The sequence below is a fragment of the Ananas comosus genome, linkage group 13, assembly GCF_001540865.1.
Source record: "Ananas comosus cultivar F153 linkage group 13, ASM154086v1, whole genome shotgun sequence".
Taxonomy (NCBI): Eukaryota; Viridiplantae; Streptophyta; class Magnoliopsida; order Poales; family Bromeliaceae; genus Ananas; species Ananas comosus.
The window spans coordinates 2,579,688-2,638,329 of record NC_033633.1 but is presented as its reverse complement, the minus strand read 5'-3'; the positions used below and the strand labels follow the sequence as shown (position 1 = coordinate 2,638,329).

At 32.3% G+C, this 58,642-nt stretch overlaps 3 protein-coding genes across 4 annotated transcripts; 1 reads left to right on the top strand and 2 right to left on the bottom strand.

The window, feature by feature from the left end:
- LOC109719210 (NAC domain-containing protein 100-like) lies at positions 10,803-12,878 on the bottom strand. The gene is made up of 3 exons (XM_020245756.1): positions 12,597-12,878; positions 12,100-12,383; positions 10,803-11,875 (listed from the first exon to the last, which is right to left on the bottom strand). Exons 1-3 carry the CDS (start codon positions 12,784-12,786, stop codon positions 11,186-11,188), a joined length of 1,164 nt encoding a protein of 387 aa, XP_020101345.1. The 5' UTR covers positions 12,787-12,878; the 3' UTR covers positions 10,803-11,185.
- LOC109719814 (NAC transcription factor 29-like) lies at positions 22,819-24,836 on the bottom strand. Of its 2 annotated transcripts, XM_020246633.1 has the most exons (4): positions 24,549-24,836; positions 23,773-24,077; positions 23,407-23,635; positions 22,819-23,313 (listed from the first exon to the last, which is right to left on the bottom strand). In XM_020246633.1, exons 1-4 carry the CDS (start codon positions 24,715-24,717, stop codon positions 23,099-23,101), a joined length of 918 nt encoding a protein of 305 aa, XP_020102222.1. In that variant the 5' UTR covers positions 24,718-24,836; the 3' UTR covers positions 22,819-23,098. The 2 variants fall into 2 exon arrangements, with proteins under 2 accessions (XP_020102222.1, XP_020102221.1); XM_020246632.1 differs by having other exon boundaries at positions 22,819-23,635; positions 24,549-24,834.
- Positions 52,547-54,439, top strand: LOC109719801 (NAC domain-containing protein 68-like). Its single transcript, XM_020246618.1, has 3 exons — positions 52,547-52,879; positions 53,330-53,613; positions 53,734-54,439. Exons 1-3 carry the CDS (start codon positions 52,693-52,695, stop codon positions 54,136-54,138), a joined length of 876 nt encoding a protein of 291 aa, XP_020102207.1. The 5' UTR covers positions 52,547-52,692; the 3' UTR covers positions 54,139-54,439.

Below are 58,642 nucleotides of genomic sequence, written 5' to 3'. Positions count from 1 at the left end.
ATTGTAAACCCAGAAGCCTCCAAAGCAGACCCTACAGTGCTGCTCACCAAAGCACTTAATCTAGCCTGCCAAGTCAAAACTCAATAGGCTAAGCTTGTAGACAGCTTCTCCACCTCGAGAAGCAACAGCTCCAAGATGTTTTGCAAGTTATAAAGCGAGTTATGAAATAAGAGTAGATTTATTGCATCTGATCAGTATACATGCATGCGACAGAGTATCTATTGCGGCAAGAATCTAACATGAACTTTTTAACTTTTTTTAGAACCCGTTTGATGTTGTTAATGTCAAGGGATGGTGGAATACTTGCAGCCGTATATGTTTAACAAATTTATTTTACGAAAAAAATAAATTGTATTGCAAGTTCGCTAACAATAACAAAAGTACTGAAATATACTAATCAATTTCTTAAATTTCGCTTATAAAAGTGAAAAAACAACAACAACAACAACAATATCAAAGAAGTTCTTAATTCCTTGTAATAGAAAATAGTTAATTTTTTTTTTTTTTTAATAAAAGATATAGCTCTATTCAAATAATAATTTGGTTACGTCTTCTTATTAATTAGTCGCGATCAGCATTAACAGCTAAAGCGAGAATTAGCAAGTTAGCAGCGAGTCTCATTATGTAAGGTATCAAATCACTGCTTCAAATTTCAAAGCCCACAAAGGAGATTTTTCAATGTCGGCGACGACAACAACAAGACGCTGCTGAATACGGCGCCGCATACGTAGGGTGCTTTTTTTTGTTTTTTTGTTTTTTGTTTTTTTTTTTGACGAGTTTTGTTTTTAGGGGTTCGTGTCACAACTACTGGCCAACACAAAAAGGCACGATTGGGAAAAGCAATGGCTATCCAATTGGAAATCGCTATTAGGGATCTCTACGGCTCGGGTTGGGACGGATTCGGGGTAGATTTTTAAAAATTCGAACCCGACTCCAAATCGGAAATCCGAATTCAAATTCAAACCCGATAGATTTTAAAAATTCATATTCAAATCCGAATCCAAACCCGAACCTGAACGCGAAAATCTGAATCCGAAACAATTGTTTCTCTTTTCAATATTTCAAAATATATTATATTAAATTTAAATTTTTCAATTTAAATTCAAATATAATATCAAATTTTTATATACATATTATATATAATGTAAAATAAATTCAGGTTCGGATCGGGCACAGTCAAAATTCATATCCATATTCATATCCGTCGGGTTTTTATTTTTGATATTTATATCCGAAACCATATTCATTTAGGATTGGATAAATTCGCTATGTTCGGATTCGGGTTCGGATAAAATTTCGGATATCCGTACCTATTGACATCCCTAATCGCTACTTGAAGACATAAAATTATACTGATCGAGTGATGTAGGAAAATAAAAGTGGTCAAAAGTAAAAACACTTTTGAGCATAAGAAGCTTATATAAATTTTCAGAGAGAAATGGTTGTTTTACGTTAATTCATATAGTACCAGTACTAATTCTAAAGTTTTGTCATTTTGTGAGGTCATGAGTTTAATTTTCATTTTCAATATTTAATTATATAAATTTTCACATTCTAGGGGTTAAATCCCTGCTGCTTCGCTTGCATGTCAAATACATTTGTGAGCACTTTGAGTATTGAATATGTATATATAATTATGAAAATATTATTTTGTAGTAGCTTAAGTTTTTAAAAATAAATTGTTGTTTCACATTAATTCAGAAATACTATGTGATTCTCTTTTAGAGTAACACATATGGTGAAAATTCACTTAGTAAAAACATATAATTTCAGAGGATGAGACTTTTTTTTTTTTTTTGTCACATGCGCAATCTTCTGAGTCATTTTTGTGGCATTTTTTTTTGTTATTTAATTTGTTGTCTTTTCTTAATTCGTATAAATGAACGGTTAAAAATAAATATTCTTTAAAAAATAATGATAAAAATTTTGTAAGTAAGATCAAGAGTATAGATCTTATTTTAAATAGTTTAAAAAATTTTCTAATCAAAATTCAATTGATTTGGATTGTTTTATACCGTTAAACGAAAAAACGTTTCATATCTACCATGAAAATTATAAATTTTGAAACTCTTTGATCATTAGGTCAATAACGTCAAAAATATTCGAAATTTGGTTTTTAGATACTTCAAGTAGTATATAAATCATATTCAATTGCGCCGATCGTCGATTTGAAGGCTCCATCATCGAAAGCAAATGGGTGGCAACGAAGTCCGTTTGCTACCGATAGCATTCCGTCTCCCATACTTTCGAAAGTACGGGAGGCCCTGTGCTTGTAAGTTGTTTTTGATGATAGGACGTTCGATTCGACGATCGGCTCCGTTAGGTATGATCTACCCTATTGGAACTATCTAGAAACCAAATTTTAGATTTTTTTTATATCATTTACTAAGCGATCAAAAGGTCTAAAAAATGACTATTTTAACGGTCGATGTGGCACATTTTTAAGTTCAACGGTGTAGAAGTATTCAAATTATATGAAAATTTAATAGAAAATTCTACTTAACATCAGTAGCAAAATCAATACTTCCGATTTAAAATTTAAATCATTTATCACTATTTTTTATGAGATTTTCATTTTCAGCCGTTCATTTTGAGGCTACTCGTTCGCTAGACAAACAAAATCAAAAAATTATGAAATTTGGTTTCTAGATAGTTCCAATAGCGTAGATTAAGTTTAACGGAACCGATCGCCCAATCGGATGTCCCATCATCGAAAACAACTTACAAGCACGGGGCCTCCCGTACTTTCAAAAGCATAGGAGCCTAGCTCTATATATATATATATTGTTGTTTTCTCTTCGATAAATCAAAATAACAAAAGAAATAATACTTATTGTTTTATTTTTCTTTAATTTGTGTTTTTAAATCATTCTATTCTTTATAAGTTCCATCTAAACAAAGTTAGGTTGACACCTTTCATTTAGGCATCCTCTATAAAAGACCTTTTTATTTTGACCTCTATGAAAATTTTGAAAAATGATAGCTTTAAACTCACCAACCTCAACTACTAACACCAACAAAAACAGCACAACAATAATAATAATAATAATAATAAAAGTTAAAAAGGCATCTGCCTTTATATATGTAATTCTTTTCATTAAAGCATGCAATATTTTTTTTTTATTTGGTAAGATATAGCATGTAAATTAAGTTCTTATTCTCTTTGGTAATTTACTCTTCTCTTAGATCTCGACCAATATCTAACATAGGAGTAGCAATTTCGGGCACGATACAACAACACGATTTAAATACCGTTCAGAGACAACAAAAAATCACTAAAAGAAATGCAAAACTGACACAACACGAATTTGTTTAATTTAAAATATTATGTAACATGACACGATACGACGTATATGTAGATGCTTAAATAAATTTTGAATTATACATGCATCGCCCATGCATTGAACAGCGAATCCAATGAAGAGGACTTAGAATGGAAAAAATAAGTAGGACTTTGTCAATATTCATTCCAATCCCTGCATTCAAAGAACAAAAATAAAAGGGAAAACTTCAAAAACCCCCTTCTGTGGTTTCACACTTTTTCATTTTAGTACCCTGTGGTTTAAAGTGTATCAAGTTAGTACCCTGTGGTTTCTCACTTTATCACTTTAGTACCCTGTGGTTTCTCACTTTATCACTTTAGTACCCTGTGGTTTAAAGTGTATCAAATTAGTACCCTGTGGTTTTGTACTTTATCACTTTAGTATCCTGTGGTTTCACACTTTATCACTTTAGTACCCTATAGTTTAAAAAACCACAGGGTACTAATTTGATACAAAATCAAAACCACAGAGTACTAAAGTGATAAAATGCAAAACCACAGGGTACTAACTTGATACACTTTAAACCACAGGGTACTAAAGTGATAAAGTGAGAAACCACAAGGTACTAACTTGATACANTGCATGAATTATAATTCGTATAAAAATTATTTTTATTTTACTATTTATTTGCACAATTTTGAAGCTGATGTTTACTCAGTTCTATTGTTTATTTGGTGAACTAAAAATACAAGAGATGAGTTAATAATATTTTGTCATATTTTCTTGCTTTTTTTTTTATTTTAGAGAGCCACTACAACAGAATTAGATTATAGGGACACATGTTTGGAACACTTTTGAGTAAGTGTCCCATTTATATTAAAACTTAAAAAAATATTTACTTATGCCTAAATATAAAGCTCAATTCAACCAAAAATAAAAGATTACTCTACTCAACCCACCACACCCAGTCCATTTGACCCGATTACAAACAGAAAAGAAAAAAAAAAGAAAAATCAATTATCATCTTTTCTTCTCTCTTCACTCAATCCACTGAAATTCTAGACGAAGAGCCTTTCCTGTCGTCCTCCTCCGCCACCGCAACCAACGAGATAGAGTTTCGGCGGTTGCTAAATGCTTAAATAAGTGTTGGTAAATTAGCAGCACTCTTTTAGGTTATAGCGACACTTTTTAACTGTCACTATATACCTAGCGACCCCACATATAGCAACACTTTTTAAAAGTGTCGGTAATTTTAGCTAGCAGCACTTTTTTGACATGTACCTATATTTAAAAGTGTCGCTATAGACCGCTTTTGTTGTAGTGAGCTTGGCGGAGTTACAGCAATTCAAATATCAAAAATAAATATTTACGATCAAAAATTACTTCACCTATCTTCACTTTCTTTCAAACAAACACATTCTAATTACTGTAAATTTTACACCTATTAATTTAAGAGTTTAATTTATTTTTTTAACTTTTAATATAATTAATATAAAAAAATAAAAGATTGATAAGACTAGTGAAAAAAATATGGGCTATTAGATGAATAAGATGTCGCAATATTTTCACCCACTTTTGTATTGTTCAACTTCAGTTTGCCTCTTGTGATTTAGCATATTTTTAGTTTTCATTCTATAATTTAAAAAATTATACTCAACTATTCTATAGTTTTACTTTTATTTTATTGTAAAATATCTATGAGGAAGGCATATATAGCTATATTTTTTGCAAACCACAGGACTATACTTTAAAATAGAACGCTTTATTGGACTATACTTTTCGTTTTGCCACCCTAAAGCTTTTAAAAGTTCCATTACTTTACTATGGTAAGTTTATAGTTTAATGGTGTAAAAAAATTTAAATTTACTCAAATTTTGATAAAAAAATACTTTAAACTATCTAGATCAAGATGAAGATCAACATCCTTAATCTTGAATTCAAAAGTTCTATACTTAAATTTAAAGATGATTCAATTTTCACCGTTCATTTTGATATGATTTACTTACTAAGTAAACCATATCGAAAAAAATAAAATTTTTTTCCTAGTAATTTCATATACAATAGATCATATTTAACGGTGTGGATTATTGATTTGAATACCTTAAGATCGAAAACGAGACTATAGTACCGTTGCTCCGGTACTATAGATAGAATAATAATCTCATGATATATATATAGAGAGAGAGAGAGAGTGAGGCTACTATGCTTCTGAAAGTACGGAGCCTTCTATGCTTCCAGGTCGTTTTCGATGTTGTGACTTTCGAATCGTTGATCAGCTTCGTTAAACTTGATCTAGAGTATTTAAAGTATCTAGAAAATAAATTTTATGATTTTTCGATATCATTTGCCTAGTGATCGAAGGGGCTCAAAATCAATAATTTTAATGGTCGTAATAAGCCGTTTGCAAGTTTAACGGTATAGAAATATCCAAATCGCATGAAATTTTGATAGAAAATTCTTTATACTATATAAAACAAGATCAATATCTTTAATCTAAAATTTATTGATCTAAAATTTTAATATCATATTATCATGTTTTGTAAGATTTTTATTTTCAGCCATTGATTTTGAGCCCCTTCGTTCACTAGGCAAATAATATCGAAAAATCGCATAATTTATTTTCTAGGTACTTCAAATACTCTACATCAAGTTTAATGGAGCTGATCGACGAATCGAAAGTCGCAACATGAAAAACGACTTGGAAGCACGGATCCAGAAGCATAGTAGCCTCACTCTATATATATATATATAGATATATATATATATATATATATAGAGAGAGAGAGAGAGAGAGAGAGAGAGAGAGAGAGAGAGAGAGAGAGAGAGAGAGAGTTGAGCAAGAATACTATATATCGATAGCAAACGGGTTTTGTTGCCACTCATTTGTTTTCGATGATAGAGCTTCCAAATCGATGATTGGCACCGTTGAGCATGATCTATACCACTTGAAATATTTAGAAATCAAATTTCAAATATTTTCGACATCATTTGCCTGGTGATCAAAGAGTTTTAAAATTTGTAATTTTAATGATTGATATGAGACGTTTTCTCGTTTAACGGTGTAAAAATATTCAAATCAATTGAATTTTTGTTAGAAAATTTTTTAAACTATTTAAAACAAGATTTATACTCTTGATCTTGATTACAAGACTCCTATCATTATTTTTAAAAGAATATTTATTTTCAGCCGTTCATTTTTTAAGTATTTGAAAACTAAATTTCATAATTTTTCGGTATCATTTACCTATCAAACGAGTAATCTAAAAATAAATGGCTGAAAATAAAAATCTCATAAGAAATGATGATGAAAAACTTGAATTTAAGATAGATGCACTGATCTTACCCTAAATAGTAAAAAAAATTTTCTATAAAAATTTTATTAAATTTGGATTATTTTACATTGTTAAATTCACAAACGCATCACATCGGTAGTTAAAATTATCATTTTTGAAAATTTTTAATCACTAAGCTTTAATATCGAAAAATTATGAAATTTAGTTTCTAAATATTGTTATAGTGTAATCAAGTCTAAGGAGCGATCGCGATTTGGAAGCTGCATCATTACTTGTGCACGGAGGCCTCCGTTGCTACTGATAATAACCGCATATATACATATATATATTATATATATATAGAATTAGGCTGGAATACTATTAATAGTAAAACTCTCTTTTTTGCTATCAAGTTTTTACCCTTGATGAAAAATTGTAGGGTCAGTGGATGATATTAAGTCGGTTAGGTTGAGTGGTCCCCTAGGGCTTGAGTGGTGTCCACTGTTATATGTATGTAATCCAATGGTTAGAAATAATGAAAAAGTTGATCAAAGACAAAAAAAGCTTGGGTAGCAACAATGATAATTTTTGTACTAATAGTAGTCCCAGTCCAACTATAATATTTATTTTTTATTAATATTTGCCGTTAGATCTACCATTTTGATCATTTCATGCCGTTAGATCATAACTATTTCAACCAAACACCACTCAACCCTAGGGGGCCCACATTATCCTAACCACAAATCCTTAATCCATATGGCGCCAAAACTTGATTAGCAGCCAATGACTGGTGTGCTATTAAATTATATTAGCCTGAGTTCTAATGCTATTATAATAGTACTATATATATATATATATATATTATATATATAAAGGGTCCAGTTTATTATGACTATTATGAGTACGATCGTCCTCGTACTCATAAGTTTTTTCGATGATAGAGCTTTCGAATCGATGATACCACACCGTTAAAACGTTATTCACAGTGGTTTAAAACTTCTAGCGAATCAAAATTTTATGTAATTTTCGGACATCATTTAATTACGAGTCAGAGGTCACAAATTTGTAATTTTACGGCGGTATGGAATAACTTGCTAGTTTAAACGGTGTAAAAAAATCGGAAGTTTGTGAATTTGTTGAAGAAAATTCTATTTCACTAACATTAGATAAAAGATTCAATAACTCCTGATCTTGAATTAAAGGATCCGATCATCCTTTTGTAGGACGTCGTTGGATTTTGACGTTCATTTTATGCTACTTGATGACTTATTATGATTTCGAAAATTTACGAACAATTTATTTTTTAGAAGTGTTCAAACACCTTAGATTATATTTAACGGGAAGTGGTTATCGTCGATCGGAAGTCACATATTGAAAAAACTATGAGTACGGAGGCTCAGATACTCATAATAGTATAGTAGCCATGCTTTATATAATATATATATATATATATATATATATATATATATATATATGCAAAGCAGCTAGCTTTCCGTTATTTGGCTTGCTTTATAATTAGGTTTTTAGCTTTTTAAATTGTGATATCTTATGTACTAATTTGGAAATTTTGCATGCATGCCACTCAAATTGTATGTACATAAGTGTGTATATTCTTCAAAACTTTCAATTAATTTGTAATCTACCTTTATAACCAGTTGTGTCCATTTTCATAAGTGCACCTCAAAAGTTATAACAATATATATATACACACACTAAAATATTGACTATATTTGTGTGTTTGTCAACATGAAAAGCTATCAATATGAGGGGCATGCATGAATATAGAACTACTAGTATTAATAGGGCTATTTTTGTTAGGAGCAAACAATTTTTCAGTGTTACCATTTATATCTATATCTAGGATATTGTTCACTGATGAAGGCATTAGTTAAAAATTTACACGAAAAGCAATAATTAAGTTTCTCTATCCCCAACAAATTAAAATGCTAATATCAACCCCCATAAATAAAATTAATAGAAAAAAAATTATATAGGAAGCCTCCTCACATAGAGACGTCTAATGAACTGTTCATCGATCATAGCTCCAAGATTCGTATACTGTATGTGATTGACAGTTAATTAGCTCCTCATGTAAAGAGGGTATATTCTACAAAATACAACAATTATTAGATCTTGTTTGTTTGCTTTTTTTTTTTTTATAAATAAAAACTTGATGCGTAACCAATTTGAAATGTATTGGCACATATTTTTAATGGCCCTCAAATTTGACACGTAGCATGGACCGCATGGTGGCATGTATGTACTAAAAGCCTCACAAAAACCAATTGATTTTTTGATGCATCATATGGGTTTAAGGTTGCTAGCATCTACACAACTCTTCATGACTCCCTTAATCACAAATAATGTGTACTTGACTATGTGCTAGCTTGTACCTCTAGAAATTGACCTAATTTTTCACTTTTTGTACAATCATAACATCTAGTTGAATGTAAATGATTGACGTGGTTATCGATCACCAATCACGCAAGTACGATAAATCTCTCAACCACATAATTAAGTAATAAAATTTTAATAAAAAATTTAGTCACTTCGTGATGTCAATGTAAGGTTGTTTACGTACTAAGATCAGCATCACACGCAACGCTTCCACGAGACTCGTGCGGTACCAGGCTATTCTTTTATTAACAAATTTTATTTTTGAAAATCCATTTCACTAAATCCAACAAAGGCCTCATTCTTTGTGCTTTCGACCGGTATCGAGCACACAAGTCCAACGTGCATAGAGTAACAACTCTCGCGCTTAAGCTTCTAAACTTTACGGCATATTTTGTGGACAAAGGTGGATGATTACCAAATTAAGGTGCAGTGGTCTAGTTACACTCTTGAAACGTGAGACACGCGCGCTTGCGTATATAGGAGAAATTGTCACAATGACCTCCTTCAAAGGATAATTGTGGATATATATTTGAAAAAACTATTTAAGGGATGCATGTAGAAGGAACCTAAAACACTCAAAAGACTCCCCTTATTAGAGGCTTTGTGTTGCAGTGTAGTGATTCAATTCATTTGTGATGTTGTAGAGCTATTCGATCATGTAACCAAACAATTAATGTCTAATCCAACTAAGCCAACTAAGCCAACTGAGCCAACTAAGCCGAGCCGAGTTGATAAAATATAAAACTAGCACGTGAAAGTAGAGGACGAAAATATTCTTTGTGATATATATGCATGAAATTTGGACTCTCTCTGTTTCTCTCTCTCTCTCTTTAGGATTTATATTCAACTTTGAAACAAACAAACGTACTAGTCTCCGCTTTGAATGAGGAGAAAAAAGAGTTAAAGCCGAAACAAATCGTTCACATGAGCATTCATAAACTCCTTTCGTTTCATAAATATTTTATTAACACATTTGTTCTCTTGTCCTTACTAATTACTTAAATTTCTTTGCCATTAATTACCTTATTTTTTGCTTCTTCATTTCATTTGTTAGTCACTTACCAAGGCCGGTTCACCATCAATGGTAAATGAACAGTTAGTAGTTTGGTTGTATTATAATTTTTAGATCAAATTTATTGTATACGGTCGTTTTCTAGTTTATGAATAAACGAACAAGCTAGTTTAATAAATTTCTCGAATATATTAAATTTGGTTATGTTAATAACACCTGCGATATATATCTAAAATGCCGGTTTTGTGAGTGATAAAATTTTACAGCTGCATGTGGGTATAGTGGGTTTTGTTCATGAATAGGCAATCACAACATGTGAAAACTTGGAACTAGCTTTAATGTATTTAGCCCTTTTGCTCATCTATGCAATATGTAGGTTGCTACTTACCTATTTTGGTCTATGTAACTTGTCATGATATATTTAAGAAATGGGATGGTCCTTTTTTCTTTTTTTTTTCCCTTCCCATGCCTTGAATTTGAGCTTTGGTACATGTTGATTTCAAATTGAATCTTGAAATTCTTTAGCTTGATGAGTGCTCTTAATTAGCATATCTCATTTTGATCTTATTTACCCATTCTTGTAGACAAATTAGAAATCATATATACACGCATATTAGAGGCTTTACATCTGGGTAAATTTTGCAAAAAATTACCATACTTACTTTTAGAGAAGAGAAAATCAGTCATTAACTAGAACTAAATTTTTTTTTCATATATAAGCTGCTTGTATTAAAATTCATTAAATATAATATGCAAAATTATTTGGTATATATCATGGATTGATTTATCAAATTTAAGATTGATATATTACAATAAAAATCACTAATTATATATATTGAACTATACTGCAAAAAGTACTACTTCACACAACTAGTATATATTGTATTAATGCAAATGAATTACAACAACATGAATATGAATATAAGTCTCATATTCAAGAGTTTATACATAAGAAAAGCTGAAAAGATTGAGTAACAAAAGGATACAGTACGAACATATAAACTCACACTATAGGGTTTCCACAATATTACACCTCTACATTAGTATAATAATTACTATTTATTACTACACAATAGGAGTCCTTTTTAAACTTTTTTTTTAAAAAAACTTGAAATATATATGCAGTAGTACGTCCTATATACACGCGCGCTACAAAAACCTCTGATGCAATGAACCTTCATATGTGAAAAAAGTAAACATTAATGGCTTCAAATGGTACCTTAATTCAACAAGTGGAACTGTCACATAAATAACCCACCCTTGTGATTTCCAATATGAGACCAGTACTGGTTGTCAAAATCTGCAACTAGAGGTCCAGTAGAAGAACCATTTAGATGATGACCAAAATTATATGGCTGGTGACCATAGCTTCCACTGCTGCTGTTCTTCGGCATAACCGATAAATACTCCGCGCAGCTGTGATCGCCGTCGACAATCCTAAATCCGGTGCCGTCGGAGTTCGAGAGCTGTTCCACCTTGCAGTTGCCCTTGGACCCAATTAGGGTTTTCATAATTGCTTCTTCTTGGTGCAAGTAACCCATGGTAGGTGAGCCTTGGAGAAGCAAGGAGGAGGGGTCTTGAGGAGGAGGAAATGTCATGGGTGGCTTACCTTGGACATTGGTGTAGGAATTAAAGTTGTTGTAAGGAATAAGGAGAGCACTACTCTTGTGTGTACTTGGATCTGGATCTTCCAAGCCTAACATGGTGGGTGGGAAATGAGGAGGAGTTGTTGTTGTTGTTGTTGTTGTTGTAGGAGTGCTAGTAGTAGTGCTTATAGAAAAGTTGGATGTAGGGGTGTTCATAGAATTGAAGTTTAGATAGTCCATAAGATCTTCCTGAGATGATGAGTTCACCCTTATGAGCTCCCCAATCTGGTTCTTCTTGCTTCCATTAATGCCTTTGTGGTGCACCCTGCACACAACCCATTCATCCTGCAATATTCATGATGCATAAGGTATTGAACAACTAAGATTAATTTTGCTCAAGAAAACAAACACAAAAACTAATTTTGTTTCGCTTAAAAATCAAAATAAAATAAGGGTCAGGTAAGGATCAGCCAAATCTCTACATCTCTCTACTAGTAGAGCGAAAGCGATAAGCACTTGTTCATGAAGCCAATATAAGATTGCATGCATGCTTATATGTATGCGCGCACCTTGGGAACGATTTTGCGATCGGAGAAGATAATGGATTTTCCTTCAAGCCTAAACTCATGCATGACCCAGTTGCTCTTCTCTCCCTTAGGGGCTCTTCCCTTGTAGAAGACCAGGGTCTTCTTCATCCCAACAAGGACTCCTTTGCCTCTGTATATCTCCTTGTCCTTCCCTGTGGCTTTCCAATACCCAGCCTCTGTGGCCCTGTTTGTCCTCAACCCAGTTGGGTACTTCCTATCCCTTTGGCAGAAGAAGTACCACTCCTTCTCCCCCATCTTTGCCTTACCTATATATATATATATATACACATACACACACACACACACTTAATTAATCATCATCACCACAGCTTGATTTTTGTAATTAGATCTTAATTTTTTTTTTAAAAGAAAAGAAAACAAATAACAATTATTATTATGGGGTGGGTGCAGATGCAGGTGCAGGTGCAGGTGAAGAAGAAGGGGTAGAGATGGTTATGCAAGGGAGTTTTATAACTTACTTGGGAGATCCCAGGGCTCACACTTGTTCAGATCAACCTCTCCCATGGCTCTAGAGGTGAAGCTGGGGCTCACAACCTTGTTTGTGAGATAGTTGGTTATGATCTCTTCATCTGTGGGGTGGAATCTGAAACCTGGGGGCAAGTCCATGCAATAATCTTCTCCTTGGTGTACCAAAGGGACCTCCACCATGCTTGTATTCTCTCTAGAGAGAGCTCTAGAGAGAGAGAGAGAGCTCTAGAGAGAGAGAGAGAGAGAGAGAGAGCTAGAGAGAGAGAGAGAGAGAGAGAGAGCTCTAGAGAGAGAGAGAGAGAGAGATGGGGGTGGAGTTAAGAAAGAAGAAAAAGAATTAGAAGAAGAAGCCAACTTAAAATAAAGGGGCTTCTGTGGAGAAACTAACCAACATGCACTCAGTGCATCTGTACATTCCTGCACCACCCATCATCAATCAAATAAAATTATGATATGAATAAAAAAACTAAGGCTATCAATTAGTCCAGCTCCTTCCTGAACTAGCTCAGGTTCGACTCGAAATTCAATAAAATGTTAGTCGCTTATTTTTTTTTTGAGAGATAGGTAGCACGCTACCCGCTTCGTTTATTTCATTAAGAAATAAACTTAGCTGAAAATGTGAATCAACTAGGATTCGAACTAGAGGCCTCGGGTACCAACTACCAAACAAGCTGAACATGCGCTGACTTAATTTACTAATATTTAACTAGATATAGTAGGAAAATTAATAACATATCTAAATTTTATTTTTAGTTTGATATGTAGCAAGTTTAAAGACTGTTTTTAAGTTTTTATTTTTTTAATTAGCATGGCTTTTAAATTTTGATACTAATTAGTAATACCAAGAGCCAAAATATTAAGAATATATAGTCGGTACTCATATTTTATTAAAGTTTAATTTAAGTTGATTTCGAAATATTTTTTTCCTACTTGAATTAATGTCAAGCTGAAAACTAACTAGCTAGATTATCCCAGCTTGTTTTATTTCGAGTCGTCGAATTATTTTTGAGCCAAACACTAACTGGTCCAGCTCGCTCTTATTCGGCTTAGTGATAACATTATTATAAAAATTTGATGAATGTGTAGTGTATGAGTATATAGATGGGCACTGGGTGCACGCAATAACTTCTACTTTTTTAGGACCAAACAGCCGTGCTAAGGAAGGAACATCCCCATGGAAACCTCCTTTGGGAGGTTATCTCAATTGATATTTGTTATATGTTGTATAGATATCATTGAGTTTATCTCAATTGATTAAATAAAAACTCTCTAATTTTGTCTTAGTCTCCTCTTTATCTTATTTTATTAACCTTAATCCTCTTGATTTGGTTCCTTTTTTCTTTTTTTTCTTATTTAATTCTTTGTTTGGTTTCCTGGTAATTGCTATCCTTTGACTAATAAGCTCACTGAAAGATACTTTTTCATGCTTATGAGAGACTTAAAATTTTACTGCTGCTCTTTTGGGAGCATCAATTGGCAACTAAATAAAGAAGATATATTTTTTAATTGATTTAGTGTTAGATCATGAAGTATAATAACTTAACAATTGAAGCTTTGATTGGGATTTTTCCTCTTAATTATTGTTTCTTTTGACACAGCTGTGTATAGAAAGGGTTGTGAAAAAGATGTTGTGAAAGTGACCTAGTGAACAGGTTTATATATATACCTCAGGTCCAACTCAACTGTTGCTTCTTCTTTTTTGCTTCTCCTCTTTTGTAGTTTACTTTGGCTCTTTTTAGATTATAAAAAGATTACGTTATGGCCGGTAAAAAATTCAGCTAAAAAGTTGTTTATTTTCATAGGTAATATTATATTGTGTATGTCGCAATAATTAAGTTGGTAACTATCAACCATCTCACTGACAAACAAGAACATATGTTCTCTATATACTTTTACAATCACTCCGTTTTCTCTAATAGAGTTGGATGATCTTTAATATTTTCTTCTTTTAGAAGTCTAGGTGAAATTTGCTGACACTAAAATTAATTAAATATTTTTTATATAAATTAATTTATAATTATAGTATATATATGTTTGCCAAAAAATAAATAAATAAAATGGTGAATTGCTTTATATGGTTGACTTTAAATATATAATTATATATCTTGGGTTAGAATGTGCCGCTGGATCAAACATTTTTGCACCAAGTTTCAAAAGCTTTTAACACATATTACACTTTAGTCTTTATATATATAAATAAAAATCTTAAATTTTGCTCTAAAATAACATAAGCAATGCTAGGCCTATAACTCATTTGGGGTTGTAATTTTACAACCTCATCCATCCAATGACCCATATTTTTCTATTTGTCTCATCATTTTTTTTACGAATATCCAAACAAGACTCTTTGGATGAGGGGTTGTAGGGATTACAATCCCTTGTAGGTTATAGAATTAGTATTTTTTTTTTCCAAATAATATTTGTGTAAAATGTATAGAGAGCTCCTGAAGTTTAGCTCTGCTGCAAATAGATGCCTGAACGTTTAATTTTCACAATTATATTTTTCTAAACTTTAACAAATAGTTTAATAGACCCGTCTCCTCAACTAAAGTACGTTATTAATTACTCAGTCGTTTTGATGGTATGCATTGGATATAGCTTTATAAAGCTTTAAAATACAAATAAATTTATTTTTTGTATTCTAACATGTAAAAAGCAATAAAAGTTAAAAGTGACCCATTCTCACTCGTCCTACTTAGTTATCAAAATTGAAAGGGCAAAAAAAAAATTTCTTTGTATTTTGAAGTCTTGTAGAGTTAGCTGCTAAATACCCAATCAAAACGACTGTATAATTAGTAAAATTACTCGAATGGCCAAATCTATTAAATTATTTGATAAAGTTTAGAAAAATTTAATTATAAAAATTAACAATTCAACCGTCTATTTGTGGAAGACCCGAAGTTCAGGGTTTTTGATACATTTTACCAATAATATTATTAACTTTGTATTATCAATTTTGTTAGATAAAATTAAAATAATCCAGGCATTTTATAGAGATAACAAAATAAAATTACATTAAAAAAATAAATCATTTAGATGATTAAAGATTTACAGTATGATACATGCAAAAGTTCAATTTTAATCTATTTAATATAAAAAGTACAAGGATCAGCCTAAAATATTAAGATTGTACGGGAACTATCCACATGATACGGGCTACAAGTACAACACATTATTGTAGTATACTTCACAGCGTATTATTTTAATATTTATGTCCTTTTATTTCCAAATTTAAAGGCATAATTTAAATAAAATTGTTAAGCACCATGCATGTAGTACATTTACTTAAGGAAATTGTATATAAGATTAGCTAGGATTATCTTATACCTTTAATAATGCCATTCAATTTTAAAATTTAATATTCAAAAAACGTTCATTTCTATAGAATTTAATTGGGTTAATTTCATACGACTCTCTGTAAATATATCAAATAGCAAATGTATTGCTACAAAGTTCAACTTTTTATATTTATCTCTACCAAAATTCTAATATTTTCAAATATACCTCCGGTGTTATGATCTGTTAGAAAATTATAGTTAACCGTAAGTAAAATAATTAAACCTAGTTAGTGAATGAGGTAAATAGTTCTTTTTACTCTTTTTATATTATTTGTCACGGTAAAAAGGAAGAAAATGATCGTGGAAAATTTTTAGGAGGACATTTTTTTATAATTTTAACAGTTGGGGCTTTTGGAAAGACATATTTGTGATGACAAAAATATCATTTCGCTTATCTTCTGTTAAAAAATAAACAGTGCTCTAACGGTAACAAACAAGAGGGGCAAATATAAATATCATTGGACTTTTGCAGGAATAAATATGAAAAGGTGAACTTTGTAAGGATATATTTGTTATTCGATATATTTACAAGGAGTTGTGTGAAATTAACCCAATCTAATATATGAATGTGCAAAATCAAACCTTATTACTTTTTTAAGAGCTATGCTACTTGTAGATTTTTCTTATATTCTCCCATTAGTATAAACAACTTTTTTGTAATTAAAAATTTAAATAAATCTTTGTTAATTTTAAGATGGGCAAAATGTAAAATTTACATCTATGTATAAGTATATAGATAGTATTTTTCTTATTTTAATTTTATTTGAAATTTTATATATACAATCAACTTTGAAGCGTGCAATTGAAATACCACATATTAATTTCATTTGGTTATGTTTGGTAACTTGTTTTTCCATTATTATTATTTTTTGATCATCTCCCATAAGCCTTATGATCTTACTCCATCATAAACTAATCTACTACTAGTATCTGAAAAGGCCGAGAGATCAAACCCTATAAATATGCACATGCAGAATTCAAACCCCGCGATCTAGAAACACCTCATGGATAAAAAGTTAAAAACACTTCACTAGACAATGGTTCTTAGTTTTTCTCGATTAATTAATCCGCGAGCTAGTTATGATTAATTTGGCTAACCAACCAACTTAAAATTTGTGAAATATTTGTAAAAGAATATTTAGAGTGTTTTTGTAATGCGCCACTCTCGCTATAATCTTTGGACGCATGGTACAATATACTATTTCGAAAATGAAAATACTACATGTACACACGTGTACACATTATTATACTACTAAATAGGATGTACACACCAAAAAAAAAAAGAAAATACTACATGTACACACGTGTACACATTATTATACTACTAAATAGGATGTACACACCAAAAAAAAAAAAGAAAATACTAAATGTACACACGTGTACACATTATTATAGGATGTACTTATATCCCCATCATTAAGAATTTTATTTTATTTTTTGGTATTAAAAACAGATTTATCATACAAACGAGTAGATCTGGGTCTTTGGGCGGTTAGGGTCAAGGACGAAGTCGTGGGAATTTATTATCTTTAATAAAGCAAATTATAACAAAAGCTTGATGTATAAAAATACAAAAAAAAAAAAAATCTAAAAGAATTATATACTGGCTTAAAAGTCAAAATTATACTCGACGCTCCTTTAAGTCATGAAATCTGTCCTTTGAGTCATGAAATCCTTACAGCAAATCGCTCTTTTAATATTCACGATTAAAGAATTTGTAAGAAAATTATTATTTGTATTATTTTGGAGATCAGTTTTGATAGTGTTTATAATCTACAACTATTATTCAGTAGTTGCGGCCGAAATTAAAAAAATTAGTACAAAGTTTAACTCATCGACGGAGAAATAATGAGAGAGAGAGAGTAATTAGAACAAAGTTTTAAGTAATAGAGAGAGAAGTTTGGATGAAATTAGAAAACTTAGTACAAAGTTTAACTCATAGAGAGAATTAATGAGAGAGAGAGAGAGAGAAATTAGGACAAAGTTTAAGTAATAGAGAGCGAATTGACCAAAGAGAGAGGCAAACGTAAGTTTTGTGGCCCACAAGTTTTTGTAAGAAAATTCATAGAGGCAATTTTAAAGATGCCCTCAAAATTTATAAAATATTATAAATATCAAGAATTTAAGTGTTTATCGGCACGAGCTGTATCTACCGTATCGTATCGTACCATCAAGATATCGGCATGATACAGCCCTCGTTGCCGACGGCACAGCTAAAAACCCTCTGCTTTTTAAATTAGTAAGTAATTTTCTCAATAAAATTCAAAAGATTTGATAAAAATACATAATAAATAGTTAAAATATTTTGTTGCTAAAGAAAATAAATATTTCATTACTATTATGTGTCGGCACATATGAATTTTTTATGACCGACACAAACTATGTCGTACCCTGCCAGTAATTTTTTGACACGACTCCCTACCACAGCACTTAAAATTCTTGGTAGGTACTCATTCAAAATTATCAACATTATTTTTGCCATTATAAATAAATTAATGAATTATATCAAAAATATCCTCTATTACATTGATTAAGAGTTTTAGACTTAATTGCACCTAGCTATGCCTAATTATAAATAATTTTATGGTAATATGTGGGGCTAATAAATTTGTTTCTCACTTAAAAATCACTCGACTTTTTTTTTTCTTTTATTTAATTAGTTTATTCATGCCTTTTTCGTCTACTTGAATTTCTTATTTTTTAATTCAATATCATATGAATTTCATGTTGATCTTAATTAAGAATTAATTAAAACTAAAGACTATTGTACTTTTTTTGTGAATCTATTTTCTATTTTGCCTAAATTAGTGTGATTTTTTTGTTTATTATTTGTGTAGTTTAATTTATTTTAATTAATTAGTTTCTATTTAGTATACGTATATTTAATTGTATTTATAATTTCAAGCAAAAGAAAGATTTAGTAAAAAAAGCATTAATAATGGATGATGGGCAAAATAGAAAAAATTATATTTAATTTTAAATGGATTCTTATCGATACAGATATTAATGACAATTTCTCTAAATTAGTACAGTATTTTTGATATAAACACTTTTAGAGAGCTTACGTGTAGATCTAACAATTATTATCCATACCGACGGGTAGATTATACATAGACCTGATAATTTTTACGTACTCGCAGGTTACCCGCAAATTTGCTGGTATGGATACCAGTTTTTATTACCCAAAATGCCCGCAACTTAATTAGATATAAAAACAAGTACAGTTTCAAATAGCTGGAGCTGTTCAATTTTGAATTTAACTTTTTGTTTTTTTCTTTTTGGCCCTTTTGTAAAAAAAAAAAAAAAAAAAAAAAAAAAAAAAAAAAAAAAACCAATTACCCCTCCCTCGCTATTTTATATGGGCTATTCTACTATTGTGGGCTTTTATGCAGTGAGGCCCAAAATTTTGGGCCTGGTGTTAATTGAGATCTTAGGCTTTGAACGAAATAGCCCATTAAGGGTGAAAATAATGGAAAAATTATTTTCCAGAAATTTCTCCTTTTTTTTATGAAAAACATTTTTTCCATAGTTTTTATTTCCGGGACTAAAAATCCGGAAAACGAAAAAAAGACTTTGTCATGTAATCTAGGGAAAACTTTTCCTGAAAAAATATTTTACTGAAAACCAAATAGAGGTAAAATACTTTTCCAACGAGAAAATTATTTTTTGGGATTTTTCTGGTAAAGCCAAACACCACCTATTGATTTTTGCTTCTAATTAAGTTTGTTGATTAAAAAAATTGCGAAAATAACAAGTAAAAGTATATATAAACGTGACAGACACGAATAAAAAGTACAATAAAGTACACTTCAGATACGTTCTCTGCTACACTTTAAACATACATTTTCTGTTTACAAGATGATTTGGAAGGTAAGCTTACCTTTTGCTTAGAGAGCTGTTCTCTTCGGTTGCTACGGTTGTAACTACTTGCAGTTGTTTAGTGCACGATAATTTGCGATACTTGAGAATAAAGGAATCAATGATTAAACGCTAGAAAAGCAATCTCACAATGAGATAATTAAATAATTAAGCCCTTTTTCGCGGTCGCAGATACCGCCTTTGTTGAATTGTTTAATGGATTTCGATAGGTGGGGTTTAAGATAATCCATGATAAGTTAAGCATGACTTAGTCGCATGATGCTGACTCCTCATTTCCTCAATCATCAAGGCCTAACATCTACTAAGCTTTTAATCCACATTTCATTAGAATAATAATCGCGGTTACGACATAGTGACATCGCACTTAGCTTCTCGATTTGGATCGTGTGCGTTATCGAGATAATATAATTAATAATCCTAAGATGGAAAAGTTCCTAGCTATGAGATTAATTCATTAACAAAGTGGTGCCTCCAATAGGGAAACTGATTAAGTCTAAAGGAGACAGTAAAGAACAAATCATGTAGTGGTTTATTTCATCACACACACTCATCTTTTGAAAGAGTAAATCGATTGCGCCGCCATTATCTTTATATCCATGCTTTAAGCCCTATGATTTCACATTATATATCACAAGATGCTAGCTAATTAATTACCTTAATTTAGCCATATTCTTGGGGCCTATAATTTCCATCTATATATGAATACACCTCTTAAGTGTAACACTCAATGCATCAGCTACTTTTAAAGTCGAAAAAATGAAAAAAACATTTGAGCATAGTATATATTTGCTATATTCACTTATTTTTATGTAATATGTATATGACTATTTAGTGAAGCTTCTTCCGAACATATGTCCATGTTAATCTCATCATGTTATTCTTTTTCAGAATCATATTTCGATTGGAAGAATAAAAGTTTTGATTATTTTGGCGATTCGCGTAGGATAAGGATAACCATATATATATATGAGCTTTTGCATGGCATATTCTACAATTTGAAGATATTCATTAGAACTATACACTAAAAAATATGCACCATATTAGTATTTTATGTCATGTTAAACTATTTTTTTTGTGTGGTTGTGTTGATATTAATGTAAAATATACTGTTCTCTATTAACGTGAGTTTTTGAATAATAATAATTGTTTTATAATCTTTAATATGACATCAGAACGAAAGTTCACAAGTTAAGAGTCTTTTTAGACGTTAGAGGAAGCGTTGAACATAAATACTAAAAGCACTCTGAGCTAGTATTTTACTTTTCAAAAGATTCCTTTTAAGCTACACGCATAGAGAGTAAGAAGCAAAACATAGTTTTGTATTCTTTTTTTCTTTTTTTTTATTCTAAGAGAAGATTACAGAGAACAACTTGATGGGATATCCAAAATTCGCTGGACTCATCTGATTAACCTGAGAATACATTTCTATTGATGCCTACAAGAATACAATTTGCTCTTTTCCTTTCAATGATTCCAATGGAAAACCCACTCAACATCTTTCTTATGGATAAGAAAAGACCCCATACTTTGTCCAAGTACAGCAGCAGTACTAATGTACTGGAAACACATTAACATAGGACAAATGAGGAATCTCACACACCATTTGATGCATAGGGGTGGAAACGAGCCGAGCTCGAGCAAGCTTACCTCGGCTCAAATTCGGCTTGAAATTAATTTCGAGCCTAAATTTAAGCTCAAGCTTGGATTGAAATTAATTCGAACCGAGCTCGAGCGAGCCTAATTTCAAGTCGAGCGAGCTCGAGCCCTAAACGAGCCGCTTGAAATTCTCAACATTATTACGATCAATAATTTAATTTGTATAGAACATTATCTATCAATTGATACAAAATATGTCTAATAGTTCAAAGTACAAAATAATTATATGAAATATAGTATTATAATATGAAAAAAAATAATTATTGAGTTGAATATCTAATTTTTTCAGCCTACATGTCTTTCTTCCGCCTTCAATCTCTATATTATTCATTTTCATTTATGCAGTCAAAAATAAATAATTATATAGATAAATATTGATTAAACTATCCATCATATATAACTAAAATTAAATTTATATGAATAATAATTTTTTTACTTTAAAATATTCTGTATATTTTCTCGAGCATACAATTAATAGCAAGGTAGGCACGGCGGGGCATATGATGTTACTTGGTAACTTAGAGGGCTTCCGGCTGGCCACTTAGGGTGAGAGACAGAAAAGAGAAAGAGAGAAACATATTGAAATTTAGAGCTCTGTGAAAGAAAGAAAGAAAGAAAAAAAGAAAAAATATATAAATTTAGTAAAATTTGCTTTTTATTTGTCTATTGGTTTGTTTTTATGGGCCAACAATATTGGCCCAATTTTAACTAAACACGATTATTCACTCAACCTATATATAATAAAATATATTATATTATATATTTTTTATATATTATATATATATAGTGTAGAACTATTTGCTATAAAATATAGGAGATTTGATGTTTTGATTTTTACCCTTTGATTAAAATGTATGGTTGGATGATTGCGGTCTCCTCTAGATTAAATAATACTCCTAAGATTGGAGCGGTCCCTACAAGATAATAATAATATTAATCCAAAGATAAAAAACGATTAAAGGGATTGATCTAAGAATCAAAAAATCGAAAGCACCACATTCTTATACTTTCGATGCATAGTAGCTCTACTATAATACTTATATCATATATATATTATATCATATTATATATATATATATATTCGAGCTTTTCGAGCTTTTCGAGCCTAATTCGAACGAGCCGAGTAATACTCAAGCTCGGCTTGAAATGAATTTCGAGCCTTTTTTTTTGTTCAAGCTCGGCTCATTTAATTTCGAGTCGAGCTCGAGCGAGCCAAATATCGAGTCGAACGCGAGTCGAACGCGAGGCGGCTCGCTAATTTGCCAGCTCTATTGATGCATAGGAAAAAAAAAAAAAAGAAAGCGTTTCAAAAGAGAGCAGGTGGTGCTAACCACTGAACTGAACCCTAAATGGTGCGCAGATTTCAATTGCAAACCAGAAAAATATGTACAACTCAAACCATCACATTCTCTTCAAGTATATTGCATCCTTAATTTTCTTTATTGGCATCTACTTTTGCCATCATTGAAGAAGTTTCCTAACATGCAATTCTAATTCTATGCCCCTGTGTAAAAAAACCACACAAACTTTTTTTGTACAAACAAGGGCTCCATATGTATCAGCAAGCCGAAATATTCTATCAACCATGCCCAATTCTTTTCAACTTGATATGTGTGGCCTCACTGCAACCCCAAGTGGGGCTTCAATAACAATTGGTGACTTAGCAAATTGAACTGGGGATTATCCAATTGGTAAACCATGTTAGAAGAACTCCTAGAATGATCACTTGGCCTCTTCACGGTTTGTAGAGCATTACCGCCATCCTCAAAGCAGGAACTAACCACCCTTTGGCGCTTCGCGCCGTTCTCGGCGATCAAAGCAGGGGAAGAAGACCCTGTTTCAAAGAATTGGTGGTGCGAGTTATTACTGCTGCTACTGATCAGGGGCTGGTTTAAGCTTGTGTAACCAAGGGGACCAAACTCGTAACTCGGGATATCGGTCGTGCTCTCGAGCAACCGCGAGAGCGCGGAGTAGTCAACGCTATCGAGGAGATCGGTGAGAGAGGAGGATTTGGGTAATTTTAGGCTGTTCTTTGGCGAGGAATTCGGTAAACTTGAGACGTAGGAGTCCTCCACGCCGGAGTCTTCTTGTTCATGCTCCGCCGAGTTTAGTTGGCTGCTCTTCTTGTAGATTCGGCAGAGCACCCAATCATCCAGCTGTAACAACAACACAATACAAAGAGAGTATAGATTTAGCATCAGATACAAATATACATACAAAAGCGAGAGTATGTTATGATATTGAATCCGAATTCGTTGTATAGACTTTTTCTTATCCTAGGAATGTGTTTTACCCTCATAGAAGAGTCTCTATTCTTCACGGGCTTGTGGTGAGAATACCCATTCAGTGCCTCAGCGAGGCGATATTCGTGCATGATCCAATCCGTCTTAGCCCCTTTCGGGGGCTTACCCTTGTAGAAAACAAGGGCCTTCTTAACTCCGACGTTCGCGTTCCCTCTGCTCGCGACAATCGGCTTGTCAGTGCCTGTCGCCTTCCAATACCCTGACGCTGCCGCGCGGTTCGGGCGGACTCCGTTTGGGTACTTGCGGTCCCTTGGGCTGAAGAAGTACCACTCCCGCTCCCCGAAAAGCGCTTTTCCTAACGCAGGCAAAAGCAACAAACACGCAGTGAGCGCCTGGATAGACTAGTAGAAGCACAACTCCCTGTTAGAAAAAGCGCTTTTTTCTAACACAGGCAAAACAACAAACACGTAGTGAGCGTCCAAAGAGACTAGTAGAAGAGCTATTCTCTGCTCCCAAAAAAGCTGTTTTTTTAACACAGGCCACGAAGTAAGCATCTAGAGCCTAGAGGGAGCAGTAGAAGCACCAATCCCTGTGGCCAAAAATCGGTTTTTTTTTTTTTTTACACAGGAAAAGCAACAAAAGACGTAGTGAGCTCTATAGAGACAAGCATAAGAAGCGGCTGCGTACAGTGCAGCAGTAGTAGAGAAGAACCATCCCCCATGCCCAAAAAAGCGCTTTTTTTTTTTTTCTGGCACAGGCAAAACAGCAAACACGTAGCGAGCATCAAAAGAGACTATCATAAGGTGGTGGTGGTGGCGGCGCTCACCGGGGAGCTCCCAAGGGTCGAACTTGTAGATGTCGACCTCGGCGATTATGGCGACGGGGCACGGGAGCGCGGAGGCCCGGTTCCGGAGGTAGTGGACGATGAGCTCCTCGTCGGTGGGGTGGAAGCGGAACCCCGGCGGAAGCGTCGGCGCCGCCGCACCGCTCGGCATCGTTTTCGTCTTCGTCGTCGTCGTCGTCGGCGGCGGCGGCTGCGGCGGAGGTAGAGAGAGAAAAAGAGAAAGAGAGAAAGAGAGAGAGGTAAAGGGTTTGAAATTTTCCGGGAGTGGAAGGGTGCGGGGGTTGGTTTTATGCACCGGGGGTGGTTTTATCGACGAAGGGGTGTAATTTGTCGTGAAGTGGGTGGGACCCACCACGGTGGGACATAGCGGGAATTTAATTTGTCTGGCGTGGGCATTTTGGGTATTTCGTTAAAATTTGGGGTGGGGGGGGGGGCCGTGGTGATCGTTGGTTCTCCACTTTGGGATGACGAGGAATTGATGGCGTTATTTTCGGTGACGGACACGTTCGAGCGGAGAAGTGGGTGAATGATATGGACAGCAGGGGAGGTTAACATGGGATCTCACGTGCTCTTTTGTTTCGGTGCTTCATAGAATACGATGATAGTGTAGTAACTAATTTAATTTTTTTTAAACAATTAAATATAAATTTATCAAATTATACATGAAATATAAAAATAAATTCAAAAAATAGAGTGATTTTATTTTTTTTCGTAAAAATATATTGCTATTATATGATAGTAAGTACATATTAAGGTAATGTACTTCGTAAAAAAATATATTTTGCTGTCCTATTTGATGCTAAATAGTTACAGTAAAATTAAAGATAATAATAAAAAATATGCTAGACCATATGAAGGCAACTTGAAGTGTTATCCTAAAAATTAATAGGATGAGTTGGACAATACTACCTTAAATACTCAAAAAGTGAATATAAATCTTACATTTTATCAACTCAGGGATAATATTCTTAAACCAGTCTAATTAAATTTATATATATATATATATAAAATTAATTAAATAAGTTTCTAATAAATGTTTGAATTGGGGAGGTAGCGTAAATGTCACACCCGAAAGTGTACAAGTGGTATTTCTCTTACTATGTATGCACATTTCAAACAACCTTATCAAATACTGTTGATTAAGTTAATTACCTTTATGTATTTGGCTCACTCCTATAAACTAATATAATAATATTGACTCATTAATTAATAATATAATTAATAAACTTCAACTTGCCTATCTATGATATTGCGTATTTTCACTTTGCCATCTTTTGGATCAAAAAGTTCCACATAAATATCATGTGATTTTATTTTTTTTAATCGAAAAATCTGTCGTCAATAGGATAGTAAAGTGAAATTCTTTAAAAACCATAAGATGCATATGGTACCCTATTTAACGATACGTCCTTACAGTTAAACAAAAAATAAAAGAACAAAATAGTTAGGTATGACTTTTTAGACCACGGGATAACAAAGCGAATAGAATACTTAATTACAATATTTTGAACCACAGAGTGACAAAATAAAAATTCGTTATACCACGAGGGGGTGAATGGAAGTTTACCTTTAATAATAATTTAGGAAGTTATATTGATTATATAAAGTATTACTTTTGTTAGCATGTGTGTTTGTACGCATGTGTATATATGTACATATTGAGAGTCTTTAGCTACGTACCTAGCTACGTATGAAATACATATGATCGACGTGTCAATCGCGTGTAAATTACTACTTGTTGTTCTATGGGTATATACCTCAGGCTGAAAATGCATGCAGTCATTTTTGACCAGGAACATTTTTCCTTCCATAACAAAATGCAGCATAAAGTACAACATATATTCTACAACATATATTACGCATGCACAACAAAAAATCGAATCATTTTTGTGTAGAAATTTTCTACGTACGGAGTGAAGGTACCGTCAGTTTTACAGCGTCTTCCCTAATCAAAGAATACTTCTAGATCAGTTCTTACTATATCAGCAAACTGATCAAGCGATCGGCGCCATAAACTGCGTGCAATAACTAATCAAAGTTCTTAATCTGAAGCATTATTTACACTAACATAATAGTTACTGATAACCAACGAATTAGCGACTCCTAGAATGTTGTCACGTCCATGTGATGTAAAGGGCGTTGATTATTTTGGACGTGCACTTCGAAGATCGATGACACATAAATTTGCCGTCGTTCGGATTAGCACCTCTAGTTAATTATTAGCTATTACTTTTACTTGATAGGAGATTAGGATGAAGAGAGAGAGGGAAAAAGAAAAAACTTTATTAAGTGGTGCAAGGTGTCATCCTCATCTCTTGTACTTGTATGATAAAATTAATGTACTAAAAAAAACTAATAAGCAATGTAGGTGTCGTCCTAAGATTGGTGGGTGCATGTGAATTTAATGATAGTTGGATAAGTGTAAAATCCAACAATAACGTTGGGGATTGGACCATTATTGAGCGCGTTGCTGACGAGCCAAATGACGAGATCGATCGAATATTGGTGGAAGTGAACCTCCTGGAAAGTGAGTTACCCCACAATTCACTGTAAAGGCGAAAGCGATATCTAGAAATGGAAGGGTATATATACTTTTGATACAGTGCAATATTCAAAATCATAATTTTCTATTGGGGAAACTTCAAATAACCCCCCCTTGTTATTTTGCACCTTCTCACTTTAGTACCCTGCGGTTTCAAGTGTATCAAGTTAGTACCCTATGGTTTCGCACTTTCTCATTTTAGTACTATGTGGTTTAATATTTCGTTAAATTATATACCCCGAAATGGATAATAAAAAGAGAAAATTGAAACCACAGGGTACTAACTTGATACAAAAATAAAATTACAGAATACTAACTTGATACACTAGAAACCACATGGTACTAAAGTAAGAAAGTGCGAAATCACATGGTACTAACTTGATACACTTTAAACCACATGGTACTAAAGTGAAAAAATGTAAAATCACAAGAGGGTATTTGAAGTTTCCCCTTTTCTATTCTGATATTGCATAAAATAAGAGATTACATATTTCAAAATATTTTGTTCAAATTCAAACTCATTTATATACATATAGAGAGAGAGAGAGAGAGAGAGAGAGAGAGTTGAGCCCTGTGCTTTTAAAAGCACATGTGCATTTTAGAGAGAGAGAGAGAGAAAGAATTTTAGTTGAGAATTTTAGAGAGAGAGAGAGAGAGAGAATTTTAAAAGCACAAGTGCACAAGGGTGACCGGCACTTTTAAAAGCACAATATTGGTTGCTTGAAATTGGAAGCTGCATAAATAAATCTTGTTCTTTTATCTATCTTTTTCCTGATAATAATCGATAGGTAATTAGAAGATTATGTTTAATTTGGATGTAGAATTGGGATAATATGTGAGCTTTAATCTGCAGGTCTAAATGTGGCATATAATTTCAACTATATTGATTACCTGCAATTTAATAATTTATAGTAATTTTAAAATCCAGACGATCTAATTAACCACCCTTTAGTTTTATTTTTGTACTTGGACTTTCAAGGTAGATAACTGATAACAAATATTTATAAAGTGCTTCGCATTTGCCCTTTATACTCGAGAGAAAATTATTGCCGATGATGGATATGAATCGTACAAGTATGACTCGCTCTATCTTATAGTTTAATCTGTGTACAGTCTGTACTGAACTGTTATGTACTTTGTTTTTAATATAAATTTTATGGTTCAACTGAAAATATGACACACACAAACATACAGATGGTTGTATATATTCGTGCAAATAAAATGCCAACGAAATAAAAAAATATTCTCGAAGTTAAAAACTTAAATGAACACATAGTTGTACAACTTGAAAAGTTTAAGGATTTAATTGTAACTTGAACGCAAGAAGTTAGCTTAATTTTATTAAAATCAAATGAGAACCAGTATTGTTGCTGTACGTTTCGGAGAAACTTTTTTCTTTTGGGGGTGCATGCATGAGTGGCTCATGTCTCGAGTGACATAAAAATTAAAGTATCCTTAAATGCATGTACGTAGCCCTCTTTTTATTTATTTTTTCTTTTTATAAACATCTTCATTGATCACGTGGAACAAAGAGATCATGTACGAATCCTAAAAGTGAATTGTTGTTGCAAAACCATTCGTACGATCACTTCTTTTTAGCAAAGAGCACATGCTCAGTTTTAATGTAGTTGCTTATCTTAGCTAGATGATAAACCTTATCCAGGTACATGGATTTGCCACGTAGTTAGATCTTTGTCATTGGTTCCTCTAATAAATAATCATGTAGCAGCGATCGTGCTAGTCCTTCGAGAAACAAAAGTAATGGTACCATTTTAATTTTTGGGACATTGTGGGGGTTGGGAGAACCTTATCCAATTTAAAGATCGCGTTTGTGTCGGTAACACTGGCAACCAAAATTCGAAGCTTAATTACTTTATATTTTTAGCTAAGTTTATTTTTAAAAAATTTACAATAAGTAAAGTGAGTATGTAGCTTCTCTCTTTTTCTCTAAAAGGAACAATAATAATGGTGACTCAAACCCTTTACATTACTTGATTTTACCAGGAATAACAGTACATAGCATAAAGAATAAAGTAAACTCTGACTTTTCTTCTAAAAAATATTAAAAAATTTTGTTGTGCAAAAACATATATAGAGAGTAAGTTTTTGAATTTGTTCGAGTCTTTTAACATAGTATAAGAGTTACCGACGTCGTTTTGAGCGCAAGTGACGAAAAACTTATGATTGGTTTCCAATAAACCACTATTCATAGCTCCCCTTTGACTTTGACATATGCATGTGTTTGTATTCAATAATATAGAACTATTATTGCTAATACCTTTCTTTGACACGTTTAAGATCATGAGATTCAACAAATTAAGCCTGCATATGTACGTATTAATCTGCAAGTAATACGTGACATAACCCAACCCATATACTAGCATGCGATACAAACAAGTAATTTTACGTACTAGACACCAGTAGCACGCAGCATCTGAGCTGGTCACAAACTAGTTGGTGTGAACCAAATTATGATATCATGTTATCATGTTAAAGGGGCCACGGACCCCATTTAATTTCTTGGGCAGTGCACTGGTGCAGCTGAACCCTCTCTCTCTCTCTCTCTCTCTCTCTCTGTGCGTGCGCGCGTGTGTTTAAGTTTATTCTATCACAATCTAAAGACGTACTCTACTTCTCGATCAGTCCTTTTCTTTTAAAAGAAAAGCAAGACTTTTTTCGTGCATAACCACCACAAAAAAATCCTGCAGTTTTTCATAAAAAATACATTCACGCATGCTCTAGCATTTTCTAAATTGACTCGCCACACACAAACCTAATTCGAGAGAGCTTTGTATGTATCCCAACCACATATGTCCACTCACATATATGCATATATACATGTATGTCGTAATCTTATCAAAAGCACTATCTTATAAAGTGTAGGTGAGCATGTACATGCATCAATAATCGCGTGTGACTACGTCCTATAACACATGCAATGCGAACGTTGCTCCACTTGTCCCACCATTTATAAGTCTCTCGCTTTAGTGTATTAGCTTGGGGCAATTATAGTCAAAAAGTCGCATGAAATTAATTAAAGTAGATATTGATATGGCTAAAGGGAGGTAGAAATCAAATGGTATAGTGTTGTTTTGCTCGCCAAAAGAAAGGGACAAAACCTAAGTGCTAAGTACAATTTTGAAATTGATATATAATAGAACTAATTTACTTAACACGTGTAGCGTAAGTCTCGATTGTAATTGGGCTCAATCTATCTGATCTCTGCCGTCTATGCACATACCTACATGATAATTCAGTCAAAAAACAGTGCTAATTACAATTTTGAAATTGATAAATTATAAAACAACTAATTTACTTAAAGCGCGTAGCGTAAATCTCAATTGTAATTGGGCCCAATATATCCGACCTCCGCCATACGTGTATGCACATGACTACATGATACTTCGGTCAAAAAACATAAATGAATCATAAATGGCTCATCGAACTATCTCAACGAAGTCGCGCTCTTATGCCATCCGATATATGTGTCAACAATCACACGTACATATGCACGTGCATGCATGCATGCACACGCTCGCACACGTATAACACATATATGGATTTTTAATGTAGTTTATGCAAACACATCTTAATTGATTTTTGATTTACTTATATAACTTGGTAGAAAAAAAAAACATAGCAAATTCCTTAATTAGATTTCATACGCAAATTTTATTTTGTGTCCTTAACAAAATATTAATTGTTAGCACCCACTGTATCCGTTGACACTCTACACATGTACAAAAAAGTCTCAATTTCTTAATAAATAAGAAATTAATTAATTAAGTAAAGAGATGTCAAATTGAAAACCGTGGTAGAGTGAACAAACTTGACTTTGGCACCATATGATGAGAGATGCTTGTGAACCTAACCAATAATTGGAAAATTAGGGCACCCTTTTGAAAGAAACCCTACCCAACACATTAAAAATGGATAAATATTAATTGCACAACTATATATCCCCCTAACTCTTAGTCGAGTTTTATTTTGGTCCTTAAACTTTTAAATTCCATCGCTTAAGTTCTTATGTTTCGTAGAATATATTATTTGTACATCTTTACATCGTTCACAAAATCCTATAGATCCTTCATTCATCTCACGTGCGCCTTTAATCCAACAGTTTAGTTAATTTTCTTTAATAATTAATGAATCAGGAGAAAGAGCTGGCAAAATTACATATGTTCTTTTAAGAATTTGAAACCTTAAAATATCAAATTTACTAGTTCGAGCATCCAAATGAAATTTGGCCAAAAGTTGGGGACTAGTGGTGCAATTTAGTACCCTATAAAAAGGGCTAGTCTATATATTAATTATGTCTTTTCTTATAACCATGGATAACATGTCCTCTTCATGCATTATGTATGAGTCAGTGACCTCATCTCATGCATGGTCCTTTTTTAATTTCCCATGTGCGGTAATATATATATTGACCACCTACTTAATTAGCTTTAAGCTTTCACACATTTGGTTTAGTTTGAGGTGTGGAAACAGTGTTTAATTATATCCCCCACACAAGCGTGATCTGAATGTAAAAGGGTAAGTGGAATTGTCATAAAATGTGAGAAAAAGAGATATATATAACTCGCTCGATCCAATCCACGACCTCATGGTTTGAAAGAGTAGTTCTTGCGCGCCCGGCTCAAGTTTACATGTGCTAAAGAATTTGATAGATGGGGCTATGAACGAGCCGAGCACCAGCGAGGTGGGATCAGCTCGAGATGATATATTTGCAAGAAAATTCAAACGTACTAGCTCGTGTTAGGCTTGAAACTAAGACGAGCTGGGATAACTCATTTTCGGTTTAAAATTAATTCAAGCTGGCTCAAAATTATTTCAAGCTATTTTGAATTGAACTTTAATAAAATATTAATCCTATCTATAATTATTATTAGAATTGCTTTATTATGATTAATGCTTGCTTTTGCTTTAATATAACTAATTAGTATTAAAATTTAAAAATCATACTAACAAAAAACAGGAACTTAAAAATGCTCAATATCAATTTAAAAATAATCGTACATATATATATGTTATTTATTTATTTTAAGCTATATTGAGCAAAAAAAAATGAGAGAGCCAGCTGAATTAAGTCAATTTGCGTTGGGCTCATTTACTTTTTGAGCTAAATAAGCGAACTCGGGATCGATTAGTTTATTAAACAAAGAAGTCGAGTTCGAGTCAATTTTGAGTCGAAACACAAGTGGGTTCACAAACACAGAGTCAATTTTGAGTTGAAACACTAGCTGGCTCATCACAAACACCGAGTCGGATTGACAGCCCTATTGATATATTTTACAACCCATTTAATCCAAAACCTCTTTAATCCAAAAGTTTAAGCTTATTTGATTTGAACACATTATGTATATTAATCCTTTTCACTCGTACTAATTACTCAGATGTGGGACTATTAATCACATGAAAGTTTCTAATACATGGAACGATGGGAGTTTAGAGTTAACTCTAATATCATATCACATAAAAAAAAATGACTAAGGGGAAAATGGGACAGAAATTAACATCTTTAACAAATTGCATGAATTGTAGATAACACATATGAAAACTAAAAGAAAACTCAATTGGTATTGTTAGTGTGATGTCCCAATAGTCTCACATCCGATAAAAAATAGATTATAATTGAAAATATAAGAACTAAAAATTCTAATATTAATAACAAATTGATCCGTCGAGAATACGCGGTGGATCAGTTTTGCGTGTTTTGTGCATTATGCCCGGAAACCACCGATCACCTCTTTCGGGACAGTGTCTTTGTCAGATATCTTCTATTCAGCGTCGGAAATTCAGATACAAGTGGATTGGAAGCGGGGGATGTAGGCCAGCTATGGACGGAAACAGCTAACATTCATAATGGTGAGTTGAGGACAAAAAGTCTGATCTATCTAGCGGCAATCAGGTGGGTGACATGGACGGAAAGTAATAACACTATCTTCCGTGATGCGCGGCCCAACGCCGTCCGGGCCTTTGAACGTGTCATGTCCTTGATCAAAGATTGGACCGACGCCCTTTGATTTAGACCGCGTCCCCCGTTTTGTGTTTGTTGATTTGGACCAACGTTTTGTTGTTTTTAGTATTTGTGAGCCGGTTATTACATTTTTGCTATCAAAACCAGTTTGCATGCAAGCCAAATGTGGGAGATTTACGTTGTCTAAAAGTGTGTAGAATCTATCTGAACTATGGATTTGACGATCTAATCTTCAAAATAATTGTATATAATACTTTGATTTTAATTAGTTGATAGTTTTTTTTTTTTTAATTTCTTCTAAAATTTAGGTATATCGCTTAATGAGAACATAAATAGTTGTATAAATCACAGTCTCTTAATAAACAGTGCATCCACATTTTTAAAGTAGTAGAGTTATTAAATAGCTTAAATTAAATCAGCTGAGAAGTAATTAAGATAACCAAATCAAAATTTCATAAAGGTTAGACACTCGAAGCAAAATGGAGCATAGTTCAGATAAGTTCCAAATAAATATTTTTTAGGAAAATGCTAGTGCTACACCCCTCATCCTAGGGTTTAATTTATAAAATCCTTTGGGTGTTTAGTATCAAAAAAATTGATGAGATAAGGGCTCAATACGAATATTCAAATAAGCGAGTGTAAAATTTACACCTTTTTTTATAGTGTACATACTAGTAACAGTGCTTATGTTTTTATCATAAACTTTTGACCTCCAAAGTAACAGCTCTAAATTAATACTTCTTGCTTCTATTTGCAACAAAATTTCAACCTCTAGTGCGCTAATTGACTATCCCAACGTTATGTGTGAATTATATTTGCAGTAAACATCAATGTGGATGGACTTAGAAGCTATAGCTACATAAAAAGCCAAAAAATACATGATCAAAGAGTTATTTATATATATGTATATAATATTGAACACGTACAGCTAATAATACAGCATCCAAGCAGTCACTAAACGCTGTTTCACATTCAAAGTCCTAAATGTCGAAGTCAATATTCAGCTAATTTAAAGGGGGTAGTTGAGACTCTTAAAGAGTTTTCAAACTAATTAAATAAAAGACTTATGTTTGAGATGTTACATCACTTGATGTTAGATCTTTATTAATGCATATCCTTTTATAAGATTTTGATAGTTTGCACGGTTGGGGATCGATCGAGTTTAAATTATCCTTTGAAAAGAGAAACCTACTTAGTTTGTACTTCGTCGCAGACGCAGATTTTTCGTAGTTTCATGTGCAGAATTTCTTTTCTACATACGGGACGATTCTATTCTATCGTCCGCCCAGGACGCTCCTGGGCGATTTTTGATGCAGAAAAGTCATGCACACAAGAATGCAGAAAATTTGCTCCTCTCCGCTACTTGCAGATTTTATCGATGTTTTAAAAATGGGGGGAAACAGCTAATGCAGAAATATTATTTGGTTAAGGATCACTGGTTGAACTACTGACGTCAACATCGCGTCGTAAATATTTAATTTTTATTTTTAATATATCTTACTATAAAAATATATGTATATAATTATTATTTTTTAGTGTTATATTTTATCATAAAATAATAATTTTTAGGCCAAATTAAGTAGAAATATATTTTCAAGTATCGCTTTTTATAAGCCTAATTTGTGCTAATAGAAAATAAAATAAACTTACCTTAGTTGATTTTAAGCTGTTGGATTTTAGTATGATTTGATCAAAAAAATTCGGTTTGATTTTTTTTTCACCAGTTTGATGATTGAACCACAGGTTTAAAAGAATCGAGCCAAACTGTTTTATAGACTAGATCACGATTAGGCCGATTGAGCTAGTCGGTTTATTCCCCTTTTTAAATCATTGGATTTTATTACTGCCCTACGCATCAATTTTAATCACCTAACCAAAAAAAGAAAGAAAAATAATAAATAAGATTCTTTTTTTTTTTTTCCCATCACATGCGTGCTCAAATAAGGATAGAATATCTCAAAAATTGGGTGAAGTTATAAAAGCAAAATTATCCTGCAATTTATCCTCTATCTTAATTACCCAATGTTATTGAAACTAATGAAAGGAAATTAAAAGAAACTAGTGACTTATTTTACTTAGTCAGAGCTCATGGAAAAGTATAGTTTGAATAAAGCTGTACGAAACGAATAGCTCAGACCACTATCTTAAAAAGAAATGTCGCACTAGTACTAATTTTGGAGTGCATTGACAAGAACAATGGTGAAAAAAGAAAGAACAATAAATGCAAAATCAAGCTAAGATGTTGATAGTTTTTCCACTAAAGATTAAAAAGAAATCAATCGATATGTTCGGCGGTCAATCTTAAATATTTTGTTTTTGATCTCAAAACGAAAACAAACAAATAAGTAAATAAACGAACAAATTGCATGTCAAATGGACAGGCCACCTACCGGCCCGCCGAGCCCCTCCGTTTTCTCAAATCTGCACCATATCCTTTCAATGAGTAAACGCATATCCATCGTTGTTTCGCGAAAAAATGACCGTAGACAGAGTCTATGCCTATTCAAGGGCTGTTTTGTTATGTACAATTACAGTTGTAGTAAAAGTTCAATTACGTACGAATCTAAATAGGATATTTGATTTGAATCATTTACGTACAATTGCTACGGTTACTGACGCCGTTATTGCTACTATTAATATGTCGAAAAAACGATTAGAGACAAATCTCCAACCTATTTAGGAACTAATTTAATTCCAAGCAGATCTAAATACTATATTTGCTTTAACACACTACTTGAGTTCAAAGGGTCCAATTGCAACTTCATAAGACGGTTTAAATACAGCAGTTGAAACTGCACCCAGATAGCGGTAATTGTAATTACAACAACATGTAAAAATGATTTTAAATAAAAAATAAGCTCATTTGCCTAATCCTGTTTTTCAAAGGGGGAAAAATATAAAAGTTGCAAGTACAGTTTCCCACTGCATACATTAATAACTAAAAGAAAAATGTGTAGTTGTAGCTTTTCTACTACATCCAATCATAAAATGTACATAGAGTTATAACTGTTATATTTTTAACTGCATATATTTTTAACTATACTGTATTAGTACTTACATCCAATCAAAATAAAGATGAAAACAAAGAATTAAAAAACTAGAGCCCAGATAACCATAACCTAGGCTTCCTGGGCTTGTTTGAAGCATAGAGAGTTTGGTTTTTTAATTCTCGCGGATTAAGAAAGTCAAATCTACTATTAATTAAGGCCCAACCCAGTTGATTTTATTTAGCCCAACTTTAAATTAGGCCTCTGGATGTGCATGTTCTGAATTTAGGGAATGTCAAAAAAAAAGTAAGAGATAAAACACAAGCATGTGACAAAATGTGCAAGATGAGTTTAAATTTCAAATTGCAATTTACATTGGTTATGCATGCATCACTGTGTGTGTGTGTGTGTGTGTATATATATATATATATAAAACAAGATAGAGATAAAACAACCATAAAGTGTAGGTGTTACTATGATTTTCAAATTAAAAGTTGATAGAAATTGGACACGTTGGTTAAGGGGGCAATGTCAGTCGTGCTGGTCTGACAGGACTCATATTCTTTTTTTTATTATTTAAATTTTTTTATTTGCATGATAGATAAGATTTTATTTCTTCAAAACAAAAAAAAAAAGCTGCAATAATGACTTGCCAGTTGTATTTTTCAGAATATTTAATACATGTATTTTTTATCTATTTTAAAAGAAGAATAGTATAGTCATCTTTTTAAGAAATTAGACCGGATTTGTAAAATTCAAAAAAACAGTCTATTTTTACGAAATCTTAAAATTAGTGAATTTTTTATACAAATTGGCCAAATTTTAAAAATCATGTCGACCAAATTACTCTACTTAATAATCAAAAATATAATTGTTGGAGAGGATATTTTGGTTAAACACTTAATCTCTCAAGGGCCTGCCATAGCATACTCTTGGGAGGAGGAAAGGCATGGCCCATGTGAGTGTGGGCCCATCATTTGGCCCGACATGGCCCAGGCCCATTTTGGACCGTGCGGTGCCAAGTTGAGGGGTCTAAACTGATAAGCCGACCGCTGTCGGACGGACCATGCCGGACCGGACAAACGAGGATGCTACAGTATCCGTGTCGTATCTTAATTCAATGATATTATAATATGATAACATGATACCATGTTTGTTCAAGATACATTTAGGAGGTCCAATTATTTAAACATTGCTAAGACTTTTGCATCATACTTTTTAGAAAAAAAATTGATGTGTTATTTGACATTGATTTTACCGAGTAAACAATTTTTGAACCTACATATCATGCGCTAAATACATGAATTAGAACTTACCAGCTTAAGAAATATGTACGGCTATTTATTTTTTAATTTTTTTTTTTCCAAAACAAAGCTCATTTTGACAGCAATATCTTTTCAAGTGCAAAAATCATTATAATATTTGTACTAGCAAGCCCACGCGATCACACTCGATCAGAAACTAGACCAAATAGACTCTGCATACATTATGCGGCCAAAAATAAACATAAAAGGTAGCATGCATAAGCACGCTTACCAATGGCATCGGCAATTTACATTGCTTTTGTCACACTTCTTTCCATGAACTCAAATAAAGAGGAGTCCGACTGCTATTGTATCGATAGCACAAAAGTTTTCATATTATCAAATTATTTTTAATGATGTAACTTTCAAATCAATAATCGGCTCTGTTAAATTTGATCTATATTATTGAAAGTATTTTAAAATCAAATTTTATAATTTTTCGACATTATTTGTCTATCCAACGAGTGGTTTAAATATAAACAGTTGAAAATAAAAATCTCATAAAAATTGATGATAGAAGATTTGAATTTAAGTTCAGAGCTACTAATCTTACTCTACATAGTAAAATAATTTTTTATAAAAATTTTATCAAATTTAGATTATTTTATACCTTTAAATTCACAAACGCATCACATCTACCATTAAAATTGTCAATTTTGAGACCTTTTAATTACTAGCCAAATAATATTAAAAAATTATAAAATTTGGTTTTCAAATAGTTTCAATAGTGTAGATCAAGTGTAATGTAGCCGATCATTGATTTAGAAACCGCATCATTGAAAAAAACTTTGTAGTACGGAAACGTCTGTGCTACCGATAGTATAGCAGCCTAGCTCATGAATAAAGAATATAATTTGATGTTGTAGTTAACAATAGAGATACGCGAATTGTTGTGTATGCAAGTTCCCACAATTAATATATATTCGAATATGACAACAGAAAAATGTGAATTGTTAATTTATTTTTGAGTATTGTTTTAATTTTTTTAGAATTTTTTATTATGGAGTAAATTCCTAAGAACATGCATGGATTTCCAAGTTTTAAATAAGAATAGATTTGTTTGTTTTTAGAAAACATTTCTAAATTTACAAGATTTGATTAGGATTAGAAGTTTGATTTGATTTCCTACTAATAGACTTGATATCTATTGTAAAAAGAAAGGTTTTCGTTAATGAAATTTTATTCTACATCTATGTGATCTTTCCTAGTTCTTGTGTGGTCTGTATCTAGCCTATGTAGCGTATTTTTTTTTCTTTCTCTTCCTTCTTTTGTTATTTTTTATTTTTTATTTTTATTTTTTTGGCTACGCTGCAATATTTGTAGCCTAGTGTTATCTAACCTGCATCAATCATTTAGCCAAATGAATGTGAAAGATAAGATAGACATGCAAATTAACAACATAAGCAGTTCACATTGGTTTTGTCACACATGTATGTACTAAATGTCACTAGGGAAAGGATAAACAATCCAAAATGATGGGCCTCCTATGTGAAGGGAGGTACAAAAATGCTCACTAAAGTATCATAAATGTTGACTTTGTTGAGTCACACATTTTGGACCATTTCAGTGACAGGCACAAAGCATTGTTGTACAAATTCAAACATTGATATCCACATACATTGAACCATGCTTCATATGATCTTGGCACAAGGTTCACATTTTGTAGTACTTTCCACCAAATCCTTGTCACAACCCACCAAGAGGTGCTGCATGCAGGGATGTCAATGAACATGGATATTCGAAATTTTATTTGAACCCTAATATGAATGAAGCAGATATATTCAATGCTAAACGGATATGGATTCGGATGTGGATATCAAAAATAAAACTCCGACGGATATAGATTCGGATATAGATTTTGACTGTATCCGACCCGAACCCGAATTTATTTTGTATTATATATAATATGTATATAAAAATTTGATGTTATATTTAAATTTCTATTTTAAAATTTTAAATTTAATAAAATATATTTTAAAATATTAAAAAAATAATTATTTCCGGTTCGAATTTTCAGGTTCGGATTCGGATTTTGGTCAGGTTCGGGTTTGGAAATAGATATTTAAAATCCGTCGGGTTTGGGTTCAGGTTCGAATCTTAGGTTTGGAGTCGGATTCAGATTCGCGTTTTTAAAAATCCGCCTCGAATCCGACCCTCGATATCTTTGGCTGCATGTATATTGTGGGATCTATTACAAGTACACACTACTACAGTGCATGAACTTAATCTGATCACCTTAAGCTATCATCATGCACAGCAAAAGTAGTTGAACTTACGTTTTATTTGTGTAACTTTTGAAGCCTCCAAAAAAGAAAAAGTTGAGGACCTTTGGTGAAATTCAATGTATGATTTTGTGTGTTACTATTTTGGTTATCAAACTCTAATCTTGTATACTTTGTGACTCAAAATTTTTAATTTTACAGTCCAATTTTCTTAATACGCTGATTTGATAGTAATACGACATTTTAGTATTTGTCGCATTAACGATTGTAGCATTACAATATTGCCATTGTCATACCGACATGTTATTATTTAGCCAAGTAAAGAACTAGGCTATTGTACTATTAATAGCACTAGGTCATTTGTACTATTAAGTTTTCGGCGTGCAGTTAGGATAATAGTAGTCTTCTAGGGTTGACGGGATGATTGGTTAAATAGTATGATCTAATAGATAAAAATAATAAAAAATATAGATGTAACAGCAAAAAACTAGATAACATCAAGTATTTGGTATTATCGATAGTATAGTAGCTGGACTCTCAATTAAAATACATTGTGGAATTTAATTAGAATAATTGAGAATATTTAAGTGAAAATTTTTAATAAATTAAAGCTTGAGAATTAAAATAGCGCTGGTGTGACCTGTGAGGATCGAAAGTGCAATTTAGCCTACATGATTACCAAAGCGTTGGAGGATAAATATGTAATTTTGTTACTTCGTAGGGATGTTTATGTAAAAGAGGTAGTTCCAGCGCAGGATCGACCGTACGATCAAAATCCAGCGGTGGCCGATCGAGTCACCGATTGGAGAAGGGGCGACGTCGGCGGGAACTTAAGTTAGGAGTACAAAAATTATTTTAATTTTTGAGCTTTGCATGTACATCTTTCTATCATTATCAATATTTCTTATTTACTCTTAAATTAAAGAAAAAAAAAATATTTTAATTTTTTTTTAACTCTAGGAGATATTTAACTCATATTTAATCTAAATTAACTTAACAGATGGTAACTGAAGGTATATTTTGGAATAATAGAGGAATATATGAGAGATATATTGGAAAGAAAAAAAAAAATAGGAATGAGATATTTCCAAAGTTTTAAAGGGTACACAGGCAATTATTCCTAAAATATACCTTCAGTTACCATCTGTTAAGTTAATTTAGATTAAATATGAGTTAAATATCTCCTAGAGTTAAAAAAAAATTAAAATATTTTTTTTTTCTTTAATTTAAGAGTAAATAAGAAATATTGATAATGATAGAAAGATGTACATGCAAAGCNGAGAGAGGTAATATGATTTTCATAAGTATAAGGGTGTTGGTGATTACGACTTTTTGGTTTTTGGATTAAGAATGATAGGATCGATATGATAGTGGACTCTATTAGGGCGTGTTTGATTTGGGTTATGCTGTCAGGATTACAGATAATTCTGTCAAAATTACTATGTTTGATTCATCCAATTTGTAATCTAGTCGGCAATAGGGCATTGCAAATAGGTGCGTTTGGTTCGTATTATATAATATTACAGAGTATTTCGACATAACTAGATATTTAAGATTTTTTAATAAAATTACTACTGATGTTATATTACGCATTTGCTTTAATACAATAATATAATATTGCATTACAGTAAATAAAGAATTACTACATTTGATTCATTTTATAAAATTAAATAATAGTAACAATAAAGTATACTCCATCCCCAAATTACCCTTTTAGCAATATTTGGCAAAAAAAATTTATTGTTTACAAATAAAATCTTTTACTTAGTTTATTTTAAAAATAATTTAAATTTAATTTAAATTTAAATTTCAAATTAAAAAATTTTAAATTTTAAAGCTAAACAAAAATAGAATATAAAATTTTAATATTAAAATATAAATGTGAAAGAAATTTAAAATTTAAAGTTTAAAATTTAAATTTAAAATTATATTTAATTTAAAATTTAAAATCTAAATGTAAAATTTAGAATTTAAAATATTGATTTAAAATTTAATATTTAATATTTTTAAAATTTAAATTAAAATATGGATTAGATTACAATTTCAAATCTAAATTTAAAAATTTAGAAATTTTATTAAAATTTGAGATCTAAGATTTAAAATTTTAAATTTTACGATTTAAGATTTAAAATTTAAATTTAAAATTTAATATTTAAAATTGTAGATTTCAATTTTAAATCTTAATTTTAATTTTAGATTCAGTGATACTCAATGAAACAGTTTAAAGGCGAGGGGGTTCTAACATTTTCAGCAAAATAAATAAAAAATACAACACGTTCGGTCCACTTGGCACGATCTAGTCCGAGGTCAAGGCTCCGTAGTTGCGAGGTTGGTGAGTAAGTGGGACTTTTCCTAACGGAATGGTATTAATTTAAAATAATAAAAATAAATAAAATATTAAAAAAAACAACAGATGCAAAAGATTGGCATCAAAGGAGATAAGTTCGCGGACACGTGACAAATAATTTAGATGGAGGAAATTAATAATTAATAATGTTAGTAACTCGGCACGTACGGAAAAAATTAAAAATCTTATATATTACAATCTGACGTAACTCGAACTCAAAATCTTCTATTCTGATGCATTTTACACTTATTAAAAATAATTAAATTGCTTCCTGATAAAAATAGTAATATGACTCGTTACAGATATTAATTAACTGCGATAGAGGTCTGCATTGTATTTTTTACATATCCGGGGTAGGGGGAAGGAACGTTGAGAGGTTCAATTTTCGTCCGACTGCGACAAATCTCGGATCACATCTGTAAATACACAAAGTATCACTTTCTATTTACAAATGGTAAGATGTGGAGTTAGCATCGAATAGATTTTATTGTGATACCTTTGAACAGGAAAAGTCATGTTAAGAATATAATGATGGCATCATTAAGACAAAAATTAGAAAAATATGGTGGTGACCCCAAGATGTTAGTATCTAGTAAGGATCATTCACATCCCAGGTGAAATAAATAGTACGTTTTATTTTTTTTCAATATACGACAAAATTAACTCAGCAAACATATAATTTTACAATTAAGCCAAAATAGTTTTAAAAATATCAATTCTATCATATTTTCATCCTACCTCTAATGATGGAACATCTTAATTGATTAATGATATAGTTAAATATTATCTACAAAGTCCAAAAATATTCTTATGTGATATTTTTAGATTTTGAAATAGTTCTATATATTAGGTATGACTAAACCTCTTAATCGGACTATATTATTTTGTGTGATGGATAGAGCAAAGAGGTTTAGAGGATTAAGCGTATTAGGGCTGAAGTAGTTCTAAAATAGTTGAACCCTTAGAAAGTAGGACGTCACAATTAGTATCAAAACCAATCACCAGTCGGATATATAAGATGAATCTTGGCTGAGTCTGGATTATACAACGGATAGAGCACGGCTCTACGTCTAATCATCATCATGAGAAAAGCGTGACTCGCCAGAAGGTCGGCTAAACGCTAGTGAAAAGGATCTCACATCGTCTGGTGCTTGTGAATGTGCGCGAGCATGCATGACGGGAATATCAACACTTAAAGAAAGAAAAAATGTAACACTCCGAGGATTTAAAATAGTTGTATAAATAAGGTACAATAGGATTAAACTTCTTAACCCGACTATAACATCTTGGGTGGTGGTTAGATTCGAGAGGTTAATTAAGAGAATTACAGGTATTAGGGCTAGAATTGTAAAAACAAGGCGTCACATCTGATTTTTTGTTATTCTTTAGAATAGTTTTAAATTAGTTTCTACCAATCTTATGTACTATAAATTATATTTAGTAGATCATCGATTCGAATGTCTTATCATTAGAAGAACGAGTTAAGAGTTTCAGAATCGATCAGGTACATGATTAGGTATGTGTACCAGCGTATACACAAGAGCACTGAGGATATTCCTGTTGATATCTAATCCAAATCCAACGCTTCAGAAGGAGACAGAATGCGTCGTTGGTGGGTAATTTTGTCAAAGCCGCCGTAGAAAAAGAAAAATAAAAAGACGACAAGTGGGGGACAATTTGGAGTTTTGGAAAGTGTAAATGGAGCTTTGACTCGAGAAGGTACCAGGTTGACTAATTATTAATTAGTTAAATAAGTAATTAAGGCTTGCTAAATAAGTCATCTCTAGAAGATACTTCCCCAGTAAAATAAAAATTCTAGGAAGGTTGTAGAAGTTTAGTGGAAACTATTGGACTGTGACGTCAACAGAGCAGGACAAGTCAAATTTATTAAATTTATAAATAAATTGGACGATATATAAAATTTAGATTAAGTAATATGTTTGTTAATATTAAAATCAATTCTATTGGTAGTTTCACTTAAACTATGCCTTTCGGATATAGCATAAAACAGAGTATAGTATAACTATTTAGGTTTAATTTGATATTGAGCTCTGTCTAACACTATTAAATAAAATAGAGTTAGGATAAAAATATATAGAGAAATACTTTTGAGTTCTTCAGTGGGACCGCGAAAAATATATCGTAACAGACTAATCGCGAAATTCAGAACGTAATATTACATACGAAAACAAATAAGATTTTTTTTTTTATCGTACTTTCTGACAGCACGTAACGCAATTTTTTCGCAATTCAAAACGAAGTCTTAATCTTTCTAAAAATGTTTTAACATTAAAAATAGAGTAAGTTAACACATGGGACAAAAGATAAAGGTGAAATAAAATTCACTCAAAATTCTCGAACGTTTGGAATTGGGTTTCTTCCATTAGTCAGTCTCCCCTCCAACCCCCAAAACACTACTAAGTTTTATGGCTGCGTATCCAAACATTACTGCAAAATTCTGTAGACATATATTTGTAATAGTTAACTACATTACGAAAATTTAGTTTCGTCGATACTTTGATCAATAATAAAGAAGAGACAAAAGAAAACTAACCATAATTGAGGTCTTTTTCTCTGAAAATGTATTTCTGAATTATTTTCTTTCAGATCAGTACCGATTTAGCTGACTAGTTAATTAAGCCTCGTTAAACAAGTCATGCTTAGAAGATATTTCCCTAAAATATCTTAGGAGGATAGAGAAATTTTGCGGAGAATGTTGGAACACGTACATTAGCCTAAAATATCTTAGGAGGATAGAGAAATTTTGCGAAGAATGTTGGAACACGTACATTAGGACATAAGATGCATTAAATCTACACAAATTTAGCCGTTTGAAAATGTCTAAATGAACAAATGTATTTACTTAAAAATAGGGTCACTTAAAATGTGTTCATAAGGGTGCGTTTGGTTCGCGCTATCTTTATAAAATTCCTAGTAATCCAACAGAAATAAAAAAAATATGACAGTATTTGGCTAAACGCACTAAGTAATCTAGTTGGTAATATTGAATTTATTTGGAATATGAGATATATCCCAAAGTACTAATCTCATTCTTTTGACCGAGAGTGGGTATTCTTATATTAATGGATTGGGGTAATTAGAATATGCTTAATCTCTTATCCGTCGGCTAGTTGGTATTATTTTTCTTTACACTCTAATCTCGTATCTTTCTCTAAACTTATCTTTTTCTCTCTAAACTTCAACTCTTTTTCTCTCTCTAAACTAAGCTATTTCTCTCCCTCTTTTTCTAAAATCTTAACCCTCTCATTCTCTCTAATCTCGACTCTATTTCTCTTCCTATTTCTTTAATTATGCTTTCTCTTTCTAATCTATATTCTCTCTGTCTTTTCTAAAAAGATGTTGAAATTTTTTTATAGTATTATTTAAAATTAATTTTAAAAAATTAATTAATTAATTATATATTTTTCGTAATGTTAAATAATATTGACTAAATAATATGATCATACGAACCAAACACCGAAATACTATATTCCCAGTAATAGGATGAATAGGAATAAGATTCTCGGATATCATTTTACTCAAAATAATCTTTCATAGTGCGAACCAAACGCGTCCTAAAGGTTAAATACAATTACAAGGATTGATTTTAATGGAGCCTTTGGTTCGATAATAGAAAAGACCCTAATTGAGGCCTTTTACCATCTAAAACGCTTGTTAATTAAATATATTTATAGGATATTTTCTACCAGATTAATTTTTTAGGTAATGTTGTATTAGAGTTGTTTCAAAACTTTTTCTATTTTGTGAGATCATGTGTTCCTTTTTAATAGACGTTTTTGGGAACGCTCTCAATTTTTTAAATTGGATACTCAAGAGAATGAACTCCGCTACGTACCCAAATAATTAACTATTAAGCCAACTAGTGACTGTTATTATTAATATATATTTAGATGTTAAATTTGTATATGATTTTTGCTCCATGTCTTTTGCGTAAACAAAATAGAAAAAAGCTATCTATACAGCTCATTTCGGAATGTATGATTTACATTCATCTATCTAATGGGTGAGATTTTTTTATTTATCACATCATTTGATAAATAAAAAAAATCTTATTCATTTCATAAGTGAGATGTATAATATACACTTTCTTAATTTGGAGTGTATAAATAGTATTGCTCAACAAAATACAAAGTTGGAGCATTAATTAGAGGTAGAAGAGAAGCGGAATCACTTAGTACAAGGTTGCTGGGTTTCCCAATTAAAATATATTTTAAAAAATTAATTTTTTAACCGAAAAAGTTTATTTGGTTATTTCGTTCATAGAAGAAAAAAAAAAATTTTCAAAATTTTTTGTTCTAATTTTATGAAAAAACAGTGCTATACTTTTGACAAAATTTTCATAATTTTTTTAAGTAATAAACATTTGTAATTTTCCAAGAAAAACAAGCACCTCCCCTAAGGGAAGAGAAGGAAAAAAAAAAAAGAAAAAGAGAAAAATGAAAAAAGGCTGCATAAATATACATCAATGTACATCTTCTATTTGTTGTACATTACTATCAACTGGGAGGGAAAAAGATATCTAACTAAAAAGCATGAGTTGCATTTTATATATGTTCCTCATTTTCGTACGTAACATCATTTTCCACAAGGAATGGAAAAATCTAATCGCAGCATCCCTCGCGACAAGTAAACACACATGCTCTGATAAGCCTAGTTTGCCTAAGTTTGGCATATATATATATATATATATATATATTTAGGCTACTATACTATCTATAGTACTGAGCTCTGGTACTATAGTGTTTGTTTTCGATCTTAGGGTGTTCAAATCAACGATCCACACCGTTAAATATGATCTAGGGTATATGAATTTCTTAGGAATAAAATTTTAGTTTTTTTCGATATCGTTTACTTAGTAAATAAATTATATCAAAATGGACGGTGGAAATTGAATAATCTTTAAAATTTGAGCATAGGACTTTTAAATTCAAGATCAAGAATGTTAACCTTAATCTATATAGTTTAAAGTATTTTCTATCAAAATTTGAAGAAATTTAGATTCTTCTACACCGTTAAACTCCAAACTCGTCATAATAGCCATTGAAAATTGACAATTTTGAAATAGTTTGATCATAAGGTAAACTATGTCGAAAAAATATAAAATTTTAGTTCTAGAAACTTTAAATACCCTAGATCAGTTTTAACGGTGTGGATCGTTGATTTGAACACCCTAAGATTGAAAACAAACACTATAGTACCGGCTACTATACTCTTATGAGTATGATCGACTTCGTACTCATAAATTGTTTTCGATGATAGAGCTTTCGAATCGACGATCAATACCGTTAAACATTATCTAAAGCATTTAAAACTTCTAAAAATTAAATTTTATAATTTTTCGATATCATTTTCCCTACGATCAAAAACTCACAAAATTGACAATTTTTAACGGTCGGTATGAAATATTTGCTAGTTTAACGGTGTAAAAGAATCAGAATATATTGAATTTTTGATAGAAAATTCTATCCACTACCTAAATAAAGATCAATAACTCCGATCTTAAATTGAAGGATCCGATCATCCATTTTTAGGATGTCGTTCAATTTTGACCGTTTATTTTATACCTGCTTGATGGACTTTATAATGATTTCGAAAAATTACGAAATTTATTTTCTAGAAGTTTCGAATACTCTAGATCATATTTAACGGTGTGGATCGTCGATTCAAAAACCTTAATATCGAAAACAACTTATGAGTACGAAAGGCTCTATACTCATAATAGTATAGTAACCCTACTCTATATATATATATATATATATATATATATATATAGAACTAGGCATGGAATACTATCAATAACATCAAGCGCTTGGTGCTATTAGGTTTTCGGCCCTTAAATAAAAAAATGTATGGTTACGATGATGTGGGCCCCATAGGATTGAGTGAGTTATTGATTGAATAGTATAATCTAACAGATAAAAATAGTCAAAGAGTTAAATCTAACGATAGAAAACTCAGTAGCGTCAAGCGCTTGACGCTATATATAACTATATATGCGCTCTAACATGGTACTCAAACCTATGATGCTCCAAACATTAATGAGATAGAAATATTCAAACCAAAGCCCAAGATAAAAAGGAGAAAAAAAAAGTGATAGTAATATTAACAGGGCTAAAATTATTATATACAGAATGAGCTGAGTAAATATGATAAATTTCAGGTCTGTTAATAACGCTAGCGAAAAAAGGGGAAAAAAAAAAAAAGAGAAGGTGCATAGTGATCTCTCTAACTATTGATTGTTTTGATGTACATGGAGAATAGAAGATCAACCGTTTTATGTACTTTAATAATTAGTGCTTAAAACTAGATGGCAAGGTCATGTGATTTAGCATATTTTCACTAATGATCACCATCTGATTTTAAAAAATTAGATTTTATTAGTTTATAATTTATTTTCCTTTTTTTATTTTTAAAGTGAGGTTGAGTTCATGCTACGAAGTTGGCATTTGAACTTTTAAATTTGAAGTCTAATTGTTTTATATTTTTAGTTGCGTCTTTTTTTTAAAAAAAAAATATGAACGAAAGAAATAATATGTTATCTTTCTCTCTACACAAAAAAAAACAAGGATTCTTTATTTGGCTAAAACACATAAACTTTTTTGTACCTATTAATTCTATATTTTTACTTTCTCTTTCTGTCTTTGAAAAAATTAAATTTTGCTCGATTTGAATTTCAGAATTTTTTTCAAGGAATTATGACGTTAACGAACATGACGAAATAATCAAATTATTCTTTTTTTATAAGAAAATATAAATCTTTAATAAATTTTAATTATTTGAAATAGTAACTTTAGTATAAATTATAAAAAATAGACGGAATAGTGATGGAATCCTGACACACAGGGCTAAATGTATTAATTAAAATTTTGAGTTAGTAAAATATAGATTTTTAAAAATAAAAAATATTTATGAGATTTTTTTATTTCAACCCTTTTATTTTAGAATAATTATCTATATACCCCTCAAAATTTTTGAAATATTTTATATATTCCTACTTTTTTTGGTTCAAATATTTCACTCGTATATTTTTCTATTATTAAAAAATAAGCCTGTTGTTAATACCCGTTAAGTCATCTTGGGTTAAATCCAGATTAAATTTCTACGAGAGTTAAAAAAAAGTTAAAATATCTATTTTATCCTTAATTGAAGGGCAAATAAGAAAAAATTAGTGAGGGTAAAAAAAATATATTTGAAAGGACAAAAAGTCAAAATATTTTTTTTTGCCCCTAACTTTAGCACAAATAAAAAAAGATGATGACAATAAAAGATATATTTGAAATTAAGGCCAAAATAGAAATTTTATAGCGATAATAACTGTTTCTATTAGTTCACTATTAGAATCTAACTCTAAAAAAGTATATTTGAAAAAAAACTTAAAACGTTAAAAAAATATTTTTTATATTAGCCTTCTNTTTTTTGCCCCTAACTTTAGCACAAATAAAAAAAGATGATGACAATAAAAGATATATTTGAAATTAAGGCCAAAATAGAAATTTTATAGCGATAATAACTGTTTCTATTAGTTCACTATTAGAATCTAACTCTAAAAAAGTATATTTGAAAAAAAACTTAAAACGTTAAAAAAATATTTTTTATATTAGCCTTCTAAATAGAATAAATAAAAAAAATTATTTTTTTTCAAAAATATGTAAGCAATTAGGGGGCATTTGGTTGGGCCCAATACAAACCAAAAAATTATTTATAAAAAATATTTGTCAGTAAAAATATTTTTACTGATTTGGAAAAAAAAAATGAAGCTTTCTTTTTTTGCTATTTTTCAGCAGAACAAAAAAACACAAATCGCGTAAATATTTTTTTATTCATTTTTTCACCAAACGGAACGAGTGTTTTTTTTTCTTCCAACCAAACAAATATTGATAAAAAAAATTATTTCTTTTCTTACAAATCAAACGCTATAAATCATAAACCATTTTTTCACCGAAATATTTTTTATGAAAGATTATTTTTCATGATATTTTTTTTAGAAAAAGATAACATGTTAACGGTTCGTTTATTTTTTTAAAAAATAAATTTAACTAAAAAATAATTTAAACTTGAAATTTCGAAAATCAACCACTAAATTTTTACCACATGTACTGAAAGTAATATGTTATTTTTTATGATTTTAGGTCGAACCACGAAGACCTTGAACACATTCATCTTAATCCGAAGCCACTTATAAAGGTTCCTTGGGCACCAAGAAATATGTAATATAATAATAATAATAATAATAATAATTCACATAAAAGACCAAGAGTGGAAGTGAGACCACCCCTTGAATGCGAACAGGAGTCGGGCGCCGCCGAAGCGACCCGAAACCCATTCCGATAAGATCGAAAATCCCACCCCATGTGCGCGAGCGTCGGCACTTACGTCATCTCCGGTCCTCGCTGACGTCACCGTCAGCTTTTTCTCCCCCCCCTCTCTCAGATGTACCCATCGGTTTTTCTCCCGGTTCAATGGATCAAATCAAACCATCACGTGCGCTTTAATAAAATAATAAAAATTAATTAAAGAATTAATTAATTAGCAACATTCCAACGTGGGGAGGTGTATCTCCTCTGCGCCGAATTAATTAAATGTCATTATTATATTCAACAAGCGTGCGCATAAATGTTTCTGTGCAATCCTCGTTAGTATCTCTAGGGTCATAACTTAAGATTTTAATTGTTAGATTTAATTGCATACACGTTTCTGTAAATATAATAAATTATAGATATTTTTATGAAGTTTAACTTTTATACATTGTTTCTGTAAAAGTTCGAAAATTTTCAAATGTTTCTGTCATTAGAATTCGTTAGAAAATTTTAATTAATCATAGACTAAATACTTAATTCTGATTAGTTAATGAGATGAACTAGCCTTTTTTTTTCTCTTTAATTAACATTTGGGATTTTTGGAGGGACAAAATTATGATGACAAAAAGTTCATTTTATTTATAAAATAGACAGTATTTTAGCAGTAACAAATTAGAAGAATATATTTAAAAATATTAAAATTTTTGTAGGAATAACATATGAAAGTTGAACTTTGTAGAAATATATTTATAATTTACTATATTTGCAGTGACCTGTAAGAAATTGATTCTTATTAATTAGTAAAAAAATGTAGTTAAATTTTACATAAAGAAATCTGCTGTACAAGTTACCGATTTAAATTAGTTAACATAACATCAAAGAAAACGAATCAATAATTAGTGCAGACTAAAATGTATTAATTATTTTATTGTATGATTAAGTGTACAAAAAAAATTAGTGCTTGTTTGGTCATTCTTTTACTTCTATTTTGTACAATATTACAAAATAAATAAAAAATTCTTGAATTTTTCACTACAGTAGAAAGATTTTGGCCCAAGAAAAGCTTCTCTTTAAGTTTTTGAGTTTGTAAATTATGATGTTTGTTTTCTCTTTTGATAAAGAAAGTTTGTGAATTGTGATGTTTGTTTTCTTCTTCTTTTTTTTTTTTTTTTTTGAGCAAGAAAGGTAGCATGAGTCTGCTAATAGTGATGTTGTTTGCAGTATTTTGAACAATTTTTTTTCGAACTGGCGCTTTTCACAGCATTAATTTTATCGAATAATACTATACCCAAAAAGTAAGGCTATCAAATAATATTATACCCAATAGTAGGGCCAGCCAATCTTTTAATGCTCATTTGTCGTGTTTTATTAGTTTTACATTTCGCAAATGCTGCTTTTGTTAGGGAGAAGGCTTTCTTCGCGATCATTGCTGCAGGAGCTGAGCTACGGTGCTTTTAGAAGTACCGATTTTAAATTTTGGACTCTTTGATCCTTACTATTATCATCGCCTGCAAATAAACCCTAGGAATCTAAAAAGTCCAAAAGTTAAAAGTATATGCTTCTAATAGTATAATAACCCCACACTTGCTACAATATTCTAAAATATTATTTTTTATACATATTATTGATTTATAGATTAGTATAATGTACAGAAATTTGAATGATTTGTGCACGTTGTAAGATCTCAAATCACACGAAAAAAACACATGCTACAAATCATCCAGGTTTAATATATTTTGTATAGGTCTAATATGTGAACTTAAATTATATAGAGACCAAAAACTCGAGAAGATTCAAAAATTCAAATTTTTTTATTTTTAAAAAATGTAAGCTTTCGGAGAACGATATTTTTTTTTTTTGAGAGAGATAGGTAACACGCTATCCGCTTCGTTTATTTTATTTAGAAATAAATTTAGCTGGAAATGTGAATCAATTAGAATTTGAACTTGAATTTCGAATACCAACTACCAAGTCCTTTCCCACTTGCGCTAGGGACGGCCGAACTTTTAATATTTTATTTTCCACACTCAACACACAACAGAAAGAGCCTGTTCCCGCATAAGACGTGGTATGCGGACGCCCGGTCGATGAATTCCCCCGAGGTCGGACCAGTAACAGTTGGCCGACTCCCAGGTTTGACTGCTTTCGTCCGCAGCGAAGTTTCCCGGCGCCCACGAGCGACGGTGGGGCCCACGACCGCCCAATAACGAAACCCCACCCAACACATATATTACATATCTTATATCTTATATATATTAATATATATACCCACTCGAGTCTCCTAAACAATTCCCGTCCCCAAAAGAAACATAAGCTCGGAAAAAAAAAAAAAAAAGGAAGGAAAATCTTCTTCGGCTGCGGCATCTGCATCTGCTTCTGCTTCTGCGAAAAGCAGCGGTCTGAGTTTTGGCTCGGGAATTTTCGCGATGGGATTGGCGAGGAGGACGAGGGATGCGGAGGCGGAGCTGAACCTGCCGCCAGGGTTCCGGTTCCACCCGACGGACGAGGAGCTCGTGGTGCACTACCTGTGCCGCAAGGCGGCGTACGAGCGCCTCCCCGTGCCGATCATCGCCGAGGTCGACCTCTACAAGTACGACCCCTGGGAGCTCCCAGGTAAATAAATCATCTCGCACATTTTGCAGCGCGCGCAAGCCATTGCTCGCTTACTTCTAAAATATATACAACAACAACAACAGCAACTGAGATTCGCACAGTACTACCTCGGGAAGTTCGTACGGATCCCGAGGCGGATTCTATTGTCCGCTTTGGGATTCGCGCATATCTCTACAGGGAGTGCGCACGGATTTTTAAGCGGATCCGATGGGCGCCCGAATAATATTCCCGAACGTTAGATTAGATCGATCAGCTAGAAGAACTCTTGCCTCCCGGTCGGATCTGCTTCGAGATCCGTGCGCATTCTCCCCGGCGGCTGGGGGTTGCGGATCTCGAAGCAGATTTTGCGCGACATATATGTTGTTATGTGTCTCTGTATCTGTGAAATAAATAAATTTCTGTTTCGCGCGTTTGAATTGAATTTGACAGTTATGTGTGTTTTGTGAGCAGAGAAGGCATTATTCGGGCAGAGGGAGTGGTACTTCTTCACCCCCCGCGACCGCAAGTACCCGAACGGGTCGCGGCCGAACCGCGCCGCCGGGAGGGGCTACTGGAAGGCGACGGGGGCCGACAAGCCCGTCGTGCCCAAGGGGACCCACCGCCCCCTCGGGATCAAGAAAGCCCTCGTCTTCTACTCCGGCAAGGCCCCCCGCGGCGCCAAGACCGACTGGATCATGCACGAGTACCGCCTCGCCGACACCTCCCGCTCCCCCAACAAGAAAGGAAGCCTCAGAGTACGCCCCGCCCTCTTTCAGATCTCAAATTTCAAATCTCAAATTTCAAATTTCAAGAATTTTTAAATTCCTTGCGTGTCGGATTCTAACTTCTGCTGCTCTGCTCTAAAATTCGCGCAGCTGGACGACTGGGTGCTGTGCCGGCTGTACAACAAGAAGAACAGCTGGGAGAAGATGCAGAGCCAGAAGGAGGAGGCCTCGATGATGACGACCGACTCGACCGACGACTCGGGGTCGAACAGCTTCCGGACGCCGGAGTCGGACATCGACAACGACGTGTTCGACAAGGCGGCGGCTAGGCCGGAGGCCTACCCGAACCACCAGTCCACCGAAGTGTGCCAGATCAAGGAGGACAGCGAGTGGTTCATGGACCTGAACCTGGATGATCTGCAGAGCGCCTACACCGGCTTCGGACCCGCGACGCCGACGCCGACCTTCGACATGTCGAACCCGAGCTTCTACTTCCCGGGCCTCAGTTCGCCGAAGCCGAACTCGAACCAAACTATGAACTTGCCACCGTTTTGAATTTCTGATCATCTTTAGCTGTATATACAGAAGAAACCAGAGAAAAGAGTAGGGGGGGGGTATAATTTAGTGCTAGGGAAGGTTAAATTTTATGTTTGCATGATTCTTTTGTTTCTTTTTTCTTTTTTTCGCCGTTTAGTAAAAGAATATATACTCCCATGAACAATTAGGAGCAAAAAAAATATATGTATGTGTATAGGGTAATGGGTAGTAGAATTAGGGGTGGACAATTTTATATATGTTTTGGTTAAATGGTTGTGGTAAATTTTAAGCATGATTTAATGAAGGGGAAAATATATATCTTTGATTCAGTTATGAAAAAGGAAAAGATGCAGCAATGTTCACTACTGATTGTATGAGTAAAGATACAATCATGTTTGTTTTACGCACAAATTATCCACCAAAATAATCCTCTCTCACAACTAAAAACAAGGTTACTCAGTAAAGAAACATTGCTATTGTAAGGAGTTTTAGCAGATATGGTTATAACATACTTAGAATATGTTAAATAATGTAGAGTTTTGTCGATGTCTACAAATATAGTAGTTGTGATCTAAAACACGACTTATTCAAATGCGCAGTTGTCGATATCATACAGAAAAGAGTGATGAATGAAAAAATCGAACCACTTGTAATTAAATAACGTATGAAGCCATGCATCTCTTCTCTGAAGATATTCTCTGCAGAATCGACAGCGATACGAGACGCGGAGACGAGGAAGAGTATTCTATGATTTAAACTATCATCATGTCACCAGCTCTGTTGAGAGAATTTTTACGTGTATCGCTGTGTTGTTCATCAGAAACTAATAAAGTCACATTGATTAAAAGGTTACTGAAAAATATGTACAGAAGAATTAATCTTCATTTACTTTATGATTGGTTGATTAGTACCAACTTATTGTCAGCATCAGTAGTGTAAAGCCAATACACACTCTAGGGACCATTGCTTGATGTAACAGATAAGATCATAGAGTTGTAAATCCGCGCGGTAATGAGACTCGATCGAGAAACATTTGTAGAGAAACCAAACTGTCTTAATTGGTATCGAGATCAATCACGAGTTTCCAAGTTGTCTAATCGATCCAAATACGAGCGAGCTGTTTGATAATCGGAACAAGGTTCCCTTACGCGAAGACGACCCGCTTATTAAACAGGTACCTCGATACGGCGATATCCTAAGAAATCCAGGGAAAGCCATAATTGCACTTTTGTGGCCTCCAGAAACAAAGTGAAAGTCACGTACATTCGACTCTCCCTACGCGAGAAACTAGAGGGAACCTTGTACAGTAGTAGGCTTATGTTTCTTACGAACGTAATCTGATCGCCATATTCTCTACTACATCTTTGTCGACCAAACGAAGGAAACCCTCGAAACCTAACAGCTTAAATTTGCATGCAAAGTTAAAAAAAACATTGAATGGTAATATGTGTTTACTCGAACCGATTGATTATACGAACTAGTTCTTAGGCAGGGATCGAAGAGTCTGAGCTAATTCAATGAGTTCTTGTAAAGATTCATTCTTACGCAATCGATAGGCTCCACAAAAATGTAGTTAAGATTATAAACATACATAAACTTTGTTCTTTTTTGTAGCTGGTAAAAAGTTCTTGGAAATTAATTTTGAACTTAATGTCGACCAAAAATAAGCTTACTGGAGATTACAACTTTGCCTCGAATAGAGCTAAAATGGACTAGTGCATTGTCATAACAATACTTTACAATATGATTACTCGAATTTAGATCCGTATGTCGCACCTCGAGCCTCTAGCTACATAAAAGAAAGGAAAATACTAAATCCATAAGCATAAGTTGATGAAATCTCGAGTGTCCTTATTTCCGAATACTTCGATAGATCCATATGGGGTATCGATCAGTCGAAATAAGCTCGCGTGCACCTTTAGATGAATCGCTGGAAAAACGTATTTTGAGTGCTTGATTGGATGCTGTTAGTTCTATATAAAGTGCGTAACTTGATCTTTTTCGAAAGCGATACATGTCAAACATACGGTATTCGGAAGAATGAGAAGAATAATATACATTATCAAAAGTATTGCCTACATAAAGTAGTGTTCTAGCAATACTGGTTAATAAAATAATTAATGCATAACAAAGGACTCAGTGTGAACATAGTTACATAATATTAGTAGTAGAATTATTCTCCACCTGTTTAATCTTTTAGAGAGAAAAGAATAATTTACCTAAGTAGTTCCATTTTCGCATCTACGAAGTATGGTAAATTTTAATTTTTAAGTAGTCTAGTAATAAGGCGCCATATATGTAGCCTATCCTGAGTTCAGTAGTCGAGTCTCCGTGTGTGTGCGTGTAAGTGTGTGTTTGTGTGTAAATGTGAGGCTCGTGCCCCGGTTTTCAGGTTTAATATACATAGATAGATAGATGATTACGGCTACAGCTGTCCAAAATATCCCATATATTATACCCGATTCGGACCCTATTCGGATCCTATCTGGACTCGAATCGGACCCGATAAAAAATAAATAGAATTCGGGTAAAAAAAATTACCCATTAAAATTTTGGGTATGGGTCCGGATATTTTACACCCACACCGGCCCGATTTGGACCCGACCCGAACCAAATTTTAAATAGGTAAGGTCCGGAATAGTTTTTAAATCCCGATCCGGACTGGACCTGATAAAATATCCGATAATAAATAAAATAAATTTGAACTTTTGAAGTTGAGGGATCAATTTTAATAGGACTTATAAACGAGGGGTCTCTAAGTATTTTCATCCTCATGAAATGCTGATACTCTAGCCGCTCTTTTACTCCTTTCTTTTTTCTAATTTTTTTATTCTTTGTTTTTTACTTTTTATTTTTTTATTGCATTTCCGCCTACGAATTTTTTATGAAACAATATTTTCATCGTCGTAATCATCAGCGATATTAATCCTCTACAAGCGTGGCACGAGTGAGGTTTTTCCAAATCCCCACTCCAATTATAGTCGACAACCTAGTTTTTTTAATGAATATTTTATTTAGTAAATTTTCTGATTCCTCTTTATTTTTTTTGAATGTTGGTATATAATATTAGTAATTAATACAACTTATATTTTCTCTATAGGGGGAGATTTATAATTTGTCCACAGACTATTTAATAAAATCTATAAAAAAATATATGTATATGAATACTCGTATTCGATTTAGACCCGACTCGTACCCGATCTTGAACGGGTAGTATACAGATAGTCATTACCCAGACCAGCTCAAATAAAGTCGATGGACAAATTAATAATTTAAGTACTCAAACTTGGACCCGACCTAAAGTTAAATAGGTAAGGTATACTTTTTTTTTTTCTAACCATTTCTTTTTAAAGTACGAGTACAGTATATCAACTATCCAAATCCAATCCGGTCTACGGGCACCTTTCGTTAATGCATTCTCCAAAAAACAAACGATAAAATACAGAAACACTCCTATAAATACCCGTTATTTTATTTTTCCCTCATAACTTATAAAAATCTACATTTTGCCCTTGTAAAATTTCAGAAATATTTTTAAAGAGTTTCGGCATGAACGGATAGAGTAAAATGATCAAATTATCCTTACTTATTTTATAAAAAAATATATTTTTTAGTATATTTATGTAATTTTTTAGGGTAATTTCGGTATAAATTAAAAGAAATGGACGACATAGTGACAGAACCCGAATGGAGGGGGCTAAAAGCATCAACATGAAATTTTGAGAGATAAAATATAGGTTTTTAAAAGTTAGTAAAAGAAAATAAAAACAAAAGTATTTACAGAGAATTTTCTGTATTTCAGCCAAGAAAGAGAGAGAGAAAGAGAGAGAGAGCAACTGCAAAGGCAACTCATAGGCCTGGCCCAAGCTTTCTTCAGTCTGATTGTTAGACCTGGGACTAGAAAGGCCCAAAAATTAAAGCCCAAGACAGTCTGGATCATTCTTGTACTAATCATCCATATCGATATCTATACTATCTTTTATACTATATATAAAAGTCGATTGAAAATCTTAAGTTGATCGGCAAAATCTGAATAAAAAACCATTTTGGTACACATTACAAAAAAAAAAGTTAAATAATTAAATAACTAAAAATAAATTAGGTCTGAAAAAAAAAAGAATGGTTTAAAGATAGACTTGTCAAATCAATAATTATTTAAATTTACATAATGAATTCAAAATTAAATTTAAATTTTTGGGTATGTATTTAAAAAAATTATTTGTTATGGAACGCATATAAAAAATATTTAGAAACATAGCTAGAAACAAGTCAAATTTACAAAATAAATTAATTAAAAAATAGACTCTGCCACCAATAACCATTTAAATTCAAAATACAGATTCACAATTTATTCTAACTTAAAATTAATGTTTAATTTAAGATTATGATGTGCATCGCACGTGTATTAGAACTTGTTTCTCAAAAACTCAATTACACTTTAATTTAAGATTATGATGTGCATGGCACGATTATTATAACTTGTTTCTCAAAAACTCAGTTACAGTTTAGGATAAAGTGTATA

Coding starts and splice junctions, on each gene's coding strand:
- LOC109719801 (XM_020246618.1), top strand. CDS start 52,693: ATGGGATTGGCGAGGAGGACGAGGGATGCGGAGGCGGAGCTGAACCTG. Junction 52,880..53,329: donor CGACCCCTGGGAGCTCCCAG/GTAAATAAATCA, acceptor TTTTGTGAGCAG/AGAAGGCATTATTCGGGCAG. Junction 53,614..53,733: donor ACAAGAAAGGAAGCCTCAGA/GTACGCCCCGCC, acceptor AAATTCGCGCAG/CTGGACGACTGGGTGCTGTG.
- LOC109719210 (XM_020245756.1), bottom strand. CDS start 12,786: ATGGTGGAGGTCCCTTTGGTACACCAAGGAGAAGATTATTGCATGGAC. Junction 12,384..12,596: donor TGAGCCCTGGGATCTCCCAA/GTAAGTTATAAA, acceptor ATATATATATAG/GTAAGGCAAAGATGGGGGAG. Junction 11,876..12,099: donor ATCGCAAAATCGTTCCCAAG/GTGCGCGCATAC, acceptor TGAATATTGCAG/GATGAATGGGTTGTGTGCAG.
- LOC109719814 (XM_020246632.1), bottom strand. CDS start 24,717: ATGCCGAGCGGTGCGGCGGCGCCGACGCTTCCGCCGGGGTTCCGCTTC. Junction 24,078..24,548: donor CGACCCTTGGGAGCTCCCCG/GTGAGCGCCGCC, acceptor TGCCTGCGTTAG/GAAAAGCGCTTTTCGGGGAG. Junction 23,636..23,772: donor ATAGAGACTCTTCTATGAGG/GTAAAACACATT, acceptor TTGTTGTTACAG/CTGGATGATTGGGTGCTCTG.